The sequence below is a fragment of the Anthonomus grandis genome, chromosome 3, assembly GCF_022605725.1.
Source record: "Anthonomus grandis grandis chromosome 3, icAntGran1.3, whole genome shotgun sequence".
Taxonomy (NCBI): Eukaryota; Metazoa; Arthropoda; class Insecta; order Coleoptera; family Curculionidae; genus Anthonomus; species Anthonomus grandis.
The window spans coordinates 9,175,557-9,247,645 of NC_065548.1; the positions used below are offsets into that span (position 1 = coordinate 9,175,557).

The 72,089-nt window shown below is 29.3% G+C and overlaps 1 protein-coding gene across 1 annotated transcript; it reads left to right on the forward strand.

The window, feature by feature from the left end:
* Positions 1 to 8,015: 8,015 nt before the first annotated feature.
* LOC126733929 (uncharacterized) lies at positions 8,016 to 44,494 on the forward strand. Its single transcript, XM_050437416.1, has 6 exons — positions 8,016 to 8,157; positions 13,274 to 13,704; positions 13,992 to 14,120; positions 14,172 to 14,300; positions 14,365 to 14,523; positions 43,919 to 44,494. The coding sequence occupies exons 1-6, from the start codon at positions 8,152 to 8,154 to the stop codon at positions 44,145 to 44,147; spliced, it is 1,083 nt and encodes a 360-aa protein (XP_050293373.1). The 5' UTR covers positions 8,016 to 8,151; the 3' UTR covers positions 44,148 to 44,494.
* The last annotated feature ends 27,595 nt before the right edge of the window (positions 44,495 to 72,089 follow it).

Genomic DNA, 72,089 nt, shown 5'->3' on the forward strand with positions numbered 1-72,089 from the left:
TTATAATAACATCGATTTGGCACTTAGGAGACATTGAAAACCTTAAAGAGTCATTATTGTCAGCGTTTAATAGTACGGTGGCCATTTAAGTGGCAAGAATCTTAGGTTAGGTTTAATAAGGTATGACGTTGTAGTATTAAATGTATGTTGTTGTATAATAAAGGTTTTATTTATTTTAAGCAATAATTAATTATTAATTTCTTCCAGGCAGATAAATTATAAAAAACTATGTCAATATTGGAAAAACAATTTGTTTATGTCAAGAAACATCTAAGATTTATTACAAAGTCGATGTGATCAGTGCAGCAACCAAAACCATTAAGTGTAATTATTGACAGGTGTCAAAAGCCAGGTAGACCCTTAAGTGGCAACAATTTTAGGTTAGAATTCTTAATAATGTTTGACGCTATCAAATTTATATTCAGTCTGAGGATTAATTAATTGTAATTCGTTCAAATACTTTAATGGCTGCGAAAAAGTAATATTTTATAAAAAAAAGTGAGTCTTTTCTGTACAAATTAAAGTAATAAATAGAGAAAGATCAACACAAGACATAAATGATTAAGATCCTAGGAATAAAGACAAGAAGATGGTTTAACTGTGATCTTGTCAAGGATCCACGTCTTTGGGTTTTGATGGTATTGCTTATTCCTGGATCCTTAGTTATCAGAAATATCCAGATTCGCAGAAAAACCAACGTTAAGTATAGAGATGATGGGATAAAGAAGAGGTAGAGGTACTAAATCAGTAAATAGAGAAAGAACAGAGAAAATACTGCAAAAAGACTTCCTTTAAGAAAACACTTTCCTTAGTAACCATCCACTCTACTTTCAATGGATTTCTTCAATAAAAAAAAATATAATTAGTTTAACTTTGTAAGTGGCATAGAAAATTCATTTTTTATGTAAATAAATACTTAAAGCTTATTAGAACATCGATGTGGCATCAGTGCAGTAGCCAAAGCCCTAAAGTGTCATTATTATCACCTGTCAAAAGTCAAGTAGCCTTTTGAGTGGTAACAATCTTAGGTTAGAACTCCTAACAACCTTTTACGTTATTATATTTATATTCACTCTAAAGAAAAATTAATTATAATTTGTTTAACTACTTTAAATGCGTGCAACAGGTCTTTTTATATGTAAGCAATTATCGAAAGCATCAATGATGTATCAATATAATAATCGAAAGCTTAAAGTGTCATTATTGTCAGCTGTCCAGAGCCAGGTAGCACTTCGCAAGAATCTTAGGCTAGAATTCCTGGGGGCATTTGACATTAAAATATTTGTATTTAGTCCAAAGTATAATCAATTGTTAATTTCTTCCAAGACCTAATATATAATAAACCTACTTCAAGTACTAGATACTTGAAGGTAATTTTTATATATAAAGGAACATCTAAAACCCATTACAACGTCGATTTGGCATCAATACAGCCACGAAGAGTGATATTAATGTCAGCTACCAAAGTCATGTCATAAAATCTTCTCAAACTATCTAGAAAGAAATGTTCTTTAATAAAACGTCTTAAACATATTACGTCCTCAAGGTGGCATTAAACTAGCAATTATAACCTTAAAGTGTCAAATTCCCAGCTGTTAGTTGACTCTTTGGGTGACATAAATATTAGGTTAGAACACTTGTATTCAATACAAATTATAGTTTACTCAAAATATTAGAAAAGTGGCTGCAACTGCTTGGAAAAAAATTATCAGGATAATTTCTTACGGTAATTTGAATTTCGCGCCAATAATCCTTCGGTAAAATGTGATTAGTGGCAACTAACGCCTATAATACTATGAAAGATACAAAAATCATTCATGTGTCATTATTGTCAAAAAAGAATTACGTGGCTATTTGGACAAAAAAAATAATTCTTACTACGAATATCTAGTAACTGGTTGAGTAAATAATATTATGCAAAGCCCAAGGCACGCTGAAATGTTATCGTAGATCCCTCTCTACCATTATATACAAGCTATATAATTCATAATAATCTGTTTTCCCAACCATATTATACCTAACGGTGTAATAATCCACGCTCAGATATCACAGGCGAATGGAAGCTTACCTCGCTTACCCCTCCGGGCCCTGCTTACACCGCATTATGTGAATAAACAAACAACTCGCCGCCCCATCTCAGTAATAACTAAAAGCTCCCGAATCCATATAAACTTTTCCGAACTACTCGAAATTTTAATATTTAGTGTGGGAAATTTGGTTCTCTGATGAAGGCTTTAAATAAAGTGATTGGGAAGTACATCAGCCTTGTACTAAAGTTATCACGCAAGCGTATTAAGAGTTGAAGGAAATATTAGGTCCTGAAGACTCGTTGCTTAAAGTGCTCGTGATGATGCGTGTTATATGATGCGGAAAATAGCAATCATCCAGAAATGTTCAATTACTTTTCCGATACTGTTAAATGCATGAACTTTCCTAAATTATAACTGAATAAATAATCATTCTTCCCGTAGCGTTTTGCTTCCAGGACAAGGTTCATTAAAATTATAAAACAAATCGATGTAGCCTAAAGCTCGTGGTAATTATTATTCTCCGCTTGCTTAACATAAAGTTTATGCTTATTTTCCTAATTATTTAGCAGAAACTACTGGATGTATTCATAGAGGGGATCATTCGTAAGCTTGTTTACGTTTAGCTCTAATCTTAAATAAGATGGATGGATGCACTTCTTGTTAGCGTACAAACATACATTAAGGATTTATATGTTGACTTATTACCATCAAAATTTTAAGCTTTTTTTTGAAATTTAGGAAGCACCAAATTTTTACATTAAGATATATTTAAAACATTGTACAACATAGATACGATATCAATGCAGATTATATGAAAACCATAAAGTGTCATTCTTGTCAGCTGTCGAAAGTCAGGTAAACATTTAGGTGGCAAGAATCTTAGGTTAGGATTCTAAGTAGGATTTGACGTCATGAAATTTATATTTGCTCTTAAAGCAGCCAAATTGTATGCATGATTACACTCTACATGCACTCTATTATGCCCTTATATAGGAATACTTCCTTAAAGAATATCTGCTATAATTAATCTTCAATACTTTAAGAATCCTTAAATTGCAAATTCTTTAATGGATATTCCAAAGGATTCGTATTTCGTCTAGAAGGTCTTCCGTAAGCCTCTTCAAAAGACACTCGGCAAGGAAAGATACAATACGCAATTGAAAAAAAATTACTTATTCTATTATCAGCAATTCTTTCTAAAGATCATGTGCTGGAAGCTTGATTAAAGGCGGATTATAGACCCTTTAAGTGACGTTCTACAGAAACTTTCATTAAACTTTTATATGTTTAATGAACATTGAAGCATCTTGGAAAGACCATAGCTCTATGTTCTATGCCCAATAAGTCAATTTTTTTTTGAAGATCTTATGCTTAAAGGTCAGTGGAAAGAATGAATTGGTTGCAGAAATTAAACTTTCAGGTCAAGAGAAGTAACTCAAGATCTAGTCTTTTTTATCCAGAGACTCTATTTGAAAATCATCTCCTGAACAAGATTTAAAGAAACTCAAAAGACTCGTTAAAGGGCGATCCAGGAAGGTCTGTAATACCATTACAGGCTCACAATCTATTTTCCACCTTTAAGCGAAAGGTCAAGATCCATTTTTCAGATCTGGTTTCTAATATTTTAGGAACAGGAAAAGGACAAGCATCCTAAAATCCTGAACTTGGTTTTCTATTACCCAGGAATTCCTGTTAATGATGATTAAAACAACTCCCTGTGTTTCAATAACCTTCTGAAACCAACATGGAAGAACCATGACAAATTAGCATTGAAAGTTCTCTTGTCCAGGCTCAAAAGGGTGTTTACTGTTAAACGCAGAGAAAGGAGAAGCAAGTCAAGATATTTGATTGATTTGATATCTTCTATTGTTTAAAAATTCCTCTTAACCATCATCTTCTGAAACATAATGACTAATTGCAGGATACTCTCCGAAGGTCTTCAATTCCATTTTTCAGGCTCAAAAGATCTGGTTTTCACCGCTTCAGAGGTATGACAAAAGCAAAGCATTTAAGATCCTTGTCTTCTGTTAACTAGGACTTCCTCGTGATGATGACCTCTTAAAAACTAAAGAAATACAAAAAGTCATTACAGGATAATATTGAAAGGTCTGCAATTCCATTTTCCAAGTCGAAAGCTATGAGCACTTTTAAGAGCAAAGAAAGGAGAATCAAAGTAAGAACCTCGACTTATATTCTATTATCCAGAGGCTCCTCTTGATGATCAACTCCTCGAACAAACATTGAAGAACTATGAACATTCATGGCAGAGTAGCCTTGAAAGGTTTTGACTTGGTTTTCTAATATCAACTATCAAAGGTAAAAGATGCAGTAACTCAAGATCCTCGACTTAATCTTCTTTATTCCTCTTAATGATCATTTTCTGGAACAAAAGTTGAAAAAACAAAGAGACTCGCTGTTGGGAAGCCTCAGAAGGTCTTCATTTTTATTTTCTAGGCTCAAAAGATCTGGTTTTTACCGTTTAAGAGCACTAGAAAGGTAAAGGAACTCAAGCGGTCTTAACTTGGAGGAAGCAAGGAACTTAACTTGGTCTTTTAATATCCAAGACATAAAAGATCGTTACAAAGTAGCAACTCAAGATCCTTTACTTGGTCTTCTGTTATTCAGGGATTCTTGTCTCAATGATCATCTTCTGAAACAAAAATTGATGAAACTTAAAGACTCGTTGTAGATTACTCTTGAAAGGTCTCTATTTCTATTTTTCCAGGCTCAAAAGATCTCGTTTCCAATGTTTTAGGAGCAGCAAAAGGCGAAGCTACTCAAGATCCTTGACTTGGTTTTCTATTATTCAGCAATTCCTCTTGATGATCATTTTTTGGAACAAAAATTGAGAAAACATAAAGGCTCGATCTCAGGAAACTTTGAAAGGCCTGCATTTGGCTTTTCCAGGTTACAAAAATCTGGTTTTTAATGCGTCAGGGCCAGGAAAATGCAAAGCTACTCAAGATTCTTGACTTGGTTTTATGTTATTCAGAGAGTTGTCCTATTGATCATCTCCTGAATCAAAAATTAAAGAAGCATGAAGACTCATTACAGGGTAGCATTGAAAGGTCTAAAATTATTTTTTTTAGACTCAAAAGCTAGTTTTTACTGTTAAGAACAGAGGAAAAGAAGAAGCAATTTAAGATTCTCGACTTGGTCTTCTGTTATCCAGATATTTCTCTTAATAATTATCTTCTAAGACACGAAGACTTGTTGCAGAAGGTCTGTAATTCTATTTTCCACGATCAAAAAATTGGTTTCAGGAATAGGAAAAGGTACAGTTACTCAGGATTCTCGACTTAATTTTCTGTTATTAAGGGATTCCTCTTGATGATTATTTTCTAAAACATAAATTAAAGAAACGTAATGACTCGTTGAAGAGAACCTGAAAAGGAGTGTAATTCCATTTTTTTGGCTCAAAATATTTGTACGAAATAATCGAATCAGAGCAAGATATTTATTATTATGCTAACTAGTACTAACCCTTATCACTCTCACAAGATTGATACTCATTTTCACTTGTCACACTTTGCTTCGAAGTTAAATTTCCAGTTCTCCTACGCCTTACAGCATAAGTATGACAGGAACTAACAATTTAGGCCTAGTAATCAAAAAATCCTGTAGTTTCACTTTATTTCAAGCATGCCCTCCCTTGTAGACTTTATCATACTTTACAGGTGAACTGCCACTACTACTGCTGCTACTGAAAGATTGCTAAATGTTCTGGGAATGCTCATAAAATCCTTTGTTGTTCCTATCTAGATCTTTAGCGAAGTCTTCTGATGTTAGATACTGGTTCTGTATATCTACCCATTGGCTTATTCTTCCTCTATATGGCTCCACCGGATTATCTGTATCGACTATTTTTTCAAGCAGTTCATGAGTGGGATTCATGGTAACTCTTACATCGCTTATGGTGTCTCTTTTCAGAATTTCTTCGTTAATATCAGTACTGATTTCATCAAATCTTAAATGCTTTTTAAGTTGTAAATCTTCTGAGTCCGATTCTATACTCCTCGGCAGCTTGTGAGAAGGTAGAAACTACTTTTCTTCATTAGAACTGTTAATTTTATACAGAATTTTATCACTATGCTTTTCCTTTCTAGGGACAGCATATATGTCCTCGTTAATATCTTTGCGGTTTTCTTCCAGTAGAGTTTCAGTTCCAGTTCCATCGCTCTTGGTATTGTACTGCTCCTAGATGAGTTCTTTTGAGTGTCAATCCAATTGACACTATTCCATTTCCAACCATACTGGATCGTCTATTACTCCTTTACCTAGAAGGAGTTCAACATATGCAATGCAACTCGTCGTCTGTAATAGATATAGCACGTTTTCTTTGGTGGATGAGCTATCATCAGTGCTAACTGAAAGTGAGTTGTAGGTTGTTTTTTACAGGAAAAAGGACTTTAAAATTAAAAATTAAGAGTAACACAAGAGTTCCACATAATGAGAAAAATATTTTCAGAAATTAAAAAAATTATTAAGAACCTTCAAGACTACCCTCCATGTTTAAATTGTGTTAAAAGGCGGGAAAAACAATGTTAAAATAGGCTAAAGTCATCTTACTATCAACTTCACTTAAGATTCAGACAAGCTTCAGAAAGATCGAAAGATTTGGTGTCCGATGTTTTAGCAACAGGATCAGGCGAAACTACTTAAGATCCGCCTTGACTTAGTCTTCTATTATTCAGCGATTCGTCTTGATGTGGAATAAAAATTAAATAAACAAAAAGACTCACTATTAAGAAGGTCCCTTTCAGAGCTCGCCTTGGAAGGTTCTTAGTTTCATTTTCCAGGCTAAACAGACCTAGTTTCCACTTTTAGGATCAGAGAAAGAAGAAGCAACTCAAGATTAATAACTTGCTCTTCTGTTATCCAGAGATTTTTTTTTGAATATCATCTGCTGAAATAAAAATTGTAGAAACATGAAGATCTCAACTCAACTCAAGATCCTCGACTTGGTCTTCCGTTATCCTGAGATTTCTCTTAATAATCGTCTTCTGAAACATGAAGGATCGTTGCAGGATATCTTGAAAGGTGCCTAATTCCATGTTCTAGGCTGAAAAGATTTCAAGTATTTCAGGAGTAGGAAAAGGCAAGGCTACTCAAGATCCTCGACTTGGTCTTTTGCTATCCAAAGATTTATGTTGATAATCATATCCTAAGAAGAAGCATGAAGACTCATTACAGTTTGCATATTAATTTTCCAGCATTTAACAGCATGACAAGCCAAATTAATTCAGGAAACTCTACTTAATTTTCTATAAAAGAATCTTCTAACAAATATCCCGATTATTTTCCATAAACGTCTGGACTAAACCGAAACGCCGTAAGACAATCCATTAAAATCACTTAACTGACGACAGGGAGGAGGGAGGGTCTCCAGCCGCACCCTGACATTTCCACTTTCGAAGTTCCAGGAGGAGTGCAATGCTGGATGTTTCCCGGTTTTCCCTCGGGAGTTCAATTTGTTAATTTGACGGCTGATCCTCTATATATGACTAAACTGTAACGGAATAATAGAGTGTCCTGGTTATTGCCTCTAGTGGTTTACCTTTTTGGGGCAATTAGGTATGGAGTTTAATAAAGTCAGTCGGGAGGACAATCTACAAAGTCAGAGATTGAAATTATGGCACTGGTGTGGAATTGATAACTTTCCGACCTCGTTTGAGAAACGTAAAAGCTTATATCCTAGTGGTTTACCTTTTAGGGGAATTATGACATTTAATATAGTCGGAAAGTGCTGATTGATGATGGAAATTGATGCACTCGTGTGGAATTGATAACTTTCTATCCTTGTTTGGTATTAAAATGATGGTGAATGTAATAAAAGTGAATAACCCGCCCATGATTTAATACATATCAAGGTTACTATCGGTTGAATTTTGACCCGCGTAAAGAGGAGACACGGTTATGAGTCCCAAACAATAAAAAAAAATAGTAAAATGCCCGATTCCGATTGGGTTTTCGTCATTTTTAAGCGGCTTTTGGGTCGTCCCGTTTTCAACTCGTCTGTCATTTCCTTTCGTGGGTCCGCGGTGGTACGAATGGTACTTTTTACCATTCTTTAGTATATTTTGTGCTCGGAAATTTCGTTTTTTTCTTCTTTGATCTCATAATGAAGGTAAGTGGTCCTTTTGTGAATTTGGTGTTAAGTACGGTCAAAAAAAGGTAAATTTTGAATTAATTTCTTTTTAAAAAATTTTAATTTAATTTCCTTTAAATATAAAAGAATTAACATTAATAAATTAATGAAATCCATAGATAGAGATGACTTAGAAAATGAGCATTTTGCTATTAAGGGTCGCAAGTTCGAATCCCTTAAAAGATTTACTTTTTATTTTAGCACTGTTGTATCCTAAAATAATAAAAAGTACGAAAAAAATCTATTATCATTTTTCAATACATTTTCCATATATTTGTGTTAACTCTTTTACTTGGAAATATTGTTTAAATAATTAAAAAATATATAATTAAAGAAACATAAGGAAAAAAATAAAAATTATAGGGACAATAATTTTTGTTATTAATCAAATTAAAAAACACAAAATTTAAAGTCAACTTAGGAAAATTGTAAAAATTTTAAATTTTTTGAATGATTTTTTTTTTTTTGATAAGGTAATATTTCAAGGTATTAATACAAAGTTATAGAAGAATTAATAATCAAATTACAAAATTTATTAAAAGTTATTGTTAATATGATTTAAAAAAAATATTTATTATTTAGAAAAAATTAATAAAATCGATATTTACTAGCAAGTTATTATGGTAACATGTAATTGATAGTATTGTTTAAATATTTAAAAAAATATATATCATTAAAGAAGGAAAAAAATTAAAAAAATATTATTTAATATTACTTAAAATATAAAATAATTAGTAATAATTACTAATTAATTTAAAGAAGATTTTAAACAAAAACAAATTTAAAGAAAATTAAAAAATTACATTTTTTAAATGTTTTTTTTTAGAACGTTTTGTTTTTCTTTTACGGATTTGAATAAACATTTTAAGAAGAATTAAATTCCAAATTCCAATAAAATAATTAATTGTGATTTTTAAGGTTTTTTTATTAATTAATATTATTTATTTATTAATTAAGGACAATTATTTTTTTTTACAAAAATAACCATTTTTGTGAATAATATAATATTGTAATTATAATTGTAATAATAATATTTTATTAACTAAAAAAACAACAAAGTTAAGGTCAATTTAAAAAAAATAAAAAATTTTAAATTTTATAAATAAATTTTGAGTACGTTTTGGATTTTTTTTTTAATTTAGTAATATTTAATTGCTTTAATACAAATTTTAGGAAGAACAATTTTTCAAATTAAAAACTCAACGTGTTAATTTGTTTCTTAATTCACAAGGACGTTTTTTTTTTAAATTTACAGTTTTTTAAAAGTTTCAACAAATATTTATTTTTTAATTAAAAAATTAATAAAGCGTATTTATTTACATTTTTTTAAAAAATAAATAGGTTTTTGAAAATTATTATTATATAAAAATTTTAAATAAAAATAATTAAGTTAAAGGAACATTAATATTATTTATTTATTAAAATAAAACAAAACAAATTTAAAGTCAATTTAAGAAAATTGAGTCATTTTAATTTTTTTTTAAAAACGTTTAGGATTATTTTTTATTTAATAATTTTTAAAGAATTCTAAGAAGAATTAATTTTCAAATTCATAAAATGTGATTTTTCAACTAATTGAGGCGTGTTTTACAAAAAACACATATGTCCAAAATCCAAAATTTTCAGGAAATGAAAAAAACATTTTGTTTTAAAACAAAATCATTTCTTCATATTTTTTTATTAATTATAGCGTATATTAAGCTAATATATTTAATTCTTGTTTAAAAAAAAATAATTCTAATATATTTGTCAAAAATTTGAAAAAACTGTTGGACATAAGTTGTTTTTGCAAGAAAAAGAAGTTAAATAAGAAAAAACATACGTTTTATTTAACAAATTTAAACAAGAAATAAATTCTAAACAAGGATTAGTTTAATAGTTTATAGTAAATTAATCTTCACATCCACTACTATTATCATCTTCTTCATTAATGTCCATGTTATCAGGGTAAGTATTATCCAGAATACATTCATAGTAGTTTTTATTAGCTACAAGACGTAGTAACGGTAACAGTGATCTTAAATTCTCAGCTTTATTTGAAGCAAACGGAAGAGGTTCCTTGTAAAGCCTTTCCAGTTGGATGTTGCATAATAAATTTGCTTTGGCCACAATACTGCTTCTGAATGGGTCACTGTAAAAATCCTTTAAAAAAAGAAGATGTTTGGTTAGTTATTTTCATAATCCTAATTTTTTTAATGTTGATAGCTGGCTTTGGAGTTTTTAGGAAAAAGTTGCAGGTCGCAGTTTTTATATCAAAAAAATCGTATTGCTTTATTTTTATCAAATTAAATTGGTGAGATTTCATTCTGGCATTTAAAATGATATTATCCCAATCCTCTGGTCTCTCGGCTCTCTTCAGGCGTCTTTTCTTTTTCTCTATCAGGGCAAAATCCGAATCGTTTGGCAAAAAGGAATGATCCCTCATTGGAAATATGTATTCTACTGAATCAACGATTTTTAGAATATTGACCAAGGTGTACAAAAAATGAGCCATTACGTAATTTTTATTTTGCCCTGGGCAACCGTCACTAAAAATAACCAAACTGCGGTTATAGATGTGGTTTTTAAGGAAATGCAGTAACATCGAAGTGACTGCATTGCCACCCTTTTTGGCTTCATTTTTAAGATAAGTGTACATCCAAACATTATCAGTTCCAAGGTCATGTATACCAAAGTTGACGGCTATAAAAGACAGGGTTAGATGGTATGTGAGGAAGGGGTAAATTTTGCATAAAATCAAAACAAATACACAGTACTTTTTCAGCCATTGCTTTGATTTTAAATTTTCGTTTTAGGTCAAAAAAAGCTTCAGCTTTACTAGGTGTATCTCCTTTTCTAATTCTAATCTATTTCGTTCTTCTATGCTAAGATCTGTACGGTTTAGTTGCTGAGCAAGTTTGTCACATTCTGAACAAGTGTCAGATCTTGGAAATCCAAATTTAATGTTAAAATATGTCTTAAATACTTTCCAGTTTCAACTTTTATATGGTATGTTTATATTATAACTTTGTAGGAACATTCAATGCATATCCCTTAACGTAAGAGATTCTAGTAAATAGGAACAGTTTGATTTTTACGACGTGAATAATGCGAGCGTCTAGCGGAAAATGATTTTATATGGATTTTAATAAGTCCTGTAATGTGATCTGGAGTTTTTGTTGGCCTATTTCCATGTATCCTCTTTTGTCGTTGGGAGAAGCTCCAGTAGTCATAAGGGAACCTCGAATTCGCCTTAAACGAGCATCTTTAATGCCATATAGGCTGAGAAAAGCTTTCTTACACACTTTTATTTCAGATTCATCCACCCTTATTTTGTAAGTAAAACTAGCACCGTGAGTTTTTATATTTATTTCAGATCGGGGACGTCTTCTAATAATATGGTTTTTGATATGAGACCAGTTAAATGAGAATCTTGATTATTTTTGTCAGTCATATTATTAAACTGGATAAGAATGGAAGTTATTTTTTCTTCAGCAACTTTGGAAAAACAGCAATTTTTGCAACTATAAAAAAATATTTTTTTTTATTGGAAAACCCACACTTAAAAAATATACCCTCTAACATACCTGCATGTTTCGCCAGTTTTACGCGCTAAAACACGTTTGCCCTTGTGATTTATGTGCTCTTCACCACGAACTTTTAACTCTTTGATTTTGTAGGATCACGCATTTTTTTAAGTATAATTTTTGAGCAAGAAAACGCAAATTCTAACCTCCAGTCAAAAATCACAAGAACACGTCTGGTTTATAGACAAAACAATAACAAACTGACTAATAATTCGAGCGCTTCAGGGCGATTTTAATTTTTAATTTTTTTAATTTTAAAGTCTGTTTGAAGAAAAAAAATTAATTTAATAAACGAATTTTTTAAAAATGTTGTAGATTTTCTTTTAATTTACATATTTTTAAAGCTTTTAATTAAGACTTATTTAATGGAAATATAAAGAAAAATTTCCATATCAAAGAATTAAATTTTTTGTTAATGTTATCATTTAGAAAATTAGTTATCATTAGTAAAATTTTAGTGAAAGCTTTTATATTTTGAATAAATATAAACATTAATTTTTTTTTTATTTAATTAATTAAGAAATGTTGCAAAATTAAACATGACCTTCTATTAAGAAATTAAATTTTAAAAATATTTCTTAAAATATAAAAGAAGATTTAAGTTCTCACAATTAATATATACACACTATTTATGCTTTATTCTTTAGAATGTGAAAATAAAATATTTGTTAATTATTAATGCATAAATTAAAATATTAATAAGAAAATAATTATATAGGGTAATATTTCAATAAATTTTAGTTTTTTTGGAATTTGTTGCTTCAATTTGAATTCAATTTAATAAAACATCTTGTATACGTTTTTTTAATTTGTTTAAAGTCTTTTTAAATTCATTATAACACTTAAATAAAAAAAAGACAATTTGTAATTAAAAATTTTTTTTGATAATTAATATAATGAAATATAAATAAAAAATATAATTCAGGAGAGTTAAAAAAATAAGGTTAAATATACTAAAAAAAAATCAGTTGCAATTAAAATTACGAAAAGTTAGTTTTAAATAATCACATAAGAAAAATTAATGTAATACTTAATCATATTCTTAAAAAAAAAATACATTTATGAGAAGCAAAAAAAATACTCTTTAATATCAAAACAAAAATAACCTATTTTTTTTAAATAATTTTTCCAATTTAAATGAGTAAGATAGTAAGAAAAAAAACCCTTTTATTTATTTTTATAATTATATAAAAAAATATATAATTCTATAATATTTTTTTTTGTTAAAAATCTTACAGCGGAGTAAAAAAAATTAATATAATATTCAGATTTAAAAAAAAAATAAAGTCTTTATTTAGGGTTTAAACAAAAATAATACCAAAATAATTGTTAATGATCGAAAACTTTAATTTTTTTTTCAGATTTTTTTTTGACTATGGTAAAGTCCACACTGTAATAAGTCTCTCAAGACAAAAAATAATAATTTAAACAGGGTGGAAGGGTGCCATTTTAAAACCAATATTTTTAAAACTTCTAGGAAATCAAAAACAAAAACCGCTTCGTTAAAAAAGTCTCTTTTTTTCCATTAGGCTCAAGTAACTGTCACTGCCATCCTATTCACCTTATGCCAGTACAAACTAGTAAACACGATTAGAGTCAAAGAAATCTTTACCCCTTCAACTGACACAAAAACTGCCGAACTAGAATTATTAGAAAATCCAGAGGCTGAATTACTTACGATAATAAGAGTACCAAGAGATGTCAGTAATCCAGAACAACCAACCAAAAATCCACATGATGGCGTGGCAGTAAGTCGAGTGGCCAGAGACAGTCGGTACCAGACAGACAAATTCGCAACCAGGAGATTTAAGGAGAGTGAGAGAGAGGATCGATCATTGAAACCAGAAGATCACATCGAAGAAGAGAGAAGTACCAAGAGCAGCACCACAGGGAAACGATGTTCTACTTGCGATAACGGATATTTGGGTTCCTCGAATTATTATAATAGAGGGCGAGACCGGTAGGTTGGAATTACCTCTAGATAGCTTTTGATTCTCTTAAAAATTATTATTTATTAACTTGGTATTGCTCCTATTTTATTTTAGTCGTAAATTTATATCGTTTGCATAATTTCTTACGTCCTCTCATTTTTTTTCCTCGGCTATATTTTTTGCTGTTCATTTTTATCTCCACCTTTATTTACTTCATTAAAACTGTTTGACTTTATTCACACAATTTCTTTCTTCATGCTCTCCATCTACTTCTTCTTCTTTTACAAATCAATCATTATTTTCCATCCTTTTCCAGCTACTATGACAGATATGACAGAGACCCTTATCAGTACTCTTCAAGAAGCCGTTACGATCCTTATGACAGATACTCAGAGAGAGACAACAAGTACTATGACAGATATGATGACTATGACAGGGACTACAGGTTAGTCTTATTAAAAGTTCATTTGCAATATCTCTTGAATAATAATTTTAGGGATTATAGAGGGAGAAATCGGTATTCCACAGGATCCTATGATAGATACGACCCCAGAGATAGATACTATGATAGAGGAGTAGGATATGATAATAGAGGGTATGACCTTAGAAGCCGCGACACTTACAGGTACTGTAATTGTACCTAGGATTGCTATTAATTGGTACTGAAGAGATTTTAAAAAAATTTTTAGTCGATATGACCCTTATGACGATTACTACAGTAGAGGGTATGACAGTTATGCCAGCAAAGGGTATGGTAGCAGCAGACCCGATTATTATGGTACCGGGGGTTACTATGGTGGTGCTAGTACTGGATATGCTCGAGGGTACAGCTATGGCGACAGAGATCGGTGAGTTTAAACCAAAAAAAATCGACCCCTAAGTCCTCTTTTATGTATGAAAGAGTGTAAATATTCAAGGAACAACGTTTCCCCGGCACTCGAGGTTGCTATAAGCGTTTCACTTTGATTAAAAAGTTTCTAAAAGTTTAATAGATAAATCCGTCCGGATTTTACGGATATTAGAAAAGGGAGACTTGGGTAGTATGGAAACTTTGTTGGCTCGCGTTCTATTAAATATTTAAGTAAGCCTCGAGAATTACGATTTTACTCTTTGATCTTCGTTGTTGTAAGTAACAGTAGGTAAAGTGTGAAACTTTATAGAGTTTTTGGGGGTTTGCAGAGAGTGCACGTTCCCCAAAAATAAAAACTGTTTACCAGACGAGCTTTTACAGTAATTACGGATTTACGTACAACAAAAGATCAACCGAACAAAATGGTATGAAAACAAAGGGAGCTTTAAAGCTTCTCCACATAACGGGCGCGACCGTTGGATTTCCATTTAACCCTTAACTGCTATTTCGTAATTACAAACATCCAAAAGCTCTAGTGTGTGGTAAAACCGGGCATAGAGTTAAAACTGTCCAAATATTTAAGCACGAAGCAGAATTAAGGTATGTTTAAGCCTTTTTGGTCGGCAAGTGCGTCCATTAGCATAAGCTTTATATCAGTTTTCGAAATCTTTGTTTATCTGACTAAAGTGATATTTTATCAAATGTTTGAGTATTTTTTTTGAAGGATATCAGGGATTATTTCTGTTGATGTTGCTAAATTAGAGCTCCTTATTAGGTCGTTTAAAAAAAAATTAAATTTTGGATATACGCTCACTACATATCTCTATTTATTTCACTGTAGTATGACATATGCTAAATTATAATTTTTTATTACTTTAATTTTTAAAGTGTTTCTAAACTGAAACTGAAATTAAAGAATTTACCTTAAGTTATTAAAAATCACTTTCAAACTATGATAATTAATAGATTTCGACGCAAATCTTTTTAAAAAAAATTAGAAAATTGATGACAGGAGTCAACAAGAGTGATATATTTGGGGAACGATGAGATGACCTTATATTTATCTATGGAACAGCTTTGCAAAAAACTGATGGGGCAAACAGTACGCGAAAACGTGAAAATTTTAACTAAACATTCATATTTAAAAAGATTTTGATACAATAAAAATATGAAAAAACATAAACGTAATAGAATATATTTGTTTAAAAAAAAATTAAAAAAATTATGAAAAAGATCGACATTTCTACAATTTTTTTTAAAAAACTTATCAATTCTCTTTCAATGGCTAAAATAACCAGAAAAATTACTTAATTCATTTCAAAATTTCACAACTACCTCTTAAAGTTTTAATTGTATTAATTATTTTAAGATTCTTCCAGGCAATTGTAATGTCTATTCATGTAAAAAAATATTTCAACGGCCTGAACTAATAATTACTTAATAAACTACCTGCATGAGTATAATATTTTTCGACTGCTTGGAATTAACAGGAAAATTACTTAATTTATTTTTAAATTTGACACCTTTTAAAGCTTTAATAATGTGCATTTTTTTAAGTTCTTTCCAGCCAGTTAAAATGTCTATTTATGTAAAAAAATAGTTCAACTATTTAATAAACAGCCTGGATATATATAATGCCTTTCCACTTGATAGAATTAACAGAAAAATTACTCGAGATTAATTTCAAAACCTGAAACAACTACCTCTTAAAGTTTTAATTGTAAAAGTCTTTTTTTTCAAGCTATTAAAAATATAACATTCAATAACCTGGACAAACAGTTATTTAATAAACTGCCTGGACGAGGATAATGTGTTTCGACTGCTTAGAATTAACAAAAAAAAAAAGAGAATCTGTATCTAAAAAAACCAAATGTAGGTTTGAGATACAAACGATAACTAATGGCTGTCAAAATTTGACACAACACAACTACCACTGGAAGTTTTTACCTCACTGGAACTCATCTACTTCAATGACTACCAATAAGAAACTTTTGGAAGAAGTCCATTGTGAAGTGGAGTCAATATAAAATTAAAAAGTTAGTAAGGGAAGTCTTTTCTCCACAAATAAAACGCTAATCACAAATTCTAAACAATAACTGTAGTTATTGTTGTTATTGTTTAGAATTTGTGTATGTGTTAAGTAACCCAAGTCTGATAATGGCAAGAACACTTGCCGAAATGCATAACTCCTGAAATTAGAGGATTAGCGTTTTATTTGTGGAGAAAAGACTTCCCTTACTAACTTTTCAAGAAACTTTTGTCTTATTGTAGAGTGTACTGTAGATGGATTGCATCTCCTAGAATAATAGATCAAAGAAATCTACAAAGTATAACATCTGATCCATGTAGCTAAAAAAAATGAGGTTAGGTCAAATAAATTTATCTACATTCAGATGAAACGATCAAGTAGAAAAACCTTATTGGAAGTCATCTATTTCAATGGCTACCAATAAGAAACTATTGCCTTATTGTAGGGTGTACTGTAGATGGAATGCATCTTCTAGAATGATAAATAAACAGAATCTACAAAGTATAAAATCTGAGCCATGTAGCTAAAAAATGAGGTTAGGTCAAATAAATTTATTTGGATTCAGATGAAAAGGATCAAATAAAAAAATCTCATTGGAAGTCATCTACTTCAATGGCTACCTATAAGAAACTATTGCCTTATTGTAGACGGATTGCATCTTCAAGTAAAAAACCTGAACAGGACGAGTATAATGTTCTTCAACTGCCTGGAATTAGCAAAAAAGTTACTCTATTTATTTCAAAATTATAGTGACTGCCTGGGAAAGTATATTTAAATATATTTTTATAATTTTCAACTGACTAATATTAGTTTTCACTTAATCTGAACCTTCCAAAAATGCAACATTTTTACCTTATAATTGAATATTCTGGGAAGGTTCTCAGTCTAATTAGTATTGGTAGATCATCTCTGCAGTTTTGTACATTAAATGTTAAAGGGAACTGAATGAAACAGAAAATTAGGACAATTTCGATGTGTGACGACAGAGGCACAAGATGTACACACTTCTGTCAAGAATAAAAACTAGTCATTAGTAAAACCTGGTCCCAGCTTTAAAAGAGACGGCTGTATACTTGAAAGTCACCCTAAAATAGAGAGAGCAACATCGTTAGAAACCAAATGGAACAATTAATGAGAGATTTAAAAGTAGTGACTCGAATCACAATCTGGAAGTATCACACTTTTTAAAGTCTAAAATCAAAAAATATAATCAAAAATGCCTGGGGCAAGGCAAGCGATGAACAGAAAATACAGTTGTCGACAGAAGGTTTAATGAATTAGAGCTTTATCAGGATTCCTTGCCTCTATATGACGTTATTGATTGGACCTTAGTCAGCTGCTGTCCTTGAATCTGCACAGTGGGTTACCAGGTGGAACCAGATAAAAGGAATGTTACGATTTCTGATTTGTATTGTTATTTTGATTTTGGGAATGGTCATATTGATTAATTTATACTATTTGATGGGTCCCTAATTTATTAATTATTGTCTAGTGCCTAAAACTCTTTCTTGCCAACACTATAATGTAAATTGCATATCTACTGAAATAATATTTTAATTAATACATTTTAGTTTCACTGTCTTTATACCATATTATACATATGTAAGCAACCACACTGAAAGGTTTTTTTTTATTTTGATTTGATTTAGTACATGTTGTACAATGTACTGTGCGGTAGGTAGACTTTGGCCAAAGGGTAGTTACATACTAGCGGGTTATTGATTTATTTCTATGTTTATAACTTAAGGGGGGTGTACTTTTAACAAGAAACTGTCTTATAATTTTTACAACAATGATTTATTTAAGGGAAAGGTTACACAATGAACATATTGACCAGTAATTGCAAATTTTTATAATATAATAGTATTAATAATTAAGGCTATTTTGTGTTTTATTATGTGTTATATTTCTTAACATCCTTTTGTTTATGCGAGAACCAATTTGCCAATTAAAGGTTTTTGTAACTGCACTTTAAATAACACATTAAACTGGATGGCGCCCACAATGCCAACCCACTATCAATTAATGTTCTCCAAACTGATAAGCTGCCTTTAGTATATTTGCCACTTTTTATAAGACTCTCAACATCAGTCAATTCTTATAAAAGACAGAAATATACTTACAATATACTTATTTATTCAAGAAATATTTCTTATTGACAAAGCAGACAAACTTACACATAATTACCAGATCTAAAGACAAGAAATATTGACCCTCACATTATTAAAATATAACTTGCATAAATGAGTTATTTATTTTAAATTACTGATAATATTAGTTATAATTAACCTATAATGGCTAAATAAGTCTTTGTTGTTATAAGATAAAACAACAGAACTAAAAAGCCGTCCCATATAAAATTCTCATTTTTTTATTAGTCACATAGATTTAAAAATTAGAAATCGGTTTCTGCATTTTGGGGTAAATTATTTTGATTATCTTGACAAGTAAAATAATAATATTCATTTTTGCTAAATTCATACCTAATTTGGTCCTTGTTTCTTAAAATCTGTTATTGTAATTTCTCATCCAAAGGTTAGCCAGCACGAGAACTATAGACATGTTCGATAAATTTGAATTTTGCCAGCTATGTACAAAATCCTGGAAACAGACCTTTTAAATTTACAAATTTGTTTTAAAAAATAATATTTTAAGTGAAAAACATTTCGTGGTGTTTATAGTTGGACCACTGCCTTAAGGTATATTACTAATAAAATAACAGAGGCCAAAGACAAGGAAAAGGAAGCGGTGTATTGCTATTGGACTATACACGGGCTTTTAGTTTAATGAACTATGATTTTTTATTAGGAATTTTATCTTGTATCTTGTACTGATTTAAGATTTAGCGTTTGGGCCTAAGTTTTTTTTTAATATAACAGCTCACAAAAAGTTATTAGCTATTGAGAAGTATTTATCAGGAAGCATGTTTGTAGAGTCAGGTGTACCATAGGACAGTGTTTTGGAACCTCTCCTTTTTACACTCTATACGTTGAAGGGATTCTCTTCCACATTGCGATAACGATTTATATGCCGAAGATATACAAGTCTTAAATTCATTACGACCCAATTATCTGGTCGAGACAAAAAATATGGCAGCGATCACCAAAAAGAAACAACGTTATTTTTAGAGACACTCTTTTTGAGACAGCATAAAAAACAATAGGAAAAGAAGAGCGAAGAAAGGAGTAGCCCTGGATGATCGAGGCCATGTAGATACTGATAGTAGATTAATAGTAGATGATAGTACATAGCGTTCTTTGAAAGCCCAAACATGTTTCTTCGATGGAAAATGGAAACAGGAAATAGAAAAAGACCATGACGTGGTCATGGGAAAATCCGAAGAACAACTGCAGACAATGATGAGAACTCTAACGGATGAAAGTTTGAGAATCGGATTAAAGGTGAATGGGGCATGGTTCGATCGAAACTCATAAAAACAACATGTAAACATTGTAATGTAATTAACGGCGTTACCCTCCAGAAGGTTCACAGCCTCATATACAATAAACTTCTATACAATTTTTTCGAAAACTTAAAATTAAGGTAGATACAGGGTGTTAAAAAAAAATTTTTTTTTAATAATTTTTTTTCTAGTGTGCTGATTTTCGTCAAATTTTGCATGCATGTTACTAGTGTTTCTTTGCATTTACCCTATTAATTTGACGCTAGTCGTCAATGACAAAAAGTTTAAGCTGTCCTTCACCTTAGGAAAATGACTTAGAACTTTTTTGTTTTAAACCTTTTTTTGAAATTTGAAATTTTTGAGAAAAACCACTTTAAACATTTACGTACGTTAAATTAGAAATTTTGATTTTTTAAATTAGCAAAGCAAGCCCTGATTGCTTGCAATACTACGATTGCAAATTTAGCACTATCCATCAGGACTAGGAGAATTTGGAGCATTTAATATAGTTGACATGATGTCCACAAAAAACTCGAACTCAAAGAACGGAACTTCGTATTTGGAATGAGATTGAGGATAACCCTACTCTTAGCGTCCGATCAATTGCAACTCAGGAAAATATTCCGAAAAGTGCAGTTTATGAAATTTTACAAGAGCAACTCCTACATCCCTTTTATTATCAAAAGGTTCAAGCTTTAAACCCTGAAGATCCAGCGGCTTGATTTAATTTTTGTAGAACCATTAGAAACCTTCGTAATCGTAATCAAAATTTCACACGTTTCATTCTCTTCACCGATGAAGCTAGCTTTGGACATGATGATTTAATAAACCTTCATGATGAACATTATTGGTGCGAGGAAAACCCTCATGTAATTATAGAACAACCTTTTCAGAATAAATTTTCCCTCGATGTGTGGGCCGATATTGTCGACGATCATTTAATAGGGACACATTTTTTTCGCGCAAAGGTTAAATGGTGAGGTCTACAGTAAACTTTTTAAGAAATAAGTTGCCAAATCTACTAAATGATATTCCTCTTCAAATAAGGCGTGAAATGTGGCTGCTACGAGACGGCGTTCCACCCCATTTCAATGCAGCAGTGAGAGAACATTTATATCAAAAATTCCCTGAAAGATGGATTGGACGCGGTGGGTTTGTGCAATGGCCTCCCAGATCGCCAGATCTAAACGCTACGGATCTTTTCCTTTGGAGTTGTCTAAAATCTCTCGTTTACAAGGTTCCTGTAAATAACCGTAAAGGGCTGAGACAACGGATTATTGACAATTGTGAAGTAATTAAACAGAGGGAAAGATTATTCTCTAGGATTCGTTGGAACGTCCAAAGCAAAATTAATTAATGTGTTATCGTAAATAGTTATTTTATTTAACAAATTATCATTTAACAATATATGTTTTCAAGATTTGCTGTGTTAATTTTGAAAATATGAATTTTTAATTGTAAAAGGTACGGTTAATTTTTAAAGTCGTTTTTCTCGAAAACCGTTAACTATACGACAATGCAATAAGAGCACCTTTTTAAAAGATATTTTGATGCTCCTTACTAATTTGACATCCAAGTTTATAAAAAGATTAAAATAAAAAAGTTCTAAGTCATTTTTCTAAGATGAACGACAGCTTAAGCTTTTTGTCATTGACGACTAGTGTCAAATTAATAGGGTGAATACAAAGAAACACTACTAACATGCATACAAAATTTGCCGAAAATCAGTACACTAGAAAAAAAGTTATTAAAAAAACTGTATCTTCCTTAATTGTCGAAAAAGTTTTCGAAAAAATTGCATTAAAGTTTGCTGCATTAATTTTTCAAGTAGAATCGCCTACCGAAATCCTAACGCGTAATTTCCGGATATATACATTTGCTAAATCAAGCTAAAGAGATTAAAATAAGAATAGAAGTATGCAGGGCAGGTTTACTGAGAATGCAAAATATACTGTCTATAATCCAGTCTATAATCCAGGTTTACCCCTCGAGGTGAAATTAAAAACAGTGGAGTGCTTGTAGTCCCTGTTCTTATATGGCACTGTGACATATGGACGGTGAAGCAGGAACAACTTCGGAAATTAGACTTATAGCCTGGACTCCAGAATAACAAATACAGAAGTATTAAATAGAATGAATACCCGCTCTTAGTTAAGAGGTATCATGAAGATAAGAAAATCAGCCTATCTAGAATATGTAATGCAGCAGAAGCAGGAGTATGAACAACTACATGTAATACTGGAAAGAAAAATTAAAGGTAAAAGAGGCATAGGGAAAGAGAAAAGTCCTGGTTAGGAAATATTATAGATTGGACAAACATGGATGGTAATACCGTAATCGATCGAGCTCAAGATAAAGAAGAATCGGCCTTAGTGGTCCAAAGACGGTACCTGAGGAAAAGAGGAATTTTGATGCGAAATTGAAATTCTGGATATTTAAAAAAAATTGCCTCTATTAGTGTCGGCAAGTACAGAGCATTTTGGATGTCACAAATTTAAAGCTTTTCATGAAGCAAAGAAATCATGCTCTCTGAAACTTTAAGTCCTCCAGGAGCGCTGATGCATGGAGAGAGTAAACTTACATAACTTTACTCCCTCCATGGAAAGAACAGAAAAAAGAAGATATTGAGAAGAAATTTAAGGAATTTGTTGGTATATGGAGTTAATCTTCAAAGTATATTTAACCCTGATCAAATAAGTGATCAGGAAGTTAACATGGGTGGAAGATATAAGCGCATCTATGCTGCAGTATTGTAATTGTCTTATGGAAAAATATGCAGTTCACATTGGGTTTACATCCAACCCAACCCAATACAACTGCTGTATCGAGTCAAATTACTTTCTGGATCAGTGGAAAGTAGCTCTGAGTAGACTTATTTATAAACCTTATCGACTATGACCTACAGATATTTTGATTGACTTTCGGTGTGGCTTTTAAAAGAATTATAGTCCTTCAGTTGCTTTGGTTGCCATGTTTGATGATATCATTAGAGCATGGGATCAAGACATGTAATGAAACGGTTCTCATTTTCTTATCCTAAATTTCCAAGGGTTTTCTGATGATATATATCAAATATTAATTTTCTTGTCATATCTTTTAAGACTAATAGAAACTACGTTTTTTTAAATAGAACCTTATATGTTATTTTGTGTTGGATTCTACGCAAGATCCTAAGATATCAAATGGGTCTTATGATAAACTTTAATCAAACCAGTCTTCAGATATAAACAGTTGAATATGTTAACTGTGTTACATTGACAGGTTATTGTGTTATTACTATTTGACATATAAGAAAATAGTTTGCACTTTCTTAGCTTTCTAACGCCTATTTGATGATAAATATCAAATATTCATTTTTTTAATATTTCTACGTAACTACGTTATTTTATATGGAACACGCTATATATTTTTTAATTTTAAATTAGATGGGTTAGTTGACATAATTTGATCAAAGCACTATCAAGATCTAAGCAGATAAAAATCGCAATTTTTTTACTTTGACAGGTTATACTGTGTTAATACTTGACACTACTTGACAAGATAAGAAAGTGAAAACTGTTTTATGCAATGATTTTATGAAAATAATTGCATAATAATTAATAATTATTATTAGATGAAAACTTTCCAATGCCTTATCGCACGATCTTCTGCAGTTGCTTGCTTCATTCTTGCAATCAAGGATACAGTATGTAGTATATAGAGGGTGTACATCTCGAAGTTTTGTCGCTTTGTCAGGGGTGCTTCAGGGGTCTAACCTGGGGCCATTGCTTTTTTTATGTCTTATCAACGATCTACCATTGTGCTTAAAATATTGTGATGGTGAAATGTTTGCCGATGATTTTAAATTTTATAGAGCAATTAATAGTATTAAGGACTGCGAACTCCTTCAGCATGACCTGAATAGAGTAATACTTTGGGCAAAACAAAACAGATTATCTTTTAATGTTGAAAAGTGTATTTCAGTAAATTTTACTAGAAAAAAAGTGCCAATTAATTACAATTATAAAATGGGTACTAATGTCTTAAAATGTAAAACAGAAATAAAAGACTTGGGAGTAGTTTTCGACAATAAGTTGCATTTCGATGCTCATATTAACACGGTTGTTAATAAGGCATTTAAGATTTTGGGTTTTATAATTCGTAATGCCTGTAACTTTACTAACTTATAGACCATTACTACTCTCTATAATGTCTATGTTCGCAGCATATTGGAATATGCCTCGATTGTTTGGTGTCCATTCTATTCGGTTTACGAACAAATGTTGGAAAAAGTTCAAAAAAGGTTTTTGCGGTATTTGTACTATAAAAAACATGGTGTGCATCTGATGGATATATCTTATGAAAATCTTTTGACGGAATTTAATTTAAAAAAACTTACTTCCAGAAGAACTGTGGCCTGCTTGTTGTTTACGCATAAGATCCTTCATTATAATATAGATTGTTCATTTCTTCTCGAAAAATTGCTTTTAACGGTAAACATTCATAACAATAGAGATTTAGGAACTTTTTATATAAAAAAAACAAATACCAATTTAGGTAAAAAGTTGCAAATTTTTCGAATGTCCAGTGCCGCCAACTTACTATTTCATATTGACATATTTTACGAACCATTTGGGAAATTTAAAAAAAATATATCTGATGTAGAATACTTTTGAGTTTTTTTTCTTTTTAGTTTTTTTTTATTTTGAGTTACCTAATGTATTATCTGGGGGACAAAGAATCTATTTTTTTTTAATTTTGTAATATGTAGTGCTTACTGTGCTTATTAGTCATTAAGGACCAATTGTAATCATTTAATGGACTTTGTGTCTGTAGATTGCATAAATAAATGCCTATTTGATAATAAGGTATTATTCAGTGCTTGTACTACTGCATTTCTCGAGGGCATTTGGTACCATTAATACTACTTCTCTATTCTAAATTGTGTTATTATAAAATTGATGAGGCCTCTGTCAACTTTATTCGTTCTTATAATGGATTTCAAGAGATTTAGTGCCAAAATGATGGGTGAGAGCTAATTTTGGTGTTCCTGAGGGATCAATTTAGAATCCATTGTTTTATCCAATCTACACCGTAAACATCTTAAAGAGGATTAAGAGCTATTTGCTACTAACGTATGCTGATATTGATACCCAAATTTATTTTTCTTTTGGTTTGAAAAACTTGAAGAATAGTAGACAAGAAGTGAATGAAAATTTGTGTTTGATATCACAATTGACTTTTTTTAATACCCTGAAACTCAAACTGAAAGTCAAACTTGTATACTAACAGACCAGTTTAGTATTGTAATTGATGTAGATCAATTACCTATGGTACAAACGGCTCAAAACCTGGGCTTATAGACTCTGATATATGATTTATGGAGCATGTTAAACCTCAGATACAAAAATCATTTATTTCACTAAATGCCCTTTATAGATCTAGACATTCTATTTCACATAATCTATTTGCAAAAATGTGAGTAAAACTGTTTTGATAGTCCTCACAAATATCAAATTCAGAAGGTCCAAAATATGTGCTACAGAATAATTTAGCTGAAGTACCTATCAAATATTTCTTTAACAAAAAAAGGTTGTATCTAACTAGGTCATCCAACTCCAATCTCTCTTACACAATGTACAACAAAGCATTCGAGTGATGCACAATACAACCCTTTACGAAAATATCTTCTAAATAATAAATAAAGTAAAAGCAGCGAAGGACCACGGGCACTCCCGCAGGCCTTATTTCACTGGTTTAATACCGACAACGTTTTTCACAGGAATAATGTCATGATACATGACCGTTTCCCAGTTTCCAAGTAAATAATGAGGTTGTCTCTGCTTTTTTTTTTAAAAAACTCCGACGAAAGTCACTCCAGGGCTTTCAGTTTGATTCTCCCTAGATAAAGTGTCTTTTATGTAGCGAAATGCTTTTCTATATGTTTTATGTATAAAACAGCATCACGCGACGTTAATGTGTTATAAATTTTATTGCGATAAAGATATAAAGCGCCGCCAGTAAAATAAATGGATAACATCAGCCTGGTGGAAGTTATGTGAACAGAGTTATATCAGAAAACTCTATTTGTTCCTTCCTTAAAAGGGTTTTTTGTTCCATTGGGGAAAATGGCGTTGGTTATCAGACTTAAACAGTACCCAGTCTTTTTTTTTGCTAAATAGGTTAAAAAGTAAATTTATCAAATGCTTAAGACACTTAAAATTAATTTAGGCTTGGGCAGATGAACACTAGGATTGCATGAAACTCGGGACATTTTTTCTTTAATTAAATTTTGTGTTTATTCAAGGCAGTTAAAGGTTTTGTAAATCTTTGAGGAAATACAGGATTTTCTTCCTTAAAATACAGATAATTGGAGGAAACTTTGACCAAACTAGTTAACTACTTGCTTAGCAGGTAGTCCAGGCAGTGAATATTATATATAATAATTAATAAGCTGCATGAAAAATATGAATAATAGTTTCAACTGTCTAGAGATACCAGACAATTACTACACTTTGCTTTAAAAAGTCTAAGATAATTTTTGCGGTCGAATAATCAGCACCAATTTTCTTTTTTTTTAATTTCCCTGTTTCAAGGGAATTTTTTTATGAATTTAATTAAAAATTATTTCAAATTGAGATTATCCTTGTGGTAGAACATTAAAATTTTCCTTTGAAATTTCACCAAAAAATTCGTTTTCTTTTATTTCATTCCTGATAAGTTTTGCGGTCGAATAATCAGCACCAATAAACTTGTTTTAATTTTTCTGTTTTTTCTAAGGGAATTTTTTTTACAAATTTGATTCAAAAAAAAATTGTTTTCTTTTATTTTATTCTTGGTCGGTTTTGCGGTAGAATGATCAACAGCATTAATCTGTTTTTTAATTATCCTATTTTTTCTAAGGGAATTTTATTAAAAATATTCGAATTAAGATTATCCTTGCTATAGAAACTAGAAAAATTAATTTTCCTTTCAAATTTCGTCAAAAAAAATGTTTTCTTTTATTTTATTCTTGGTCGGTTTTGCGGTCAAATAATCAACACCATTAATCTTTTTTTTAATTATCCTATTTTTTCTAAGGGAATTTAATTAAAAATATTCGAATTAAGATTATCCTTGCTATAGAAAATAGAAAAATTAATGTTCCTTTCAAATTTCGTAAAAAAAAATGTTTTCTTTTATTTTATTCTTGGTCGATTTTGCGGTCAAATAATCAACACCATTAATCTTTTTTTTTAATTTTTCTGTTTTTTCTAAGGGAATTTTGTTTATGAATTTAATTGACAAATTCGAATTAAGATTATCCTCGCTGTAGAAACTAGAAAAATGAATTTTCCTTTCAAATTTTGTCAAAAAATTAGTTTTTTTGCATTTTATGTACATATTTTATTCTTTGTCGATTTTGCGGTTGAATAAATGACATTAATAATCTTTTTTAAATTTTCCTAAATAAGAGAATTTTATTTATAAATTTGATCCGGAATGTTCGAATTAAGGTTGTCCTTTATGTTGCACCTAGAAAGTTTAATTTTCCTCTATTCTTGTTGGGTTTTGCGGTCGAATAATCAGCACTAATAAGAATTTTTTAATTTTCCTGTTTTTTCTAAAGAAATTTTCACTATCAATTTGATTAAAAATATTCGAATTAAGATTATCCTCGCTGCACAAACTAGAAAGATGAATTTTCCTTTTAAATTTTGTCAAGAAATTCATTTTCTTGTGTTTTATGCACATATTTTATTTTTGGTCGATTTTGCGGTCGAATAAGCAGCAACAATACCGTTTTTTTAATTTGCCTGTTTTTTCTAAGAGAATTTTCTTTATGAGTTTAATTCAGAATTTTGGAATTAGAATTATTCTCGTTGTAGCACCTGGAAATTTGAATTTATCTTTTAAATGTTTAAAAAAAAATCGTCTTATTTTATTTTATTCTTGATCAGTTTTGGGGTCGAATAATTGGCACCAATAACCTTTTTTTAATTTATCTGTTTTTGCTAAGGGATTTTTTCTTATGAACTTGATTTTAAATATTCGAATTGATATGATCCTCGCTTTAGCACCTAAAAAATTAATTTTCCTTTCAAATATTGTCAAAAAACTTATTTTCTTGTATTTTGTGTACATATTTTATTCTTGGTCGATTTTGAGGCAGAACAAGCAGCATCAATAACGTTTTTTTTTTAATTTACCTGTTTTTGCTAAGAGAATTTTCCTTATGAATTTGATTTAAAATATTCGAATTAGGACAATCATCGCTTCAGCACCAAAAATGAATTTTCCGTTCAAATTTTATCAAAAAATTTGTTTTTTTTTAAATTTTATTTTTGATCAGTTGATCCGTTCTGCGGTCGAATAATCAGCATCAATAATCTTTTTTTTTAATTTATCTATTTTTGCTAAAGGAATTTTTCTTATAAATTTGATTAAAGATCTTCGAATTGAGATGATTCTCGCTTCAGCACCCAAAAAAATGAATTTTTCTTTCAAATTTTATCAAAATATTCGTTTTCTTTTATTTCATTCTTAGTTAATCCACTGTTTTTACGCTTTTTAAGAGAAAACCAAAGCACATACACATGCGTGTTATAAAAAAACTGAGATTTCCTTATCAGCTTTCAGTTTCACTCATATAAATCGCATCGGTAACGTTGCTTAATTATGAAAATTATTCCGGCGGAAGGAATTTCCGCTCTCATAGGAAGTCGCGTCCCAATTATAATAAAAAAATGCTTCATTTGTGCGTTCATCATGATTTTGATGCGGTTTTTGTAACAGAGAAAAGCGGAATTTACAACAAAAAATTGCTTGTTTTTTTTTTCGTCATACTGCTATTGAACCGCGTTTTATCCCACGGCAGTTCGCTATTAGCGTACAGGATCCTATTGTTCCGAATATTCAATGGCAGTTAGTTTGGGTAATTTATGATGCGATTGATGGGTTATATGGTTAGAATTTATACTGTATAATCCTTTTATTAATTTATACTGTATATATTATGTAGCCAGGTACATAGTCTATGCTAATTTAGGCTATTTAGTCAATTACTTATGAAAAAAATTCTTAATATTTGATAAATAGTTCTCAACATTTCCGCTAGATAGAATAACTGCTAGTCCAGGATATATTTAGACTTTCATCCAGAAAACCAAATGAAACAAGTCATATATACAATCTATGGAAAACCTAAAGAAAATATTGATATATATTAACAATATCGACATTCCACTCTACATTTGGACACAGCTCTAACATTGTACCTGCTGAATCCTTAGACACCGCATAAATATTCCTCGCTATTGGATTCGGCAATTTAAATAGTTCAAAGTTTGGCGACACTTAGATTTATTTAAATAAACTAATTGCAATAATAACGGATGCCGAATTCTATAATGGAATGAAGGTGAAATTTAAGGAATAAAGTGAAAATTACTTCAAGGAACAAAAATAACTGATTAAAGGACCAAGAAACAGCGGAAAATTAATAATAAAAATAATAATTATGATAAACCGGTTTAATTATTACAAGTAAAAAATCTCCATAAAAAAGTTTTATAATACAAAATACATAAAATATGCAAAAAAAGCTTCGTCAGCTTCTTGTCCTGATAAAGGATGACTAGAAAATGACTTCCTGGACTTTTAATACCTGGAAATAACAATAAAATATTGCATTATTACAATTAAAAAAAGTTTTTTTAGTCAGTATTTCACAAAAATCAAGAAAATTACTTAAACATCCTGGAAATATCAAAAAATTGTTTTTTTTTTGGGAAAATTATTGAACTAATAAGGCTTCTAATGCCTAAAATGCCAAAAATAACGAATTTAGTTTAATTGCCGGGAAACTACAAAAAAAATAATTTTTAATGCATGGAAGAATGACTGGGAGAGTGCCTCAAAAGGAAAAAACAACCAAAACTGATAAAAGAATAAATGAATTCAATTGTCCGATTTGTTTTACAAAAAAATCCGTTTAACTACTTAAAAGAGATAAAAAAAATTAATTTAACTACCTGGAATAACTAAAAAATTATATTTAGAATCTTCTTGTAAACCAATAGAATGCGGGGTACCTCAAGGTTCAGTCCTGGGCCCTATTTTGTTTCTGATCTTCATAAATGACATGGCCAATCTTAACATCAGTGGCAAAATCTGTCTTTTTGCTGACGATACCAGCTTTACATGGAGCAATCCGGATGCTAGGGCACTACATGCTACTATTTCTAATGACTTAATTACCATTAAATCGTGGTGCGATTCTAATCTTCTGTGCCTAAATGTCTCAAAAACTAAAGTCTAGTGTACTTAACAACACCAGTTTGGACGTCGTTGAATCTGTGAAGTTCTTGGGACTTGAATGTTGACTACTCCCTAAAATGGGACTTGCATATTGATGCCTTATATAAAAAATTAAGTTCAGCATGTTTTGCCTTAAGATCAGTTTCCAGGGAATTAAATTTTCAAACATCAAGAACAGTTTATTATGCCCTTTTTGAATCATATCTACGTTATGCCCTTCCATTCTGGGGCACATGAGGTGTGACTCAATTTAAGCGTATCTTTAAATTCCAAAAGAGAGCAGTTCGGTATCTGCTTGGACTTAATAGCAGAGCTCACTGTCAAGAAATCTTAAAAAATATAAGATACTTACTCTCCCCTCTTTATTCATATTGGAATCTATTTGCTTAGTACGCAAACATAAGACAGAAATGCCAAGTAGGCCGTCTCACAATTATTCACTTCGCAACGCAGTGATCTTTATCTGAAAACCCCTCGGTCCGAATTAGTAAAAAGCTCTATTCTATACAGAGCCAAAAAGATGCATAATCATTTGTCTTTGGAAATTAAATCAATTACTTCTTTTCCTCGGTTTCATAATACTCTGAAGGCGTACTTTCTGGAAAAAGCGTTGTATGCAGTGGAGGATTTTTTTCTAGGATAACTTTTTGGGTATCACACACATACTGGCTCTTTTTATATCTTAAAATAGAGAATATATTAATTTTTATTAGTAAATAAATTGCACTTTCATTCTGTATTTAATTAATTTACTGTTATTGACTATTGTGTTTATATTTATTGACATTTTATACATCATGATGTATATTGACCAGGTACATTGTTTTTGTACATTTATGCATGTATTTATTTTGTTTGTATATTTATTTTTATTTTTTCATTTTGTGTGTTTTGTTTTGTTTTGTTTTTATATGTTTTTCTTTTTATTAGCTTTGTCTACAAAATTTTGTAACTTTTTGACAATAAAGCATATGATTGATTGATCTTAAGGAAAAGGTACTGAATTTACGTAGAATTTTGGTTTTTTCGTTTGCTTGGAAGATTAAAGTCAACTGCACTAAAGAGACACAAAATTAAATGATAACGGCCCGAAATAAATTTAAAACTACATTAAATATCGTAAGAAAAAAAAAACTTGGAATGCCAGAAAAAGATACATACTTAGTCTTCATTTGCTTGGAATGAACGAAAATATCATACGTACATTTAGTTTTTGTTAAATTGCGTTTAACTACTTGGAAGAACCGAAATATTAATGGAATAAATTAAAAACTTAACTTTTGATCTTAAGAAAGGATATCTTGGACTTGAAGATATATACACTTTTTTACGGTCTGGAAGTAAAAAAAAAATTGTTTAAGTGAAGTTAAGGAACACAGTTTTTGGTTTCTGGATCTTATGGAAGATTACGTTTATTTAATAATTATAAATAATATTTTCAACTCTAAAAAATATTTTCAGATCTTAAAACAAAATCTTTTACTGCTTCTATTTAAGAAACTTTAAAGGAAAAAGGTTTGAATTTTATGAAGTTCTAGAATTCATTTGGCTATTAGTGAGCCTGGAAAAAATTTGGATCTTGCTGGATTGGAACTCGTTAAAAAAATACTTTCTGGTCTCTTTCAGACGCTTAAAAAAACGGTGAATTTTTTTTTTCAAGCAGTCGGTGGGTGCATCAGAAAAAATTAAAAATTATTTCAGTATTTTTGAAAACACATGTTTCAGCAACTACATGAAAAAAAAATTAATACCTTAACAACCTTAAATAACTGCTTTCGAAAGTCTGGAAAAGATAATTTCAGCTCCTTGAAAGCAATTACATTTTCAGGCTATTTCACAAGCTTTTCAAAACTAAATGCAGTAATTTTCTGTTATTGGTTTCACAAGTGCTTGTTACTTGTAAATACAAACAATTACATTTTAAGCATAAAAAAATCTAAAAATATCTTAGTCAACCACTTATCTATGTAAAATCTGTATTGTTGTGACAAATTCATAATAAGTTATAGCAAAAACCTATTTAGAAATTACTATCTCACATGCGCACAAGTTGAGAAATAAAAAATTACACTAATAATTTTGGTTTTTACATTAAAAATTCTCAAAAACTTTCGACAATTTCATTTAACCCTTATGATCTATTGGTAAGTTTTGATGTTACAAGTCTTTTTACTAATGTTCCTGTTGACAAAACTTTATATATTGTTTAAAATAAATTAGAGAATGATAATAATTTAGCAAAACGTAGAACGCTAAGCGTTAGTACAATTTTAGAATTTTTAACCTATTGTTTAAAAACTACTTATTTCAAATACAATAATGAATTTTATCAACAAAACTTTGGTATGGCTATGGGTTCTCCTCTTTTATCAATTTTAAGTAATATATGTATGGACAATTTTGAATCTGAAATTATTAATACATTTGATGAAAAAACCTAAAATATGGTGGCGATATTTTGATGAAATTTTTTTTAATATATCACCATAACGAAATAGATCTTATACATTTTTTAAATCACAATAACTCCAAAGATTCTACTATAAAATTTGCTCTTAAAAAGGAGGCTGATGGTCAGCTTGCTTTTTTTGATATTTTAATTAAAAAAGATTTACACAATTTTGAAACTAGAATTTACCGTAAACCAACTCATACTAATAGATATCTTAATTTGAATTCTAATCATCCAATAATGGTAAAAAGAGGAGTGGTTAAAAGTTTATATAACCGTGCAAACATTATTTGCAATAATCAATATTTAACAACTGAAAAAGATTTTATTAAAAATATCTTAATACAAAATAATTATCCCAAAGAAAGTTTGATAATCCACGTATAAAACTGAATCAACCAATTTTTACGACAAATCTTTATTCCAGGATTTTTCTGATAAGATAAAAAGAATTGGTAAAAAAATTAATATGAGAACTATTTTTAAATCACAAACACATTCAACAAAAACTAAACCTTTCATAAAAATTAATTTAATAAAAATGTAATATTTAATATAACTTGTACTTGTGGTAGATTTTACATAGGTGAAACCTGTATACCATTACCAAAAAGAATTAATGAACATAAATCATACATAAAAAACAATGATTTTCAAAAATCCAAAATTACACAACATGCAGTCGACAGTAACCATAGAATAAACTGGAATGCTTCCTTAATTTTAGCAAAAAAATCAAATTCAAAATTACGTAAACTAAAGAAAAGTGCATTTATAATGTTAAATGAAGATAAATGCTTAGCTACTTGTTCCGTTGATTTTAATACGTGGATTCCTTTGCTAAAAGGAGAGGTAGAACAAGTATTCTCAAAATTCATATATTCAATTTATATATTTTCTATCATTAATTTACATTAAGATCACCACCCTTTAATTTTAAAGAAGTAACCTTTGAATTTTTTGTTATCTTTCAAAACAGTTTGTCAAACTAATAATAAACCGTGAATTTATATAAAAAAAAGTATTTAAAGTATCGTCGAATTAGGAAGCAGTTCTGAAGATATTATATAGCAGGAAATTTGCATGATAAGTATATTTTGTTTATATTTTTAATTTAATTTTACTTTAGTTACCTTGATAGATAGATATAACTACCGAAACGTTGGTTCAAATTAGGTATTTTTTAAAAAGTAGGTTTTCTTGTTGTTTTTATCGTTTTTTAATTTTAATATTCATAACAAAATTAGGTAGGGTATTGAAAAGAAGAAACGAGCTAAGAGATTAATAGATTAAACCTTAGCTCCTAGATATATAACAAATCTATTATACCTCAAGTATATTAATATATTTAAAAGTTATTGAATATAAATTAAATTAGGTATATCGAACGGTATCATTATAGATTTGAGTTCATATTTCTTTTAAACACGTAAATAAGTCTATTTTCTTCTTCTTTTCAATTTTTTTGATCGTGTGAGATGTAATTTCTAAATTGATTTTTGCTATATGTGACGTAATACCAATAAAATAAGTAACTTAACTATATCTATTCCGGTAAAGAAAGTTCAATCGGGTAACTCTAAAGTTGTTATATTTATCTAATATCACTACAGAAATTTTCTATATTGTATATATTTATTTAGGGTATTTAAGGATTATTAAATCATTAAAAATTTAAATACCTGGTTCTAAATCAATACTTCTACCTCCTTTTTAAATCTCTTTATCAAAAAATTAACCATCATATATATTGCATGTAATTTATTTTAACCATAAACGATTTTAATTATGCATTTTTAAACCATGGTGCGATTTACCATTACGATCAATCCATATGTTACGTGAATATCTACCGATGGTAACTATTTACAGTTTATCAAATTTAAAGTTAACCAGATCGAATATCAAAAAATAAAATAAGAGGTGTTTTAATTTGCCTTCTCTAAAACCAAATTGGAGATCCTATATTATATTATATTTATTAAGAAAACTAATAATTATCTCTTTCACTAGTCACTTAATAGAACTTACCTAAACCATCTTTTTTTATTATTTTAACTAGACATGTGGCACAAAAGGGTAAATTAAAGTAATCTCTATAAAACCGTTCTACAATTCATCTAAATAACCGAACCGTCAACGCTAATTCCTTAATTTCCTACGTAATTTCCGGCAGACATAGTCCGCGATTAGTTTTCCCAAAATTAGCTGTGATTAGCAGTTTTGTTTCAATTGTCTGCGGTCAAGATAAAGACGAGATTATTCGGGGCCAGAGCTCAGAGATTGTTTCGAAATTAATTCGGACCGTGGCAGCGTCGGGAAAGCTTATCGAGGAAAACGGGATTACCGAACGGAGGGCCTAGCTGCGGTTAATGTTTGGAAACACAATGGCTCTAATGGGAGTTACCCAGGATCCACCCGACAAACTTAGCAATACCGCGAACTTCCAAGGAGTTGCTAAATATTGACGGAATAGGTGGATTAGTTTCGAGTCTTTGTTGATTATAACTATTTCCACTTTTGGGAGAGAACTGATTTTTTTGCTATTAGTTCCTAAAGTTTCCGGATATCTATAGAGAGAAAACAAAGGTTGAAAACTTTGGGCTTGTTAAGCTTCTTTCTACTTTTACAAAGATTATTGAGTGCCTAATGAAAGAGAGAATTATTAGATTTCTTAATAAACATAATATAATATCGGAACTCCAATTAGGTTTTAGGAAAGGCAAATATACCTAGAAAGCTATACAAAAAATAATTTATATATATTATAATTCTGAGCCGTTATAATGTGTATTGATTTTGATACGGCATGTCATTAGACTCTATTTTCCAAATTAACACTTTATAGAATAAGGAGTCAAACTTTTGATTTGCTGAGTACCTATTTAAAGGGGAGAAAACACCAGGTAAATGTTGATGGAAATCCTCTCTTATTCACCTTATACAGTGCATCCGGAAAGTAGCGGACAAATTAAATAAAAATGAAATGGACTGTTTCTGAAATAAATGCCCGAACCCATCGGTTTTAATATTTTAGGTTTTTCTACGTGGAAATTAAATATACACTATATTTTATCAATATATTTTTTATATGGAAACCACCATTTTTTAATGTAGAATCAGAAAGAACGCATTTTTTATACAAAGGATATGATACATGGTACAATAGTGGTTACATAAGCAATTTTGAACGAAAAATGATGATAAAATATAAAATTCCTTAAACTGAGTCAGTAAGTTATCCTTGTGTTCACGTAAATAGTTAAAATGGGATGGTCATGTTAGAGATGTAACAACGAAGATTAAAGGGTCTACTTTTTGTCTATTAATACTCTATAGTGCGTTTGTTCAAAGTTACTTAACATATGGTTCATCGAGTGGGTGAAGTGCATTTAAGAACTTTAGCCACGATTGAAAAATGGAAAATTAAAATCATCTATGGTAAAAATAAATTATACCCAACAGATTATTTTTGGATTGTTAGCTGTTGGATATGCGTCAATTGTACTGTTTCGAGATATTCAAAAACATACAGAAAAATAAAATAAATATAAACTTAAATGGACATTAAAATTTTTAATGATATAATAAACCACAAATGCCTTAAATAAACATGCGATATAGGAAATTTATTTGGCGTTATTGCATAAATATAAAAATTTTACCGTTACCGGATTAAACTTTTTTTACCGCAATAGACATAGACATTGCCTAATTGAGATATTTTTAGATTTTCTTTTTTGTATGCTCAATATGAATTTGCTCGTATTTTGTGCAGTTATCTATTAGCTGTTTTAATGTGCGTGCCATTTTGTTTGTAGAGTTTAAAAACTGCTTCAAGGGTCTTAAAATGTGCAAAAAATCGGCTTTTGAAGAAATTAAATTTATTTTTCCTTTCTTAGAAGCAGTTTTGTTAGGCAATTCAAGGATTTACTTTTTCCCTAGCAGTTTGAGAAAAAAGTTATTTTTTATTTTTTCTGAGACATTTTATGTGTCCCTGGAAGTACACGGAAGAAATCAAAAAATATTTTTCCAGGTACATCTAGACAGTTGTACTCGAGGAACATTTCTGTATCTCCCACAAAATACAGAACGTTCATGCAATTGTTCATTTTATATAATTATTTATTTCTTCCTGGTACTGGAGCTCAAAGTACATTTTCCAGGTATGTTAAGTTTTTTCTCTTAAGATATTTAATGTACTTTTTAATTTATTTTGCCCGGTATTCTTTAATGTTCTTTCTTCAATGCAGTTAAATGTAGGTTTCCTTATCTCCAGCTGTTTGGTTTATCCCAGGCAATTGACGTTTTTCTACATCTTTTATGCATCAAAAATGCCATATCTATGACCTTGCGGATGGTCTCGTTGGATTCAGAATGGTGAAACTAAGACAAAACTGTTGAAATTTTCCCCATAGCTCCCATAGAAGCCGAGATATCGGCCTTTAAAGTTAGGTTTTTTTCATTTTTCGGGTATACCCCCCCGTTTGGATTTTTTCAGAAAATGTTTTTTTTCGAATTCGAACTAACTATACCAGCGGATTTTTCTCATTAAGTAGATCACGAAAATACCGGGTTATAACAGGATTCAATCAAAAATAGGGGAATGAAAGCACTTTGAAAATTTGGAAATTGTCACTTTTTGACCTCGTTTTTGAGGCCAAAAATGGGCATCAAAAATGCCATATCTCAGCTATCGTAAGAGCTACGAGCTTGCGGTTGGATTCAGAACGACGAAACTAAGACAAAACATTTAGAATTTTCTCGATAGCGTCCATAGAAGCCGAGATATCGATATTCAAAGTTTGGAATTTTTCATTTTTCGGGTATACCCTCCCGTATCGAATTTTTTCACAAAAATTGATGTTTTTTGAAATCAAACTAAGTATACCAGCGTCTTATTTGGGTCACCTAGATTACGAAAACACCGGGTTATAATAGGATCCGAGCAGAACTAAGGGAATGAGAGCACTTTGAAAATCCTGAAAAAATCGTTTTCGACGTCCTATTTTGAGGCCAAAAATGGGCATCAAAAATGCTATATCTCGGCTATCGTAAAAGCTACGACCTTGCGGATGATCTCGTTGAATTCAGAACGGCGAAACTAAGACAAAACCGTTGTAATTTCCCCATAGCTTCCATAGAAGCCGAGATATCGGCCTTTAAAGTTTGGGTTTTTTCATTTTTCGGGTATCCCCCCCATTTGGATTTTTTCAGAATTTTTTTTTTCGAATTCGAACTAACTATACCAGCGGCTTCTTCTCATTAAGTAGATCACGAAAATACCAGGTTATAACAGGATTCGATCAGAAATAAGGGAATGAGAGCACTTTGAAAATTCGGAAATTGTTAGAAAATACCGGGTTATAACAGGATTCAATCAAAAATAGGAGAATGAAAGCACTTTAAAAATTTGGAAATTGTCACTTTTTGACCTCGTTTTTGAGGCCAAAAATGGGCATCAAAAATGCCATATCTCAGCTATCGTAAAAGCTACGAGCTTGCGGATGGTTTCGTTGGATTCGGAACGACGAAACTAAGACAAAATAGTTAGAATTTTCTCGATAGCGTCCATAGAAGCCGAGATATCGATATTCAAAGTTTGGAATTTTTCATTTTTCGGGTATACCCCCCCGTATCGAATTTTTTCACAAAAATTGATTTTTTTTTAAATCAAACTAAGTATACCAGCGTCTTATTTGGGTCACCTAGATTACGAAAACACCGGGTTATAACAGGATCCGAGCAGAACTAAGGGAATGAGAGCACTTTGAAAATCCTGAAAAAGGCGTTTTCGACGTCCGTTTTTGAGGCCAAAAATGGGCATCAAAAATGCTATATCTCGGCTATCGTAAAAGCTACGACATTGCGGATGGTCTCGTTGGATTCAGAACGACGAAACTAAGACAAAACCGTTGGAATTTTCTCGATAGCTTCCATAGAAGCCGAGATATCGACATTTAAAGTTTGGAATTTTTAATTTTTCGGGTATACCCCCCCGTATCGAATTTTTTCACCAAAAATTGATTTTTGTCGAAATCAAACTAAGTATACCAGCGTCTTATTTGGGTCACCTAGATTACGAAAACACCGGGTTATAACAGGATCCGAGCAGAACTAAGGGAATGAGAGCACTTTGAAAATCCTGAAAAAGTCGTTTTCGACGTCCGTTTTTGAGGCCAAAAATGGGCATCAAAAATGCCATATCTCGGCTATCGTAAAAGCTACGTCCTTGCGGATGGTCTCGTTGGATTCAGAACGGCGAAACTAAGACAAAACCGTTGGAATTTTCCCGATAGCTCCCATAGAAGCCGAGATATCGGCCTTTAAAGTTTGGGTTTTTTCATTTTTCGGGTATACCCCCCCGTTTGGATTTTTTCAGAAATTTTTTTTTTTTTTTTCGAATTTGAACTAACTATACCAGCGGATTCTTCTCATTAAGTAGATCACAAAAATACCGGGTTATAACAGGATTCAATCAAAAATAAGGGAATGAGAGCACTTTGAAAATTCGGAAATTGTCACTTTTTGACCTCGTTTTTGAGGTCAAAAATGGGCATCCAAAAATGCCATATCTCGGCTATCGTAAAAGCTACGTCCTTGCGGATGGTCTCGTTGAATTCAGAACGGCGAAACTAAGACAAAACCGTTAGAATTTTCTCCATAGCTCCCATAGAAGCCGAGATATCGGCCTTTAAAGTTTGGGTTTTTTCATTTTTCGGGTATACCCCCCCGTTTGGATTTTTTCAGAAACATTTTTTTTTTTGGGATTCGAACTAACTATACCAGCGGATTGTTCTCATCAAGTAGATCACGAAAATACCGGGTTATAATAGCCAAAAGTTTCTCTTAAATTATTTACTAAAATATTTCAGTTTAATATATTTAATCAGATTAGAGAAGCGAGGGAAAATATTAAAATTTTATAAACAATTTATTAACATTGAAAAAAAATATAAAGAGTTAAAAAAAAGCATTTTCTTAACTCAATTACAAATTTTTATAACATCAATTAGGTTCGCCTAAGAATCCGTAAATCGGATCTTATAAAGTTGTGCAGAATTATTAAGAAAATATTAATTTAATCAAAAGAATTATACCAAATATTTACTATTTATGAAAAAGTTAATTAAATGGTTAAGTTGTTAAATACATTTCAGGAAAATAAATATAATTTGTAGTTGATTCTCTCATTTTATTCAATTTTATTATTCTTTAAGAGAGCATTAATCAGAAACATTTAAAAATAGGCATTGGAAAATAAACGCAGGTCGAGAAGAAAATGTGGGTTGTTTAATTTAAGTATTATGTAAAAATATAAAAAAAATAATGACAATAAAAAACCTTAATTACAAGAAATGTTTCTGACTAATATTATGTTCAATATGATAATTTTTTAGAACGATAAAGTATATACAAATTATGTAACAAAAAAAATAAATATATGAATGATATAATGAATATATGAATGAAATAATGAATAAATAAAGAAATATGATGAAATAAAAATTCTAAATTTAATTTAAATACTTACTTCAAAGGGTTTTAAAAAAAGAATCACAGATGAAATTAAAATGAATTTTAATTTTCAATTTGATTCTTTATTGATCAAAAAAAAAAATGTGATATTATCAAAAATTTAATGAAGGATTAATAAAAATTACGCACTAATAAATTCGTAAATCATATCCTATAAAGTTAAGCATAAATAATATAACAATTATGAATTTATTAAAATAATCAAAACAAATCATGCAAAATATTTACTAATAATAAAGAAGTAATATGGTTAAATTGTTAAATAAAACTCAGAGAAATAAAAGTAATTTGTAGTTGGTCCACAAGTTTTGTATTTCGTATTATATAATATTTAATAAACCCTTATTTATGGTAATATTATTTATTTAGTGTAGTTCACATTTTCAAGTGCTATCGCCAAAGTAGTGCAATAATTGGAAATAAATAAACAATTTTCTTTAAAAATTACTTAACGGATGTCTTGACCTATAAAGTTATGCACAAATATTAATTATAAGTATAGAAGTAATAAACAAAAAATACGTGTTATTAATCACCTATAAATAATTCTCTAGAAGCTTGAATTCAATTATTTACAAACTTATTTTAATTTTATATTTTTAATCAGAATGGGGAAGTGAGTACAATTATAAAAAAAAATTTTAAGACTTAAAAAAAGAGAATAAAACAGCGTTTTTTAAACCCTACAGTTTTTGAAATATTAATTATATTTGCCTAAAAATCCATAAATCGTATGCTATAAAGTTATGCCAAATAAAAAATTTATTAAATAAATTTCAGGAAATAATTAATTTTAATGAGTTTTTTAACTTTATAGCTTATAATTCAAAATGATGTATATGTGGGTCCTTAAATCTTTGCACAGTTAATATTTTTAAGTATATATATTGTGATTTTGCAATTGATTTTTGTTGTGTAATTTTATAGGCTACGACTGAAGCTTACGACTAAGGCTTTTCTCCTATAGAAAGATTACGCAAAAATAACGCAATAATAACTAATTTTAAACCGTAATATATAGAGAAAAACTTGTAAATGTACACTCGACAAATAATTCGTCGCACAAAAAAATTAATATAGATTATGTAACCAAAAAATATGTAAAATTAGGGATCTAAATTACCCTATTTCAAATATTATATTTAATTATTTTAGTGAGGACCAAACAGGAATTTTAAAATTAATTTAAAAACGGGTTAAAGTGTTTTAAAAAAATCACAAATAAAATTGCAATAATTTTTAATTTTTAATTTGAGTATTAAGAGGTCGAAAAATGACAAACAAATGTGATAAATAGAAATTACGTAATAATAATTGTCCGAAAGTTTAAATCTAATTATATTCAAAATTATTTTTATTTTTTTTAAAAAAAAACAGGGAAGTGATTGAAAATTATTAAAATTAATAAAAACTATATTCAAATAAAAAAAAATAAAAAAGTAGCGTTTTCTTAACTTATGCATATTTATACAATTCGTAGATCGCATTCTATAAAGTTCTGCCAAGTAATTACTATTAAAAAAGATATTAAAATGTATAGTTTATAATCATTAGAATATATGGTTTATTCTTTAATTTTCTACAAGTTTTGTATTTATCATTATAAATTATTTAAACCCTTCATTTTTTAAAATTTTATTCATTTAGTACTTGGCTCAAAATTTTTGTTAAAAGTGTCTTACAATTTTGGTTATAACCGATAAAAACCTTATATAGATGCCAAAATAGTTCTATATATGAAAATTACTTATAAATTTCAATTAAAAATTATTCAAACGTGAGTCGTGACCTATAAAGTTGTGCACATTTTAATAAGCATATATAATGCGATTTATGAAGTTTGAAAGCATACTTCAAGGGTTCATAAAAAAAATGATGGGTAAAACGTAAATGATTTTTTGAATATTAAAAAGTAAAAAAAAACAACAAAAATTTCTGTAAATTGAATAAGTGATAAATTAAAATTGGTATTAACTGGCCTCGCTGGTAAAAGCTAAATTATTATTTAAATTTATTCAAATAAAAGAGATTCAATTTAAAAAACATTATACCGATTGGATATGGAAACTATACAGGAAAAAAGCGACTATGGATTAACTAAAATATCCATTTTGGATTAATTTTTTTTTCAATTGCATTTAAAAATCCTTTTTCCCAAATGAATTTTTGTTTGACGTAATAACGATTCATGTAAATATTCAAATTTGGCATATGAATTATTTAAATTAATTATACTGTTCAATATTGGCACTATTAATTATTATTGTAAAAAGGTAATAAATTTTTAGATTTTCCTATTGTCAATATATCCAACTGAAGTATATCAGGCAAAAAAAAACTCCGGAATCGCTCGTACATGTTAAACGGATAAAACATTTTTTTTTAATCGAGGGGTGAGAGGGGATGGGAGCGTTTAATGTTTGGTATTTTAACGAATTTCCATAAAACACAAAAACGCTCTCTGTGCCATTTATATCTTCCTGTTCGCCATGACTCGTCAGACTTGGGATCCGTGTAAAATGGAAACAGGGAAAAATTGAAACGAGACAATGGAAAATGTACAATTTTTTTGTTTTTTTAAACCTTGAAAATTTATGTTAATATTTAAAATAAAAAAAGGTAAATTGGGTCAGAGGAATTAGTGTTGAAATATTCCTGAGAGTGACTACGTTCGAGTTAAACCGATAAATATTTTGTCATGTATTACTTAGTTGATTCTTAGGAAATATGGTAATTAATTGGAAAAGCATTAATATTAGTTTGCGTTTTCCATATAAAATTATAATGAATAAATAATCCATTTTTTTTTAAGTTTATGTGATCAAATTTTGAAAATTGTGCAAAAATTTCTGCACCTAGTTCTTAAAATGTAGTTATTAAATAAGTCAAAGAAAATAAATTCAAGATACGTATATATGTTAGTTATACATAACATTTTGGTAGACAATTTGCCATTTATTAGCTAAGATATATGCTTCATTTAGACAGACTGATATAATATGCATCATTTAGACGTTACTATCATTGTCACATGAACATATGGAGAAAGTTTTCTAATTAAAATTATAATATGTGAGTCATGAGGAAATAGGTTATGCTTGAATAAATATTTTAAAATGTATTCTTTTTAAACCGTCAATGTAGCAAAAAGTTGATAAAGTATGCAAACAACTATATGCCTAATTAATTTTTGTTTTTTTGTTCAAAATCCATATGAATTCTCGATTAATTCGTTAATTTAAATTTAAAAATTATCATGAAAGACCTAAAGGCTTAAACAATAACTCTTTAAAAACCCTTGTAAATATTTTTCATATTTAAAACCCATATTAACCGACGTGAACGAAATAAAATTCCGGCATTTTTCCCGCGAGTTTATCCCCCGTTTAGTGCCGAATTCCCGATCGATCCCCGAGGAAGTGGAACCAATTTAAACTTTACGAATATATTCCAAAAAGCCTAATAAATAGCCAATAATGGGAAAAGTATAAGAGGATAAGGGATATCCATACGTTTTACCTAAATCCTTTGCGCTGTATCCAAATTCCCGCTGAACATTTAGAGAAAACTTTTAATTTATTTTGGTTTTAAGGATTTAAATTTACAGCGCCGCTTAGGATAAGTCTTTTCCTTCGAAATCGATTTTAATCTTATTAAAAATCATTATTTTAAGAAGTATATTTACATTTCAGATATGGAGGCTATGGCAATGGCTACGGATCACAATATGGAACTGGTTCCAGTAGATCCAGATATCCTTCTACATACGACTACGATTCTGGATATAGATACACAAGTTACCTCTATGGTAGACCTTCTACCACCACTGATATCCCTAATAAAGGATCTGAAAATGATTCGGCTAATAGTAATACCATGAGTCCCTCACAAGGGACTTCTGGTGGTGGAGGGAGGAAGTAAGGGATGAAAAATTCGTAGTTAATTATGTGTATAGAATTAAGTTTAAATTAATGTTTTATTTAAAAAAAGTTGTGTCTATCATGCCTAATTATTTAATAATAATAATAAGTAACACTAATTATTTAAGTCGTGAATATTTGCATATAAACAATTTGTAATTAAAATATTATTGCAAGTTTACATAAGATTGCTGTTTCAGAATTCGTGTTCCCTTCGATTTGTAAATAAATGTCCAAACAATTTATATAAAATTTAAATTTTTATTATTTTTTTAATTTTGCGATACTGTTTTAGTTAAAAATTATTATTACTTTAATGAAAAAAATATTTGCTTAAGTTGAACAAAATGTGTTAAAAATAGGTTATATTATTGTTTTTTCGATATTTGATCTAAATTTTGTAAAATTTAATATGAGCTAAATAAACTGGCTTTTTAAAGAATCTTGATGTTTTTTTTTCACATAAAAAAATATTATTCATAAATTGGAAAAAAAAAACTGAAAAAAAGCGTAACAAACATTTTTAATTTAATTAAAAGTTTTGGAATTAAAAGCAAATATCAAAGCGTTTTTTTTATTAAAAAAAACGAATTTTTCCAGCAAAAACCTAAATTTTCATTGGCATATCAATTTCATAATAGCCCTCGCTGCTACAAAATTTGTTTCATGTTAAATAACCGAATTGATATTTATTTATTTTCCTCTAAAAACTAGTTTCTATTTTATCTCTCTCGCTCCCATTTATGATAAATGAGAATATTATCACCGCGCGGTCGGATATTATATAATTATTATTTGATTATTCCGCCCATCGCAGTACCATACGTTCATGAATATACATGCAGGCTAATGATAATGCAATTATCGGGGATAAATTAATGATTAATTATCACGGTGCCGGACTAAAGGCTTAGATTTGGATAATAATTTACTGAAAATGCTTAGGTGGTTGGTATTGACAACGATTTTATTATTTTTATTAATGGAAAATTAGTCAAAGGGGTACAAAATTAGTAGAGCAAATCAATAAGAATCATTGAAAAAATTGATTCAATTTATACAAATTATTATCAGGTGCCAAAAATAAAAATAAAAATTGTTATGATTTTTTTAAATAAAATTGTAATAAGAAAATCACATGGTAAAAATTGTTTTGGTTTATTTATCCGTTAATAAGTCGTTAGAAGAAATTGTTAAAACTCTCAAAGGCTCGTATTATCTACAAATCCATATTACGTATAAGTAAATTGTTTTAGGATAGAAAATTTGTATTGATTACAGTTTACAAAAACATATTGGGAGCAGAAATGCAACTAACAATAAATGCTTTCCAAAATTTTTGTAAGAAATTGTTATGATTCGCATATACAGGGTGATTTTTAAGTTGAAACTTTTTTTTAACTGTGTATAGAACTCGGTAAAATACACATTTTTTTCAAATAACTTTTTTCGATACACTCAAAAACAAGGGACATACAGAATAAAAAAAGTGAATATGGGTCTGTTTTTCATCGTCTGTTTATGTGTAGTTTTTGCTCGAATTTTTGTATTATCGATCACGCATTGTACCGATCAGTTAGTCTTAGACACTTTTGGTTTATTGCTGTTAATTTTAAATTTGCAAATCCTAAAAATGGCACATCGTTATGAAAACAATCAACTTGTGGATATGTTGCTTATTTATGGAGAGTGTCTTCAAAGTGCTGCTGCTGCTTCGGTATTATACGTAGACCGCTTTCCTTTGCGGAATCATCCTACACCCAGAAGTTTCATAAATCTTATTCAACGGACTAGGGATCCTGGCGATTTACGGGAACATCGTGGAGGACATGCAGGAAGAGGACGGAGACCTGAAAATGTTCATCATCCATGAATAAGTCAAACAAAAGTATGGACAACATTGCGCGAGAATCAATTTAATCCCTTTCACGTTCAACGTGTCCAAGCGCTACTGCCTGAAGACTTCCCTCGCAGAGTTCAGTTTTGCGAATAGTTCCTACAACAACATGAAAATGATCAACATTTTTCAAACAAAATTTTAGCCATGGATGAGGCAACATTCACCCGAAACGGAATTAACAATTTTCGAACTACGCATTTTTGGTCTGTTGATAATTCCCATGCAATTCGCAGAATCAATTTTCAACACCGCTTTTCTGCTAATGTGTGGGCAGGAATTGTGAATGGGATACTTGTTGGACCATTTATCTTACCAGACCATTTGACGGGCGATGTTTATTTGGACTTTTTGCAAAATAATCGGCCTGTTCTGTTAGAAGACGTGCCAATGAATATCAGGCAAGCTATATGGCTCCTGAAGGATGGAGAACCTGCCCATTTTAGACGAGAAGTGAGTGAATTTTTGGATATAAGCTACCCAAATCGGTGGATTGGCCGAAATGGACCAGTTGCATGGCCACCAAAAAATCCATGTGACTTTTTTTGTGGGGGTATATGAAAAGTTTAGTTTTTAAGACGCCTATCGACACACAAGAAGAACTAATAGCACGTATTGAGCAGGCTGCGGCAACAGACAAAAACCGATTTCTCTATTGCGTGCCGTTACGGTGGTTACGTCGAGCAAATCGTTATGTTGAAGTTAATGGTACAACTTTGAACAACTTATTTAAATTAGAGAGGACCGTATTGGACTCATTTTATAACATTTTGGCAATACATTTTTTTTTATTTCGTTTTTTTGAATAAAGTTATTTGAAAAAAATGTTTATTTTACCGAGTTCTATACACAGTTAAAAAAAAAGTATCAACTTAAAAATCACCCTGTATATTAAATATAAGAATTAACTTACTTAGAATTTATTAAGAATTAATAGGAATATTCTATTTAGATTAAATTATTACAAAAAGATCATTTTAAAAATTGTTTTGCATAAAAAGCCAAAATTGCTTTAAGAAGGAAATATGAAAAAAATATATTTCCTATAAAAACCCAGAATTATTAAGGTTCATTAACACAGAAAATTAAAAATATTAGATTACTTCTTTCAACTACAAATTGTTATGAAAAGGTTTGATTTTAAAAATTGTTAAGGTTTATTAATCCAAAATTATTAAGATTTTTTTAGGTCCTTATGCTCTTTCTTTTATTTATATTAATCAAAAATGAGTCAGAAGAGTTAAAAATTAGTATAGTGATTTAATAAAAATCATTGAAATCAATGAAAAGAGAATATAGAAAAAAATATTTAGGTTTAATAATCGATAGTTACAACAAGAAATTGTTATAATTTCTATCCACTCTTATTATCTGTAATTTGCTAAATGATATAGCCTCAAATAAATTGCCTCAAAATTTAAATTATTATTGTTTTGTTAATTCTGAAAAGAAATAGAATTAACAATTGTTTAGGGTTATCTACACACTTCAATTTTTTTAACTAATTCCAAATAAATAAATAAATAAATGATATCTTTATTTAGCAAGAAGCTACATTCAATAAAAACATAAATGAAAAATAAACTAAAAGTGTAAGTTGGCTATATCTGTATCAGGACACTCCGGTTTGTCCATGGATGGTCTCGGTAATCCAGAAACAGCATCCCGGTTCCAGAAATATCCTGTCAGAGGTAGACCATAAATTAAAACTAAACTTAACCTAAACATTATTTCCTCGCTCCACTTATTAAAAGCACAGTTAATTGTTGTTTGCCTTATAATAATAAAAATAATGTCGACTCAGGTTGATCGAGTCGGTTCGGTTGCAAGGAGCCGATGACACACATTTGGAACTTGGTTGACCTTGCTGACCAGACACATTGGTACCCCCGTGTAACACTTAGAAATGCTTCGGTAGTTCCAAGAAGCTGTAATCAGTATCTCGGTTGGCCCAAAAATACCCAGTCAACAGATAAACCCAGAATCAAGATGATGATTGGGGCGGAAACAATGCATACTATAGTAAAACTTAATATAAACTAAAACTAAACTACATAATTAAAATAACATAATAAAATAACAAACACAATTTTACTTATTTATAATAAATTTTCTCAAGAGCCCTCTGAATTGATTCAAAGTAATACAATTTTTGATGTTAGCAGGCAAGTTGTTAAATAGAATTAAGCATTTGTATAGAACTGAATTATGCATTTGGGTTGTGTTACATCTGTCGACTAGTATGAAGTCTATACGATTTCTCGTATTATAGTTATGTATATCTCCAAAAACTCTTAATTTATTACAAATATAATCGGGGAGCATCTGATGTTTTAATTTAAAACTAAACAAATAAACGTTATACAAAACTTTGTTGTACTTTGATGTACAGACAACATATCTAGGACACCCAACATAGAGACAACAGGCGTGTATCGATTACAATTTAGAATCAGTCTCATAGCCCTATTTTGAATTCTTTCTAGTTGGTCAATTCTATACTGTGGCAAGTTAAACAATAATGTTGAACAGAACTGTAAATGAGGAAGAGCAATGGCGTTGTAAAGTTTTAATTTGATGTACATTGACAAATTTTTTTGAAAATTTTCTCTTTACATAATCTGCATGAGCATGGAAATTCAGATTGGCATCAAAAATTGTTCCCAAATATTAAATTTCGTTGGCATACAAAATACTTTCCCCATTCACAAAAATCTGTATATTGCGCATGTCTATAAAACTTAATCTAGATTTCTTGCCAAATATACAAAACTTAGATTTACTTGCATTTAAACTTAATTTATTTCTACAGAGCCAGATGAATAAGTTATTGAGTTCAACTTTCATGACCTGTTGCAGTTGATGAATGTCTTTACCCACCACATATAACATTGTATCGTCCGCAAACAACACCACATTACACCCCCGCACTACCTCCACCATATCGTTGACATACAATAAAAATAGCAAGGTGCCCAAGACCGTTCTCTGCGGCACACCATGCTTTACATTAACACTTTCAGATGAACTATTTTTGTACATGACTCGCTGAACTCTACCACTTAGATAAGATTGAAACCACTTCAATACATTATGTTTAAGGCCTAACCGTTCTAATTTCCTAATTAACATTTCTCTACTCATGGTTTCAAACGCTCTCTTAAAATCCAAAAACACAGCAAGTACTAGATTATCAGAGTCAAGGGCCCTGAGAAAATTATCAACTATATTAATGACAATAAATGACAGACTCACATGAATGATTCTGACGGAACCCTGATTGGTTAGGCACAACTATTTTATTTATATTACAATGTTCGAGTAGCTGTTCCTTAACACATACTTCAAGGAGCTTCTCATAAATAGGTACGGTGTTAATTGGCCGAAATTCATTACACAATTTAGTGTTTTACACTTTTGGAACAGGAACAACAGTAGAAAGTTTCCAGGCTTGCGGAAAAACCCCAGTATTTAAGGATGTATTGATAATATCTAAAAGACGATCACCCACAACATAAGCAACATCGCAAAGAACCTGCTTAGAGATGCCACTCTCCCCACCACCAACGTTTTTTAGATTTTTAAGTATTTCCTTCATTTTAGTCATCGAAACTTATTTAAATTGTGTCAAGGTTTTCTGGACTGAAGGTGGTTCAATGAAATATGTTTGATCATTTGCTGCTGGTGGAATATCTGCAAGAATAAGATCAATACTATTCACGAAATAATTATTAAATCTATGTGCAATATCATCCTCCTGTGTAATGATTTTATTTTCAAACTTTATTTCATTAGGCATGTTTTGGTTTTTTCCTGGCAAAAGCGTCTTCAGATTCTTCCAGAGTTCCTTTTGATTATTTTTATTTAGATCTATGGTATTCGCAAAAAATCTATCCTTTTCTTATCTTGCTTACTATGTTATTTCTTATAGCTTTATATTAATTCCAAATGTTGTCGTTATTTTCTATTGCAGCGCTTTTATATAATCGATCCCTTTTCTGCATTTGCTCCCTTATATCTTGAGTTATCCATTTTTTATCGGCATATTTCTGTTTTTGCACAATTTTAATCCTTGGGCACATACTGTCAAGAATTGTTCTAATATCTGTGACAAAAGTATTAGCTAGTAAGTCAACATCTGAGCTATTTCTATTCCAATTGCTTGTAAGCAGTTCTTCTTGAAGTTTATGGCATTTGTAGGTATGTAGCTTTCTCATCTTATGATTTACATAGATAATAAATATAACAAACTTAGAATAAATTAAGGGTTAATATGATTGTCCTATTTAAAATAGGTTGTTATATAAAGGAATCATTTTTTTCCATAAAAACCCAAAAATTTTTCGATTGTCATAACTCCTTAGCAGCTACAAACTGTACTATTTATTCCATAAAAGATGAGGATTGATTAACTAAGATTTAAATTTATTGCTCAATATAAATAAAAATTTTTATGATAAGGTTACATTTTGAAAATTATTTTTTACAATATTTCAAAATGATGAATTATTAATTCTATTAATTTTAGGGATTTAAAAAAAAATATTAAATTACTTCTTTTAACTAACAGTTGTTATAAAAAGGCTTCATTTTAAAAATCATTAGGATTTTTTAAATATTTTTATTCTTATTTGATTTGTATTGTCATCAATTTTATTATTTTTATTAATGAAAAATGAGTCAAAGAAAAACAAAGTTATTGGAGTAAATCAATAAAATCAATAAGAATCATTGGAAAAATTGATATAATTTAGAGGAATTATTATCAGGTTCCAATAAAAACAAAAATTACGTTTATGTTTACGTGTTATGCATTTTTTTTCAGATAAAAATTGTAATTAGAAGAGAACATGGAAGAGATTGGTTGTGTTTATAAGAAAAAATTGTTACAACTTCCTCGGCCCTTATTATCAGTAAATTGCTGAACCATATAAATAAATTGTCTTAAAATTAATGTAAAATGATTTTTGATTATAGTTGATATGAAGTTGTTATGAGAAGAAATGGAATTAAGAATTGCTTCATGTATAAAATTTTTTGTAATAGATTATAATGATTTACCTAAATACTGAATATAAGGTTTGATTTACTTAGAACTAATTAAAAATGAATATGATTATCCTATTTAGAATAAATTGTTACAAACATAATTTTTAAAATTGTTTCGATTGTCATAATTTCTTAGCAGCTGCAAATTACTAAAATCTTTATTCTTTTAAATTTGAGAATTGATTAGCTTATGATATATTAAAGAATTATTACAATGTACCATATAAATAAAAGTTGTTATGAGAAGGCAAGATCTAAAAAATTATTTTCTACAAAATTTCAGATTTATGAATTGTTCTTTCAACTAAAAATTGTTATAAAAAGGTTTCATTTCAAAAATTTTAAGGCTTATTAAACTGAAATTATTTAAAAAATTGTAAAAATTTTTCTGAGATCCTTATATGCTCCATAATATGAGGATATCTATTTTAATAATATGAATTAATAAAAATACATTGATAAAAAAAAACATTATAATTATCTCTTTTGAATTAAAATTTTTATAACAAAAAATCATTTTAATAAACAAACATAAAGAAATATTTTTTATGAAACTTAAGAATTATGAAATATTTATTCTGTTAAATATAAAAGTTTATTAACTGAGAAAATTGGTTTTCTAAAACAGATTAGATTACTTCTTTGAACTAACAATTGTTGCGAACAGGTTTGACTTTAAAAATTGTTAACGTTTATCAACCCGAAATTGTTACGACGTTTTACAGATTCTTATCTTCTTCAAATTGTCATCCATAAAGGAAATCCATCAATTGACTTTAGATTTTTTGACGTTAGTAATGAATCATTATATTATTATTTTTTTAATCAAAACTGTTCCAACAAAGAATAATTTTAAAAATTGTTTTTGTTCATGATTATTTTAAACATGCACCATTTTAAGAATTGTTTATGATTTTAATCCTAAATTGTTATGGTCCTTATAAGTTATTGTCAGCGAAGGTTGTATCAAAGAATTTTTATCAAAGAATTTAGTGTAAGTCATTGTTGATTAATAAAAACTGTTTAAATTACTTTTTAAAATAAAAATTGTTATAAAAAAAAAATATTTTAATATTTGTATAGGTTTATTTGCCGAAATTGTTTTATTAAAAATTGTTGTGATTATTTTATTGGATACGACCTAATTATATAATAATAATATTCAATGTAAAGGCTCAATTAACTTATATTATTCGAAAATTGTTTTGATTACTCCCTTTAAATAAAAATTGTTACGAATAGATAAGTGATCTTAAAACAAGTTTGACAACGTGGCAAGTTACTTTATATTTCTAAGCCTCAGCGATCAAAATTAATGAGCAGGTCTGGGTTGCAGGATTCGGGTTGTCCATTGTTGCCATATGTTATAAAAAATCATTTGATTGAAAAAGAATTATCTTTTCAGCTTGGAGGCATTTGAAGGTTCTTATTGATTCTTAAAAGAAAAAATATTATTTGCCTTAAAAATTTATAAATTATTGGAATTTTTAAGGCATTTTCTTTATATTCGTTTAGGCAATTAAGATTTTGTTTATTTCTCTTCTATTGCTTAGAGGAGTAAGAGAAAAAATTGTTTGCCTGAAAAATTGATGATTAAAAAAATATAGGTTCTAGATAATTTTTAAATGTGACTATATAAATTTTCCTATGTTAAATATTTCTGAAACGAAAAAGCAAGACATAACTGTTAATATATTTTCAAACTCAAATACTATATATATTTTAAAAAATACACAAAAAATTTTATATATAAACAAGATACAAACAGTAACGAACGGATTAAAATTTCAGTATAATCATGAAACGAAATATTCACGGAGCGTTCCCCTTACATATAAAATTTCAACAAAATCCATCTTAATTAAACTTACGACAAAATCATCCGTAAATCTCGAGAGACGTTTGTGTTAATTGCTTCGCAAATAAATAACGAGAACCATAAATTTCGGATGAGAGGAAAACATGCTTTGGTCCCCAAATGAATACAAATAACGTTGACGTTTCAGTTTCGCACGGCAACCATATAAATGATCCTTCCTAAGAATTTCAATGTAAAATGCCCTCGCTAATTATTGTAGATCATTCCTTTTAATGATCTTTCTTAATTAAAACTTGTAAAAGTTAGCATAATTTAATTGTATACGATTGACACCTTCTTATTAAAAAACTACTAGGCGATATCAATATCATATATTCACAGCTTAAATTTTATTAGACATTCTTAAGAGATGCAGTATTCAAATGTTATAAATACAAAAGAAACATATTCCTAAGAAGAAAACATGCTATGCATATTAAGATAAGCACTCAATGAATTTTCTTGAACGTTATCCTTGAGTTATTTTATGATGGTATGCATAATTTAATTGTATATGATGAACACGTTCTTGCAAAACTTTATTGGCAAAATCAGGTGACATGAATATTTAAAGCGTAACTACTCTAACATTACTATGTATACTCTCGGTATGGTTAAAGAAAATATGGTCCACAATTCCTTTAAATTATTCAAAAATTACGGGCATAATTTAAGTGTATTTGATAGACATATTTTTACTAAGCTTCTATTAGTCAAAATTGTCCTATTTATTTATACTATCATTCTTCTAAAATAACATTGCAAGACACTTCATGAACATTCTAGAATATTTGTATAATTGACTTTTAGTCAAAAACTCGTAAAATAAAATTTAATTATCTGGAAAAACCTTCTTTCTCCTGTCTGGTTTTAATTATTGTTGAGATTTACTGCAAAATGTACTTTTCTAATCTTAATATTAATAATAATAATATTAATAGCATGTTAATTAAATGAATTTATTTAATAAAAAACGTCTAATAGTGGTATTGTTTTTTTAATATTCGTCAAATAAAATATCTTAAAAAATAAAGATTTTATAATAAAATACTCTTCAATATGTTTCTGTATATTCCCAGAAAGTTTAAAAACACCTGAAACAAATAAAATTTACATGTCATGCATAATTTAATTGTAAGCGACTAACGCGTTATTACCAAAAGTTCATTGGGTAACTTTTAATGTATTAAAATTGTAAATTTAAATGTAAATTAAATTGCACATACAACTAAAAATTTAAATTCGGTCGGACCTCTCATCGGGATTTTCACTAATAATAAAGGGCCGTAAACAATGACAATAAATGGAAAAATCACCGACTGTACGATAAAATTTCGGTCAATATTGACCGGTAAAAACAGTTTTTTCTTTTCAACAACAAATCGGTAGCCAAATAGACTCACATACGTTGGCGTTTAATTAATTTTTATTTTGTTTTATTAGGGCATTTTACTCTCGTAAAGTAACTAATATATTACGTTAACAATTACTATAAAATCGTATCAACTGTTATTTAAATTTTGCTATGTTTCACATAAAACGAACTCCTTGGGAACATGTTCCTCTCTCTTAAGCTGCAATAATCAATTTTTTTGCTTTTATTCAAAGCATAAAAGCAATAAAAAAACAAGTTTTCTAAAAAAATCTAAATTGTAAAATTTCTTGAAGGCCATTCATTTCGTACTTAATCAACTGCCGCTAATTTAATATGGTAATGAACAGGCAGTTTGAATTCGACTTTGTATAACCGGAGCTAAAAAGTTCGGGAGTTTGTTTTGTATCTCGTGAAGTTAATTATGGGGGAAAACGAGCGGATAAAAGTTTTAAATTGTTCGAAAATGATCCTAATTTTAACCTCTTTCTCTCTCTCTCTCTCTCTCTGTCTGGCCCTCGGTGAACTTTTCTCTAGTTCGTTAGGGTGAAAAAAAGTCGTTAATGTGCGCCATTTGTAAAGTTTGGATTGGGGAGATTTACAGTTTTTGTTCTAGCTTTATTTCTTTTATTTTTAATGATGTAAATAAAATACAAAATTCATAAACTTTTATGCAAATAAGAGCTTTGAGAAAGCAATTTCATTAACATTCAAAACAACCCATGAGTTTTTAACGTTTGTTTTTAATTTGGTGTTTAATGGCTATTTTATGGATTTCTGTGAGAAAAGGTGCCATTTGAAGATGCGAAATCAATTGTAGAATATATAAGCTGCAAACAATATTATCACCAGTGCTGTAGTATAGATATGCATAATTTTTTTATGAAAAAGGTAATTTTAAAGTGTGAAGCATGTGATCAGACCCTTGGTGAAGCCAAAACTTCTGAGAGAACGGAAAAAAAGCTATTTAGGGGAACAAGAAGTAGATATTAGCGCACTTTTTAGACACTTTATTATTATTTGTTACTAGTTCAAAAAAAATTATTGCTGATAAAATTAAAGTACAGAGAGAAAAGTTCTAAGTAGAATGCATTAGTGAAAACAAAAATAATTATAAAATACTGTAATTTGTTTGTAAATTATTCAGCGATACAGCAAGCATTGCAGAAATATTTAATAAATATATTTTAGAAAGTATACATACTATTGTGACCATAGTATGTATACTTATTACTATACAACATACTATCATTCCACAGTCACTAAATATAATAAATAATTATACCAGAGTCCCTAAACCTAGTAAACTAATTTCCAAGTTTGATTTAGTATTAATGGCAAAAAAAAATAAAATTATGTTATTTGACACAATGATTAATAAGATCAAAAACAATATTGATCAAATGCTAACTGATATGAATAATGCCTAACAAATATAGCTGCTTTTGTATCAACAAATTATGTTTAAATAGTAGTAAATCTAAATTTTGCGTTTTTGCTTAAAAATCAAACAATAATCAAATAAATATTGACCATGTGAACATCAGTGTAAATAAAGTACTTGGGTCCAATTTTGGATGCAAATTTTAATTTTCTCGTACATAGTACATCCTCAGATAATGCTATAAGAAAATTTTCCAAAAGTTGTGTTTATTAGTTGTGTTAAAAGTTGAGATGTTAATGAATACAAAACTCATACTATACAATGCCATTGCTCTTCCCTATTAACAGTTTTGTTCTTCATTATTGTTCAATCTACCTCAATACAAAGTAAAACAGTTCGAACTAAATCAAAATAGAGCAATAAGACTGATCTTCAAATGTAATCGATACACTTCTGTTAATTTTAAATGCTCTAGGTATACTGTCTGTGAAGCAAAAGGTTATGTTTAGTGTATATGTGTTTATTTTTAATACCTACTACCCACCTAAATTTGTAACAAGATAAGAGTGTTCATAGACGTTCATAATTAAAATACATGAAATAATACAGACTTTATCTTTGGTATGTGTACAACTAGTCACATGCTAAATTCTGTACTCTACAAGGAGCTTATTAAATTTAATAAGTGTGCCAGCTAATATCAAGATCTGTGATAATTGAGAATATTTTCACTTAACATCAATTTGATTTGTGTATTTATTTATTTTACTATAGTTTCACATTATTTACCCGTTCTTTGTTTCATTTTTTGGTATTTTATTTTAGGCTAAGTATAACTTTTTTGTGTATGTATGCCATAGTCGTTGTTTCATTTATTTGTTTATTACATTTTATATGATTTTTTTTAAATTATAACAGGATGTAACCTTTTTAGTGATGAAATGTCAAACCTATTTCCTTGTCTTTTTTGATTTTAATTTGAAGTTTGAAAAATGTATTTTTTTATTTATATATAATGTATTACCTTTGTAGCTAATGCTAAATAAATACATTGTTATTAAAATTTTTTTGAATTTCTTAAAATATTATAATTTTTTACAGAAAATAGGTAAAAATCATATATTTTTGTCGATGTACTTTGGAGGTATTTGGGACTCTTTTTACAAAAAAAAAATCCTGAATATTTTTTCAAGTAGTTTATTTCGACTTTATCCTTGCAAGCAGTTAAGGCCTTTTTTTATGAGAACATGATTTAATAATAATATGTGCGATAAGTTAAATTTTTTTTTGAGCAGTGTAAATGAACTTTTGATTTTCCAAGTACTAGTAGGCGAAGGGTTTCTTTATAACAAATATACTATTTTTGAAACAGCCTAAGAACGCCATTTAATTATCCGGTTTGATCAGTTAGTATATTGAATTTTATTTTATTAAAATATATTAATTTCGAAACTATATTGCGTAGAAAGAACTCAACTACCTGGAAGAAATTATACGTTGAATTACACTGCTCTAAATTAATAAATAATCATTTCATATCTCACGTAGTTTTTGTAAAAATAGATACACTGTCTGACAAAAAATATCTTTATTTAGCAAAAAGCTACATTCAATGAAAACATAAATGAAAAATAAACTAAAAGTATAAGGCCATAACTGTATCAGGACACTCCGGCCGGTTTATCCATGGATGGTCTCGGTAATCCAGTAACAGCATCCTGGTCCCAGAAATATCCTGTCAGAGGTAGACCATAAATTAAAACTAGACTTAACCTAAGCATTATTTCCTTGCCCCACTTATTAAAGGCACAGTTAATTGTTGTTTGCCTTATAATAATAAAAATAATGTCGACTCAGGTTGATCGAGTCGGTTCGGTTGCAAGCAGCCGATGACACACATTTGGAACTTGGTTGACCTTGCTGACCAGACACATTGGTCTCCCCGTGTAACACTTAGAAATGCTTCGGTAGTTCCAAGAAGCTGTAACCAGTATCCCGGTTGGCCCAAAAATATCCAGTCAACAGATAAACCCACAGTCAAGATGATGATTGGAGCGGAAACAATGCATACTATAGTAAAACTTAATAAACTACATAATTAAAATAACATAATAAAATAACAAACACAATATTACTTATTCATGATAAATCTTCTTAAAAAAAACTCACAAATCTCTAACAGTTAGTAAATAAATTAGAATTTTTTTTGAGCAGCGCAATTTAACCTATTTTTTGCCAGATGTCTGAGAAGTTTCTGAAAAAATTAGGTAAAATTTCTAAAAAATTAAACAAAGTTTTTTTGAACAGTGTAAAATTTAATTTTTCCAGGAGTTTTTATGAAAAAAGTGACAAAGCTGATTTACACTGGTTACAAGAAATCGGGTTTTTTTTGAGCAGTGTTATTTTTAATTAATAAAAACTTCATTTGTATGCCTGTAATCAAAAAAAATATATTTTTTTTCCAAGCGTTGTAATAATTTTTTATCTTGCCCGGCAATTAAGACTCTTTAAACAAAAAAAAATAAAATTCTATATAATTTTTTTTCAAGCACTGTATTTTAACTTCATTCTTTTAAGTGTTTTCAATAATATAAAATTAAACGATTAATATCAGATTTATGGTAAAAAAGGGGTAAAAGCTAGTTTTTTTTGTATTTGCAACGCATTCCCCTTTACTTCCTGAATCGCCTTCAAACGATAATTTCCTGACGTTCAGGTGAAGAATTATAATCAAAGAATAGGTAAAAAATCTTTTTTTGACGTAATCGCTCTGAATTATCAAGTGCATTACGTAGTCATAATCATTACAAAAGGAAATCATCATTTCAAAGCGATTGTCAACGATTCGTGGCCCTCAGATAGACTATAACTATTCAAAGACACAAAAGTGTCAGTCACATTAAAAAATGATAGCTCAAAGATCATTACATTACATACATTGGTATTTGTTCCACATTTATTTTTTAATAAAGCCAATAGATCATATTCTCAGCAAAACAGGAAATTTGATAATTATTCTGGAGTTAAAACTAACAGTAAACCTTCTTTGCCACTTTCAAACTTTGTTTCTGAATATAATGCTAGTATTAAGTGTTTTAAGTCCAATTATTTAGATATTCTCTCACGATATCCAAGTTCTTGGAATTAAATTCTAATGATCAAGCATTTGTCAGATAAACTTTTAGGTTTCTACTGCTTCAAGATCTTCACTTATATCCTAGCCTTCAAATGTCAATTTCGTACCGTATTGTCACTTAATCGCCATAACTTATCAATTTCATTAAGTATTACAAAATATTAATTATTACAAAAAATAATTATAATTTTATAACAATTGCTCACGATTCGTGGTTTGCAGATGAAGATTTATGATAAAAGTCAAAGTCAAATAAAGGCTTTTTGCTCAAACACTGAAATGTTGCTAACAAAGCTGTTATGATAAAAAGTGAAATTACGTATTAATATACTAAATTTATACAAACTACAGATGAACAAATTAATATGTAGACATAAAATTATTTTAAACATATATATTTAATTGGCATAATACCTGGGCTTTTATCATTTGATTATTGATTAATTAATGTAATCTAATGTAATTAATGTAATGATCTGATTGATGACACATTCAATAAAAAATGCATATTGGAGTTTTTTCTAAAAAAGAATTAATAATAATGGAAACTGCAGCAGAGATTAAGTTATGACACTATATCATCTCTTATTAATGTTTAAGTGATCATCACTCCCTGGTGAGAATTTTCTTCGTTATTTAGAGATGTGCAATTTACGTGGATCGAATTTGATTATTTCACTTTTGAGTTATTCATTATGCTCAACAGGGATTGGGAAATAAGATTAACCTATTAAACTTCTAATTACAAAATGCTACTTTATCTGAAAACCTACAAACAGAACGTAATAAAAATTATAAATTAGTATCTAAATATTTTTTAATACTATTATTAATCAGACGTATCTTAGTGCCAAGATCATTGGTTCCACAGCCAATTATTATAAAGTAATTTTTGGAGAAACTTCTAGCTCAAGATGCATCATGTTTACTCACAATCTGTATAGCCACGTTGTATCCAAGGCATTAGCGTAATGGTTTGTCCAGTTAGATTGTTCACAAAATTGTTTGTAAAGTTTGTTACAGTGATATCGTTTACAAATGCTATAAAGTTAATTTTCTAGATTTCTATCGCAATTTACTGCTCTCTTGTGTCTTGAATCGATGTAAAATGCAGGTCTTGCAAAGCCAAAGGGAGGTACAGTACAAGAAATATAGAGACGTATGACAAAAACTAAATATTATTACTACAAAAATAAAATTAACGTAGCAAGCAGGAACTATAAAAAAATATGGGAAGTTATTAATCAATCTATAAACACAACCAATGCAAAAATTGGGGAAATAATGCCTGGCAAATTTACATTCACGAATGAAGACAACAAAAGTAACTATGCTGTAAATAAATCATTTTTTCTAAAACCAGTCAACGTAAAAGAACTTGTATCACATATAAACTCTTTAAAAACAGACTCTTCTCCGGGTAAAGACGGTATATGCTCCAAATTAATAAAATCAATACATACCTGTATTTTAAAGCCTTTAGTACATGTAATTAATTTAACTTTTAGTACTTCAAATATTCCTGTAGAATGGAAAACTGCTATTCAAAGGTGGCGACCCATATCAAATGACAAACTATAGACAAATCTCACTTCTAAGTAACTTTTTCAAATTATGGGAAAAAATGTGTTGAAGCCCGCCTCGTGGATTTTTTTGAATCACAAAATCTCATTTATAGTAAACAGTTTAAGTTCAGCCAAAACAAAAGCACTGAGGATGCTGTGTTTTGTTGGTACCGGGATATACTATCTAAAATGAAGCAAAATAAAAAATGCGTCACAATCTATATGAATTTTGCTAAAGCATTCGATACGGTCTCTCACTCCTTGCTATTAAGAAAACTGGACCGTACTGGGGTGAGAGGCCCAGTGTTAGATCGTTTTAAGTCATATTTGGAAAATCGTGTCCAAAAAGTGCGATGTAATGATACATTAAGTAGCGGGACGGTACTGGAGTACCTCAAGGCACAGTCCTGAGACCAGTTTTATTTTTAGTTTATATTAATAAATTGGGACAATTGCTGAAGAATGATTCGATTATTTGCTTTGCCGATGACACTGCAGTGACATTTACAGACACCAATTGGGAAAATGTATTTTTGAAAGCCGAACAAGGTCTTAGCGTTTTACAAAAATGGATAAGCAGCAATAAAATAAGCCTAAACGTTGTAAAAACTAAATTTATAGCATTTTCATTAACGGCTGCCAATCAACCCGAACAATCTGATATTAAAATGCATGCCACAACCTGTAATTTATTAAATACTACTTGTACCTGTCCAAGTGTACAGAAAACGAATAAAATTAAATATTTAGGCTTTGATATTGATAAACAACTTCGCTGGAATGAGCACGCTATCGAAACGGCGAAAAAACTACAAAAAAATTATTACAATTTTTACCACCTTCGAAACATTCTAAATGGAAAAACAATAAAAATAGTTTATAATTCCCTTGTAGAGTTTATTTTAAGATACTGTTTACCAATTTGGGGTGGTCTTCGCGAAACTGTATTGCGGATTTTAAAGGTGTGCCAAAATAAAATCATAAAAATAATTCTATATAAAAATTGCCAGTATCACTGAGCTTGATCATGATTATAGCACCCGTTCTAAAAGAAATAATAAAATACAATCATATTTTTTTAACAAATCTCATTTGCAAAGAAATATATTACTTTGCTTCCGAAAATTCTTAAGATTTTACCGCAAAATTTAAAAACAAAAATTGAGGGTCAGTCATAACCAAAAAAAATTAAAATTGAACTAACACAGTTTATTAGACGAAATTAAATTAGTTTTAAAAAGTTATTAATAAAGTAATTTAAAGTGCATTTGTTAATTATTGTTGATTATCAGTTTACGTAGTTGCCATTTGTCATAAAATATAATCGCCTGAAAGTCGATTCACTTGTTTTGCAATTTTGTTTGAATTTTTTAATTTCCTCCTAGTTACTACTTGTGCCTTCTCCGCTCCTCTGCTCCTTATAGTAGAATAACATATTTATTTACTTACAAAGGAAACAAAAACTTTTTTTTGTCTTTGTATCAATGTAGGAAATGAAAAATTTTGAACACAGGCCTAATTTGTGGTCAAGTAAAATTTTTCGTATCATTCTAATGGATTCATTATTTAATTGAGATAATATGAAAAATAAGAATTACGTTAATTTTTGTTAAAATATCTATAGTTAGTACTATGAATTATATTATAACTTTTAAGTTGTATTTATAAATTGGATTGTGTATTTGTGAAAATTAATATAATATTGTATATTTATAATGATGGTCAACGAGTTGTGGTTCTCAGCAGTATTTTAGGCATGAATAGAGGATTTTGGCTTAAAAATTATTTCATAAACTATGTTTACTTTATGGTTAGATTAGCATGCAAATAAAGTCATTTATCGTAAAGTATCATTCGCTTTCGCTTTACTTCCTCATCCCTACTATGGCCCTTAACCCTCATCGAACGATCCAATTCTGACGCTTCTCGACATCGATGACCATCATAATCATCAGATGGAGTCGAAAGTCTGCCGTCGATCGCTTCGGGGTGCGGGTTAATGAAATGTAAGCGGGTATATGCATCTGATTAAGGCATTTAACTATCACATACTGGCAAGAAGGGCCTTTTCCACTATTGATTATTGGTGTAATTATAAAAGAGATATCCTGCAATTATACGTAAAATGTACATTCAAATGTCGAAATGTATTCTATTCGTTGTCTTTGATAAAATTTTACGTAAAAAGCCTCAAAGCGGCGGCAATAATATACAGAAAAGTGCGCCGCCATACATTTTCCGGCTTCCTTCTTTGACGGAATCCTTTAAATCACTTCAAAGGGGTCGAAAACTAAAAGGATAATTTATAGTTTTGCGCTTCTAAGTCCGCAAAAGGGGGGCGCGGCGGCGTTCCTCTAATGAGCTTTTTAAGTCCCAGGTCGGGCTTATGCCTTCCACCAGTTCTGACGTTTGAAAAGTTAAGCGGCATTTTAAATGGCTCAGGGAATTCGTCCCGTATCCGACCCGCTTTATTTAACTAAAGTAAATTTCTTCCATCTTCAAAACGATTATACATAAACGTATATATGTATGTACGATAAAGCAGACAAACATGCGGGCACTTAAAGCCCTAAAATGAGGCAATAAAATTCACGAAATGTACCGGAAAGCCATTGCCACGATTGGAAATTGTCATCGGCATCCGCAATATTCGTGTTATGACGCTAAGTAATATGCTTATTATGTTCTCGATGGTTCTACTGGGAATATATTGGGTTTCGTCGTAATGGCAGGGCAAATGATGTGAATTATCTTTGATTTTTTAAGTATATTTTACTGCAGTATGAGGATGATTTTAGAGAAAAAATAAATAATATACAGTGAAGTTCACCTAAAACGAACCTGTTTATAGCAAACTTTTGCTTAAAGCAAACATTTCTTGTCTCACGAAAAATTCTCCGTAAGTCCAATTTTTGCAGTCAATCAGATCTAGAATATTTTTTTTCTTTTATAACGAACTTCTTGTGCAGTGTGCACAACTAATATATGCTCAAAAATATAATTACAGAAAAATTGTTCTTATAGAAATGTTAAATGCATAGGACACAAACAAAAAATGTTCTATAGACCTTTTAGATGCCATAAATGTTGTTAATATGGCATAGCAAAAAGTTTGCAAGGAAACCATTGGGAACTGCTTTAAGCATGGGAATTATATAATTATAGTTTCATTATTTTTAAGAAAGGAGTTTGAATATGACTCAGATGATGATATATCACTAAATCAATGGTTGAAAAAGCATCAGTTAGAAGAATCGAAACTTGATTCAGATGTGAATATGAAAAATTTAGTAGAAGAAGAAACTTCCTAATTGCAATTTTAGCGATTATGTGGAAATCGATAATGTTATGGTTATAAGAGAAATTTTAACGGATAATAAAACAAATAATTGTAATAAAAATAATAAGGTAGATGTTGCAAAAATTACAATAAAATTTCTGACAATCAAAATGTCAGATTATTTCTTAATCAAAAATGATTGATTTCATAAAGTAAATTTAGGTCTTGTGATTTTTTATTTGTGTTTTTGATTAAAAATTTATTAAAGTTAATTTTCTCATTAAATACATATGTATAAATATAAAAAATATATCTACATTATGTACGCACATTTAGAATTTAGACATATCAGTTTTTAGTAGTATGTATTTCTATATAAATATATTAAGAGTGATACTTTTTATATTAGTACAAAATATGTGCATAATTAAATAGTAATTTCCTTTTGTATGCGAATAATATGAATATATACAGGGTGTGCCAATAAGGGTGGACCGCACTTTTTTAATGAATATCTCTAGTTTAGGTGAATAATTGTGTTGGTTAATTTTTCAAGTATGTAATAATAATAATAATAATAATAATAATTGTAGAAAAAGTAATAATCCTAATTCTTCAATAATTTTTTCTAAGCAATCTTGATCAAAACTTAAAGAGTACTCGTTTTATGCATAGTATTTTAAAGAGAAGTTAAAATATCTCAAAAAGTACTTGGTTTAGATATAGGACATATAAATAAAAAATGAAGGTATTTGAGGGACAAACTTAATTAGATAAAAATATACAGGGTGTTCCATTTGAAAAATTTGAAATATTGCGTGTTTAATTTCAGCAAGTTTGAAAGATTTTTAAAAACACCCTGTATTAAAAAATTACAAATTATCATAGTCAGCCTAGAGGAGGTACCCTAGACTAACTGTGGTACAAGTTTCATAGGCGCTGAATAAATTTTAAGTTAATAAGTTAATAAACTTTTTGCTCTACCTCGTATAGTTAAGGCGCTATCTTAGCCGTACACCTTGTTGGCACACCCTGTATAAAGCTATTAAAAATCCAATAGATTTTCAAACATTGCAGTCAGATATTTCTTTGTATGTACATTACTGTAGTTAGTAAATAAATTATTTATTAATCTAAAAAAATGTCACTGTATACTTTTTCCAAAGAAATCACCTCAAGTACAGAACAAATGTGATATTTATGTTGATGGACTAAAATTAAAGTATGTGGGTTATATTGGGGATTTGGGTTTAACCTTGGATTCCAGTAAGGGTAAGGTTTTAGTAGTATTAAATTAATAATTTTATTAATTAATTCGTTAGTAAGGCCTATCCTTGAGTAAGCAATAGTTGTTTGCAGTCCGATGCATCTGAAATATATTAATCAGTTAGAAGGAGTACACGTAAATTTGTAAATATATTAAATTTTAGACTTAATCCTTTTAGGCATTTTCTCAGTTATAGTGAAAACTTACCTTTTTACGATATGGAGTCTTTCAAAAAACTTATTTATATATTTTTATCTATTTTTTTACATAGAATAATTAATATTCAAATTGACTCAAAATGACTTAGCGTTATTCTGGGTAACAGGCAAACTTTTTTTGAGTAATTTCCAGGTACTCTGTCAACTATTTAACAAACTCTCTATTATTTCAATGTGGTAGAAATTTTACATATATTTGAACTTGCATGACATTTGAGGCAACTTCATATTAAGTCTTTAATAGTTTTATTCCTTTCTTTTATAGGTAATCGTTGCATTATTATAGATCGTTACTACCTTGTACTTAGGAATTATTCTTATGAAGAAAATGAAGAATAAAATTATTTTTAAAACGTTTTATTTTATCAAAAACAAATCTTCGTAAACTTAAATATAATTTTATTTCAACAAATATTCAAAATGTCTTCCGTTAGTCCTTTGACAATAGCCTAAACAATCTACAAATTCCTGCAGCACATTTCGAACCATTTTGGCTTATTCGACGTATTTCTTCACGAATGCATTCTTTTCAAGCTACATTTGCCGCTTGGCGTGGAAAAAAAAGTCCAGTAGTGTTAGATCGGGTAATCTTATTGGCCACTCAATTATATCGCTCCTTCCAATCAAACCTGTTTCGGTGTTGTGCAAATAAGTTCGAAATTCCACAGCAAAATAAGGAGGAGCACCACATTGTTGGAACCAGATGTTCTGGTGTGGCAAATCCGAACTTTTTATCTCGGGAAAAAGGACAGCCAGAGCTGGAACAAGTTACTCTTCTAAAAAATTCAGGTATTTCTCACCTTTTTCCTTAAAGAAAAAAGGCCTGATAACAATATCACCAATAACGCCAGACCACAGAGTAATTTTTTGATTAAACTGTGTCCTTCCCTCATTCAGAATGGATTTACATGGGACCAGTACCGATAGTTCTTGGTCTTTACGCCACCATTTAACCAGAAAGTGCGTTCATCAGAAAAAGTATATTTTTCACAAAATTTAGATTCTCTAAACACATATTTTGCAAAAGCTCAAAAAATTCAAGGCGCCTTTCAAATCTCCTTCCAAGAGTTCTTAATAAACTTGCACCTTATAAGGATGGTATTTATTAGTATTTAGTATTTAAGGAACACTTGTTTTTTCAATATATATGTCCTTTGCTACCTGCCTAGTTGTCTTGAACCTCTAATAAAGCTTCTAGCTGATACTTATTTTCATCAATTTGAGGACGACCACATCTAGGAACATCTCTTATATGACCGAATTGACTAAACTTCTGCATAATTTTTGTCAACTGTCAATTGCAATATTGGGATATTTTTGATTAAGTAACTCACAAGCAACTGATGCATTTTAACTTGATTACCGTAGCCAATCATTATCAAGATTCCTATGCGTTGTGTATCAGTGTTAAAAAAACGAAAACAGATTGAAACATTAGTGAAACGTTACCGAAATACAGACCGAACTGTCAACAATAATAACAATTGACATTAATTATTCTTCTGTTTCCCGGGACATAAATCCAAAGCATACTATGGAGCTATGCCAAAATATTAATTTTCAAATTTTGAATCAGAATAACTCCAAAACGCTTGGGCTTAGATTAAGCACATGCTGCATGAAAAATGTTTTGAATTGTAAGAGCAATCCAAAAATGCAATAAAAAACATTGGATGTAAACAAAAGTGCATAATTTAATGTTATACGGTGAACATGTTTTTACTAAATAATATAACATAGAAGTTACAGCCCATCATTCCTGTTCACGCCCGTTTTTCCCAATGATCATTTTCACGAATACTATTGTCCCGCAGCCATTTCCTCAAAAAGTTATTTTTCTCGAATAAATCGTTTTATCGAACTGCTTGCTCATTTCCCGAGCAATCAATGTCTGATATTTTTTTCAGCAATCCATTTTACCGAATGTTATTTCTCCCGAACAACTATTTTTCTTGAGTAATAGTATTATCTGGCCACAAAATTTATTTAAAGTTGGGTTGGCTTGGATTATTCAGTAATTCCGTCCAACGATTATTATTTAAAGAAAAATGCCTGTTTCTATTGACCTCCCGAGTAATTAAAAAGTTCGGGTGACATTTTTTTCCGAAAAAATTTATAAAATAACAGTGGTTCGAAAAAAATAATATTCGAGAAAAAAATTCGGAACAATTGCAATTTGGAAAACAGGTCGTTCGAGAACTGACATTTGGGCAATTAACTAGAAATCATGCTTTTTTAAAATTTATCTTAATTAAGGCTTGTCATGTAATAAAACGTGATATTGTTATGCATAATTAAATTGTATATGACGAGCATTTTTTATCAAAGGTAAATTGAGCAAAAAATTATTCTTAACTACAAGTTGCCATTTGAGAGAAATATTTGCTAAAAATGTAGTTTCTGGAATTTTTTAGAACTAGTACTTTTTTTTAATTTTTACGCAATATTTACCCCTTTTAAAGCCATAAGTTTACTTTTAAATGGGTTCCAATACGCGCAACAATTAACTAAATTTCCAAAATTTTTTGCCTATAAATTTTATTATTTGGCACTGAAAATTGGATTTTTATCTAAAGAATGTACTTTATTGAGAAAATTAACTCTAAGATTTTGAAAACTTAAAAAAATAACTAGTATTTTGAGAATATTTTAAATTTTCGCGATTATAGGAATTGATATAAAACAATTCCTATAATCGCGAAAATTAACTAGAACTATAATAAAAAAATCCTTCTCGAGAAAGTTTTATAATACTAAATGGATTCTAAAGAATAAATAAAAAAAAATAAAATAATTTTTTTTATTAATTTCTAATTTTCTATTCTAATTTTTAAATTACTTTAATAATGTAAACTGACTCCATTTAATGAAAATAGTATCAATCACTAGAAATACATCATCCATTTACTTTAAGACTCTCATAAAATATATAAAATTTTCGAAATCTACACGTGTTTCGCTTCTATCGGAGCATCATCAGACCTAAAAATAAATGAAAAAATGTCTACAAAAAGAAGTTTTATCATATGTTATAAGCGGACTTTCTGAAAAAAATTTTAATTTATTTGTAAGCCTGATGAGCAAAACACATAAAAAATTATTAGTTATTTAAATTTAATTTCTACCCTTTAATCTTTCTTTGATTTCTGTTAAGTTTTCTCTTTCGATTTCCTTATTTAATTTTTTTAATTGTCATTGTATACTGAGTTTTTTGTTAAAGGATCGTTGCTTAACCAAATAAATTTTTAAATTCTTCCATTGCAAAAATAAACAAAAATTTGATAATTCTTCAATGTTTTATAAAAATATTGCTTCAATGTTTCGAGAAATTACTGCTCCTAATTTCTTTTACCTTTTTTTCCTAATTAGGGTTTGTTACTTTAAAAAAAATAATATTGTTATAATATGCATAATTAAATTGCATATGACGAACATGTCTTTATCAATAGTAAATCTAACAAAAAAATATGGTTTAACTGAACATTAGTTATTTGAGGCCAATTAAGATTCTGAATTTAAATTTTAATCTGAAAATCTGATTTTTAGTTGCAATACAAAAACAATTAGATGCTTATGTAAAGAATATACTTTTTTGAATAAATTGACTGTAAAATTCTAAAAATTGAAAAGAATTATATTTTAAACATTTTTTTTATTCTCAGGTAAGAATTACCTTTTCAAAGATTTACATTTTCATTTCAATTATCCCTTAAACGAAGATTAACTACATTTACAAAAAAATTTTTTAAATAACCCAACAGACTTCTAAGAGAAAACATTAATTAAGAGAAACCTAATTTAAATGTTTAATAATCTTTAATTTTTCCTTCTGGGCTGACTCAGTTTATTGAAAATAGTATCAATCACTTAATAAAACAAAATCAATTAATTCTCTACGTTAATTGGGAAATTGCAATTTGCAGCTTAAGATTTAAGTTTCACCCTTTAGTATAAGTTTATATTTCGAGTATTATACTTTGTTTTTTTGTTAATTTTTTTAAATATCATTAAATACTAACTTTTTTATTATCAGCCGGTCATTTCTTTTCATTAATTTTTCTAATTAAGGCTGGTCATGTAATAAAAAGTGATATTATTATCATGATATAATTATGCTTCTTTGCTTAAGAATCGTGACATTTATGTCTTTTAAAACCAGGCGATAAACGTTATAAAATATTCATGAAACTATGATAAACTAATAACTAAACTCGTTCTTACACTATTTGGGACACACGTTGTATATTTGTTAATCATAAATATTTAAAAAGCTTATTTTTTTCAAGTTATTAAAGCGCTTCCTAGAGGATAAAAAAGAAAATTGTTACTAGGCCCTTCTTTGAAGCTAAAACGGAAACAAAATTAAAACCCCGTCCGCTGAAATTAGTTTAAACACAAAAAAAAACAAACCTCGAACTTTTTGAGTTTTATTAAAGCGGAATTTTTTACCGAGCAAGAATAACGAATTTGTTGCTTAGTAAATAAAACAAAATAAAAAAGTTTCACGAAAATGAAACGTGAGGGGTCGCGTATTTTAGTTGATGATTTTTTTTTTTGCGCCAGTTTATAATTTTATATTAAAAATGTTGTCGGGTAGGGCGCGTTTTTATGGTTGATGGCGCCCAGAGGTCGAAACGTGAGCGTAATTATAGACAAAGGGTGAAAATGTTGAGTTTCGCTGAAGGGAATTGTAAAACCGAATAAATGTAAAGGGGATACACCCAAAAGTCTATTAAATTATTCATTTATAGAATACGCTGTTTTTGTATTAAAAGTGTTATTTTAGGATGATCCCTTATTTTATTTAGGTCAAAAATGGGAAATTGGTTTGGAAATTTGTAAAAATATTGGATTTCTCGACATTTTTTTTTTTACTCCTATTTATGTTTCAGTACCCAAAATAATCCATGTCATATGCAATTAAATTATGCACATCTTAACAATATTTGGGCTGCAATTTCTAGAAACGTTGCTGCAACATTTTTAGCTTAAGAATTAACGAGTTTTTCCAATAATGAACATTCCTAATAATTTACGAATTATTAAAGGATAGTAATTACATTTTTTAATTAAGATTTCTAGAAAACAAAAAAAATATATTTGTTTATAAATTTAATTCAATCTAATTTTCGACATTCATAGGAGGTAATTAAGAAGAAAATATTATTTTGTTTAAAATTAAAAAAAAAATCATACTTAATTTTTGCAAAAGAAGTATATTTTTTACGCAAAAATATATGTTTTATACGGCAAATAAAAATATATAAAAGTCAGTTTAATTTAGCTTCAAATTGTTAAATTCACTATTGATAAAGATATGTTGGTCATATACAGTTTAATTATGCACAGCATATTCAAAAGTGTACTAAAAAGGAGTTAATATAATAGAAACTAAAAAAAAAACAGAAAGTAATCATTAATAGTAATTAAATGTTAAAATAAAAAATTATTAAATTTGATTGACTAAATGAAAATTAATAATTGGAATCTAAAATCAGAATATAAATTGGCCTCAACTACTTAAGTTTCAGAAATTAATTTTTTGATGAAAATTCTTTTGAAATAACAATTTGCAAATAAAAAATAATTTGTTGTTAAATTTACTATTGATAAAAACATGCGCGTCATATGCAATTAAATTATGCACATCATAACAATATTTGGGCTGCAATTTCTAGAAACGTTGCTGCAACATTTTTAGCAACTTAAGAATTAAGCAATTTTTCCATTAATCAACATTCCTAATAATTTACGAATTATTTACATTTTTTAATTAAGATTTCTAGAGAACAAAGAAAAATATATTTTTTTATAAATTTATTTTAATTTTCGACATTCACAGGGGGCAATTAAGAAAAAAATGTAATTTTGTTTTTAATTAAAAAAAAACCATACTAAATTTTTCTAAAAGAAGTACATTTTTTACGCAAAACTTAATTTTTTTTATACGGAAAATAAAAATATATAAAATTCAGAATTTAATTTAGCCTCAAATTGTTAAAATTTAAAGTTTCAGAAATTATTGTTTTTAATGTAAATTCCTATCAAATGGCAATTTACATTTTTTTTGTCAAATTCACAATTGATAAAGATATGTTGGTCAAATACAGTATAATTATGCACAGTATATTCAAGTTATACTAAAAAGGAGTTATGCATGACCAAAGGACATCACTATAAAATTTCTGAAGTATTTTAATTTAAACGCAAAATCCCTGATAATTTGAGTGCGTTGTCTGTTTCAAAAATTCGAGTGATTGTCTTTGGATCCAACAATTCCAATATTTCCAAAATTCTCATTTATCTCAGTACCTGATATTTTATATTAAATAATATATTTTGATTCTTTCATGACTTCTCTTGTCAGTTTAAGTCTCTATAAGTAAACATTTTTTAAATCAGTAAAACATTCAGTGTTCCATTTAAAAAGTGTCTAAATTTGCGTCACAAATTCTATTTTTTTCTAAGATTGCGTCACTGAATTTTGTTTAGTAAAAATATCTAGTCATTGCAGTTTTTTAACTTATACAGTGTCTATACTTTGATAAAACTACTTTAAATTTCACCCCGAATCTTAGACACTGGATACATGCAACTTTAAGCTTAGTAATGCAACAGGGATTTCAAAGCTATGAATTAGACTTAAATTTAGATTTTTTAATAGTAGCTCATTTTTCTTAGAGGTTTATCTTGAAATTTTACGGTTTTTTTTCCACAGGTCTAAATTCCGACGTATTTGTGATTTAAGACAATAAAAAATTGCTAATGTTTTAAAGATGTCTACTATGTGTTAAAGTGTGTCTACTTAATTATATTTAAATATTTTGAAATACATCATATTTTTATATAGTAATAGTAGACATGTGTTATTTATTACCTATTAACTAAAATCATCCTTATAACTTTTTTTCATGACT

What these genes read in the sequence shown, in the direction of transcription:
- LOC126733929 (XM_050437416.1), top strand. An exon ending in TATAATAGAGGGCGAGACCG is followed by an intron (nt 13,705 to 13,991) that starts GTAGGTTGGAAT and finishes ATCCTTTTCCAG; the next exon opens with CTACTATGACAGATATGACA. An exon ending in AGCTATGGCGACAGAGATCG is followed by an intron (nt 14,524 to 43,918) that starts GTGAGTTTAAAC and finishes TTTACATTTCAG; the next exon opens with ATATGGAGGCTATGGCAATG.